The sequence below is a fragment of the Sipha flava genome, unplaced genomic scaffold (assembly GCF_003268045.1).
Source record: "Sipha flava isolate LNK unplaced genomic scaffold, YSA_version1 31_pilon_pilon, whole genome shotgun sequence".
In the NCBI taxonomy this organism is placed as follows: domain Eukaryota; kingdom Metazoa; phylum Arthropoda; class Insecta; order Hemiptera; family Aphididae; genus Sipha; species Sipha flava.
In genome coordinates this window covers 48,988-121,076 of record NW_020273002.1, presented here as the reverse complement: position 1 = coordinate 121,076, position 72,089 = coordinate 48,988, and the positions used below count along the sequence as shown (strand labels likewise).

The 72,089-nt window shown below is 29.4% G+C and overlaps 2 protein-coding genes across 7 annotated transcripts; both read right to left on the bottom strand.

Annotated features, from left to right (window-relative positions):
• Positions 1-28,807: 28,807 nt before the first annotated feature.
• Positions 28,808-30,055, bottom strand: LOC112686627. The gene is made up of 2 exons (XM_025559001.1): positions 29,825-30,055; positions 28,808-29,665 (listed from the first exon to the last, which is right to left on the bottom strand). Exons 1-2 carry the CDS (start codon positions 30,053-30,055, stop codon positions 28,808-28,810), a joined length of 1,089 nt encoding a protein of 362 aa, XP_025414786.1.
• A 13,745-nt stretch (positions 30,056-43,800) lies between these two features.
• Positions 43,801-61,310, bottom strand: LOC112686628. 6 transcript variants are annotated; one of them, XM_025559003.1, is made up of 12 exons: positions 60,598-61,310; positions 58,030-58,089; positions 56,326-56,382; positions 55,918-56,046; positions 50,818-50,948; positions 48,748-49,698; positions 48,394-48,610; positions 48,223-48,328; positions 47,988-48,141; positions 46,696-46,854; positions 45,699-45,835; positions 43,801-44,229 (listed from the first exon to the last, which is right to left on the bottom strand). In XM_025559003.1, exons 2-12 carry the CDS (start codon positions 58,064-58,066, stop codon positions 43,929-43,931), a joined length of 2,379 nt encoding a protein of 792 aa, XP_025414788.1. In that variant the 5' UTR covers positions 58,067-58,089; positions 60,598-61,310; the 3' UTR covers positions 43,801-43,928. The 6 variants fall into 6 exon arrangements, with proteins under 6 accessions (XP_025414788.1, XP_025414791.1, XP_025414787.1 ...); XM_025559002.1 differs by having other exon boundaries at positions 43,803-44,229; positions 47,988-48,144; positions 60,598-61,308; XM_025559006.1 differs by lacking the exon at positions 55,918-56,046 and having other exon boundaries at positions 43,802-44,229; positions 47,988-48,144; positions 60,598-61,309.
• Between the last annotated feature and the right edge of the window lie 10,779 nt (positions 61,311-72,089).

Sequence of the window (72,089 nt, the reverse complement as noted above, 5' to 3'; positions counted from 1 at the left end):
CACTTGTCAAATAATAACAAATGACATTATTAATACATGTATCATAAAATAACTAAATAATTATTCCAGCAATTATTTTTGTGTTAAAAGTTATGCCAAGAGGACAACAATTAAATACTTAAGTAATAAAATACTCCGTAAAATACGTTTGAAAACCGTAAACATACCTCTGCTAATATCTATAATATGGTATTTTTAAATATTATACTATTATATTATTCGCTTGACTTCCCACGTCATTGAAACCCAACTTTCCGAATACCAATTCGCCTACATCTCAGTTTGTCGACTCCCGATTCAACAACTACATGTTAATATTAATAAATCTGATAATATAATCGGATCGTTTCAACCAGTGTGTTGTTCTGCAGTTTATGACTTAGCTTTGATAAAGCTGATATTTACGACTTTAACTTGATATTTACGACTTAAATAAACCAAAGTAGTAAATTTAGTTTAGTTCAGTATTTTTTCAGCATTTTTGATTATACAATGAACGAAATTAATAAATACAACTATGTTCAATATTTTTTCAAGACATTTATGTCATAGCATTAAATACAAAATGTATAAGAACTTACACTTGCCTTTGTCACTCGTCCGTAGATTGGGAATATTATTAAATGTCAATCCACAATGTTAATCATGGAAAAACTAAGATATAGACGAAAAGAAAAAGTTTTCAAAATTATATAAAACCAGTAATTTGTCGGCAAATTGAAATGTCGGTGACGTGGGCAGTAACCATTATTTGTCGACATGTTTGTATTTAGACACAAACATTGTTGGATAACAACAAAATACAAATCGGTCATAATGACTGATCATAGATCAACAATAATTTGTAATAGTGTCATAACCTCAAAGGACAAAATGTATTCAACAAATCATTGTGAATTAGTTACTGTACCAAACATTAATAACAATACATATTTCAAAACTTAATACAACACTTATATTAGAATACTTATTAAGGACAATTGCCTAACAATGAGTTCAGTAGTAATGCTTATATTTTACAATCGAACATATATTTTAAAAAACAACAAATAATAAATATATAAACAAACAGTTTATATATAAAGAAGAAATAATTAAATTAAACTAAATGAATCGTGATTTTATTGGCTACATATACCTTAATAAATTTTTAATTCGAAACCGGCCGTACTTTACAAATATAATAATACAACTAAGTATTTATTTATTTATATATTAAATTATGACTATGACCTTTTTCCAAATTAAATTTATTTTGTATAATTTTTAACAATAATAATTGTAATCCAATGTAAATTTTAAAGGTTAAAAATACTATGAACAAAACTAAATATTATAACTTTCGAGTTATCTAGTTTACTTATAACTATTTTAAGTTACTTTCATGTTAATTAATTAAATTAAATTAAATTAATTATTTAAAAAGACAGGAAAAATACCCAAAGGAAGACCAAAATTGAGACAAAAATATATAGTTCAGTGGGATGTAGAATAGGGTCACCAGACGTTTAAAACGGGATTCTCACTTTTTTTATCATCACGTCCCGTTATCCCAAAAAATTTCGAATGACAAGCTTTTTATAAGATTGTACCATTTTAATCCCGTTATTTTCATATTATTTATTATATAACATAAATGCTTGTAAATAACATTTCAATATATGAAAAAAATATAAAACAGTTTTACTCGTATATTTAAAATATGAAACCAATGTTAGAAATAATAGATAACAGTTTTCGTGGAACGAACGTCAAGTTCCGATGCCGACGAACTGTAAAGTTAACGATAAGCATAAGACGTGTTGTATGGCAGTGGTTTTCAACCTTATTCGGATCGCGACCCCCTATTTTTTATTTTTGTGTAATGCGACCCCTTCAAAAAAAAAAAAAAATATGTTTTATTCATCAAAATTTGTTTTAATTACTGATAAAATATTTACATGATAAACAATTTTGATTAATTAACACTTCAAAATTTCACAAAATAAATAATTTACTGTCTTTTTTAAATAATATAGAAAATCCATTTCATCCATTATTTTTGGTGACCCCCAAACTTATGATTCGCGACCCCCTTGGGGGTCGTGACTTTCAGGTTAAAAACCACTATTGTATGGCATAATATATAGTTCTACGAACTAAATTTATATATAATATTATATTATTTATAAATTTATAATTAATATTATTAGATATTATATGATTGTCGTTAATCGGTAATAGTTTTTGGTAGACACTGTTGACGGACGATCCGTGAATTCCTTTCCGTAAAGTCGTTGTCTTTTGAAATTAACGCGTACCAATAGATATTTTTTTCATTTTTTTTTTTTTTTTTTTTTTTTTTTTTGTGAGATGGAAGTAACAGCTGTCACAATTTTTTATTTTATTAATATGGTCACCTTAATGTAGTTGAATTAGGAAGCGAAGGAAACTGGAAGAATTTTGCAATGAACATAGATAGTTGGAGAATCGGTTGTAAAACTGGATGGTCCTAGCGACCGAATAACCCATAAAAAAATAATAAAAATAACAAACAAATTAGGTATTTAAAAAAAATTACCATATTATTTCCAGGAAACACATTTCAGCAAATAATACATATTTAAGAAAAACGAATATTCAAAAATACCAGGATTTAAATAATGATAATAAAATGTTAATTTTGTATTGTAAATCATAAAATAATAAGTATATGTAGAATGTCTAGTAAAGATGGACTGACTAAAAATTTATCTGCAGTTCTTAAATTGAAAGTTAGTTTTATTTTATTTATCCTACTAAAAAAAAAAAAAAAAAAAAAATGATATATTGCTATTTTAAATCCTAGTATGACAAATATATCATTAAAAAACAGTTCAGAGTGATCTATCTAAAAAGTATACAATAAGTTTTAAATTGCTTTACTGTTTTTATTTGCAATCAAATCGGAAAATAATTGAACATTTTTAAATTAAAATTTCTTATTTATAGAAAAGCTGCTAAAATTCAAAAACAAAAGTGCCAGTTTTTTTACTGCTACAAAAAATTTTCAAACCTATGCAAAAAATATAATGCTGCTCGTAAAAATTATCGTAAAAACCATTTCACTTAGAATAAAAATTGACATTTAATAATAACTAGGTATATCAAATTTTTAACATTTAATTTGCTATTGAATCACGTAAATTATTTGCTACATGAAAGTAAAATTAAAAGTTACCAAATTATCACAGTTTTTAATTTGGTAGAAAATTTTAGTCAAAACTTGAATTTATTGTCTTAATAATAATTATGTGCAAACTCATTTACTAATACATTGTTATACCTACCTAAATTTTAAAAATGTTTGCTGTTACTATTTACCAATGATATTTTAATCGTAATTTCATACTTATTTTGAAAATAATTTTAATAATAAATACGATTTTTTCCAGCAGTATGTTGGTATGTTTATCATAATAAAACTCCCCTATCATAAAGCATTAGAAGATTTATTAGTCAACCTGAATAAAAACATTGCTGCTAACTCATAAAATTTATAATCCATGTGTTATTATTGGTTTAAACCTATATCTAATTCAATCCAATTGATATTATTATATTTTTCAGTATAAAAAACTATATGTAAAGCAAAACTGGTGAAAAAAAATGAGATTTTTCCATAAAATTAACAATATGCGTTTCTTCATAAAAAAAAAAAAAAAAAAACACAAAAATATAAGCTTCAAAGGTGCAGAACTTCTAAAAACTTAATAAAATAATAATTAAATTGAAATATTAATTGTTATACGAGGTGAAAGTGATCATGGTTTTATGATAGTCATTGTATACACAAATACATTTTACAAATAGGAGTACACTTAGTCAGGGCCATCGCGAAGGGGGATATTGGGGGGGTGTCTCATCCCCCCAACGAAAACAACAGTCGGCAGTCGGATTTGTTTCATTGTAGCCTGGAATGACCTAATTTTATTTTCAGAAAACAAATATTACATATTTTGTAATACAGTGTATACATGAATAAAATGTATATAATTAATTATTATACAATATAAAATATTATTATTATATATGTATATATATATAATTAAATTATCAATTTTAAGAACATGCGACACTGACACATATATACATGTTAAAAAGTAAAAATACGACCACATATTGTTAATTATACAACATACACTGAGTAAAAAATTGTAGTTGGCATTTTTCATATTATCCCCCCCCCCCTTGATTTTCATCTTCGGGACGGCCCTGTATCTAGTAGAACTTCATAATTTATAAACTAATATTAACTTAATATATTTTTGTCAAATGTGTAAAGTAAAATAACTCTTTATATTTTATTAATTTAATAGATAGCACAAATAATCACGTAATAAATATAAACTTTTAATTAATGTTAATCTCAAACAGGTAATATGTTTGACTTTGACAATAATCCTTTTATTTGTCATAATCCAATTAGTCATTTCCCAGTATAAATGCAAACATGAACATAATGCATAGAATTTCCATTCGAATCTCACATAATGACGGACAATCATTATGTACTCATCGTCTCGACATTGTGCTTCTTCGAGTACATCAAGAAATAACGGAATCAATGTGTTACAAAAATAGACATTAATAAAATCGCACTTTTTCTAGATAATAATTATAAAAATGTATGCGTTTAAAAAAAAATTCTATCACAAAACGAGTCGAGATAATTCAAAAACAAATAATTTCCGAAAGCAATGGCAAAATGATTACATGATAAATAAACTTCATGACCCTTAGTAGCATATTTTACGCACGGTACTGATGATTTGCCAAACATGAAAAATGTATACGTCTGCAATGCCTCAAAATAAATATAGGTTTAGAACCGAAAAGTAGCGTTGCGAAAACTATCATCATACATTTTCGACATAAATCTTTACTTGACAAATATCAATAAAATAAAATGTTGTACTTCAGTCGTAATGAAAATACATCGGTCTCGAACGATTTAATTGAAATGACAATCGTACTTCATTATTACCATTCACATTTTCTTACGCGTGGTCTAAAGTAGATATATCGGTATACTGGTATAGACGCGTTGGTATGGTTCAGTATCGCGGACACTTTTCTTTTGTATCCTGCGAAGGGATCACAACAACGTGACGTCCACTGCGCGTTTTTGCAAAACTAGACCCGTACGCGGAGTCGCGTTTTTATTTTCGCGTAATCCCGCTTCGTCACCACATGCGACCGTTGCTGTCAGACTGTCACACCGTCAATCGTATTTGACCGAAAACGCGTTGCACCTCGAGACCCGAGAACAATAGCGACCCAGGATAGAGGCGGTAAAAGTACATGTCTTAACCAGTACGACAAATCACTTGTGTACACCGTTCAATTTTTATTGTTTTTTTTTTTTTCTTAAAACGCTCAAACCTACATCATCGAACGGTCAGCGATTAAGAAACCCTAAACGTCACAGTGCGGGTTTAAAACACGACGCTCTTACTGGTCGATTTCAAATTTCCGCGCTTTTATATATGAATTATTATTATTATTGTGCTATCATTATAGATGAGATAAATAAAAAAATTAAAGTAAATTAAATAATATTTGTACATCAACTCATCAAATATGCATCTTAAAAGTATCATAGATGAAATAAATATAAATATAAATGTCCAGAATAATGCTAGAATATTGTATATTTATTTTGTGATTTACATAATATCAGCATTATTTGACATGACCTCTTAAAATTATACCTACATTATCTTCAAGACTTACTTTAATTGGTAAACATAATCATGACGTCAAAACCAGTAGCAGTTACAATTTTTAGAATAAATTCAGTTTTCAGAAGTATGTGTTAAAAATATACAGTTTTATCATTATTTACCCATTAATTTATTTGCTCATTGATATAATTTAATTTTAAATTTTCAATAACTGAATAATTAATGTTTGTAACACTCTTAAATGAGGATAATGTGACCTTAGGGTTTCTTAAAAAAATGTCCTAATTGTTTTGATTAATCTGTTGCAATATTGTTCATTTTTGTTAATAGTTAATAATACTTACTAGGTACAACTTATAATTTCGATATATAATAGTTAGAACTTGGATACAATTATTGTAAAATAATTTAAATACCTATCCTATTTGTTTTTCATTTCATATAGATAATATTAATATTACTATTACCAGTCCTATTTGGTATTAAAACGAATATTATATTATTTTAATCATTATTATTTATAATATTCAGTGATATTACTAACATGTAATTATAATGTGGTAATTTCTATGTCTTAAAATTTGATATTAAAAATATCATTAAGAATATCTAAATATTAAGAATGGTAATAATAAATATCAGCAGTTATAAATATACTTAATTATATATTTTACACACCTCACTGGATTATTTAATTGTCCCCGAACAATCCAATTAGTGGCACTTTTTTTTTTTAATAAAGCAAAAAATATGTCAACATCATCTTCAGTAAGTATTTAAATTACAACGTATCACTTCGACATCATTCTTAATAATATCTACTGATTCGCAACGCTATTACTTATATTTATTTCATCTATGATATTTTTAAGATTCATATTTGATGACTTGATGTACAAATATTATTTTAAAAAATAAAAAAGTAAGTAACATTTTCCTCGATATATTATTGAGTGATAATCAATAATAACAATGATAATAACATGATGATTAAGTGATAATTACCACATAATTAAACATAATAATAATATAATTAAAATATTGATAATCGATAATAATTCATGTATAAAAGCGCGGCAATTTGAAATCAACCAATAAGAGCGTCGTGTTTTAAGCCCGCACTGTGACGTCTAGGGTTTCTTATATCGCGAACAGTCAGGTGGCAGCTGCCGAATAAAACGTTGAGGATCTTTCTTCGTTTCGCGGCTCGCGAACTTCTACAGCCGTTCGCACACAGCTATTTTGCCCAACATCGCCGCGAAACGCTATACGTTATGCGCGTATATTGTCGAGATATGTACACGTATATACACTATATATACTTACAGCGGCTTCGGCGGACGGTAACGGTAATGGACGTTCTCGCGGTGCACGCGACCGACGGCGATCGGGTAAACGGAACGGCGAACAACCGAAGAGACGGGAACGCGAGCAGCGCGACGGCCGGAGCGACAAAAAGACGATGACGACGATGAGTACTCGGAGAGCAACCGATGCGGTTCATTGCGCGCGCTACCACCGCCGAAAGACCGGTCGTCGGTATACCGCGGTGGCGGTCGGACGGCGCACGTGTTATCCGGTCACCGGTGGCGGTGTGACGACGGCGCGGAGCGATAACGGCGCGGTAGACGGTGGGCGAGAACGAGTCAGCGATGATGAGGCGGCGCGAAACGTGCGACCGGCCGACGACGGTCGGCAGACGGCAATAATTTCGTACAACCACCGCGGCGCCCCGGGACGAAAGAGGTTGCGCCACGTTTATTTGCACGCCGCCGCGGGATTCGCGCACCCGCCGTCACCGACGTGCCGTGAAACGACGTGGCGACGACACGTCCACCGTCGCCACGACGATCGTAACACTCGCGGGGGCACCGTGACGGCATTCGTCGAGTACTGCGCGCGCGTCCGAGTGCAGTGGACACGTGAACGCATTTTATAGAACGTCATAACATTGCAATTGCGTACGGGCCTAAGAAGAATATTTTCGAAATGATTTTTTCGGATTCGGTATTGAAGTTTTATTTATTTGTTTATATTTTTTTTTTTTACACAAGGTTTTGTATGTTTTTCCGCGATCCACGCTATTTCTTCCACATCTGTTGTGTGTCTTTTTTTTTCAATCTGTGTACGTTTTCCTGTAAAACCCCAAAAGTGATATTATTCTGAAAGCGTTGAGAAACGGGTGCTGATATGTTCTCAACGGGGGAGGGGGGGGGAGAGTGGGCATGCTTCCCCAGAGGGACGTGAACATTTTTAAAATCCATAAAACGTGAAAACGTTTTTCCGATTATTTATATTTCATCGGGCATTATTGAGTAATCACGTCATCTTCTATTTACGGACACTATTATTTTTTTATGCGCACTAATACAGCTGTCGCCAAAGATTAAAAAAATAATAAAGTTAAACAATGCTTACACTCCCATTGATTTATTTTCAACGGTAATAGGTTTTAAAATTTAATATTTAAAAAAGTTAATATAATATTATAATACACTTTGTTTTAACAATTTGAAATGTTAGTAATATTTTTTCCTCTACAAACAGATTAATTAAAATTTAATGATATTTGTTGATTATGATTAATACAATCGTTTTACTTGAATCTTGTAATGATGAAGGCTAAATTACTACGTACAATAATATGAAAGGGAGCATGGAAGTTAAAAAGGTGCCATGTCTTATTATGTCAAACTATACTCTCTCTGTATGAACTGTATTTAAAAATAATAATAATTTACCGTTGATCAGATGATTACATTAGAATAATAAACAACAAATTGGTAACAAAAAATACTCTCTTGGAATCGACAAAAAATAAAATTTAAACTATTAATGGTTTCGAGATTTACTAAGAAAAAAAATACTCCATTCGCACAATACCATCAAACTTTACACGGTGATATTTTATGAATCGTAATACACCCTATATACGAATGTATATGTATGTATATTATTATATACAACTTATATATATATATATATATATATATATATAATACGCCGTTATTATTATATTTATTATACTTCGCAGTGGTAATAATAAAAAAAATAACAACTCTACCTACTAGCACGCAAGGGTTTGGTCGTCGTCGACGGCAATAATGATGATTAAGGCTCAAACTCTAACACAATAAAAAATGACCAAAATTACTGACATTGAATATACTGGAAATACACGTGATAAAATATAAAAATTGCAATAAAAAAAAAAAACTAACTTTATCCTTATTAAGAAGAAAATTTTTCTCCAAATTCCTTTACATAATAAACGTTTGTATACCTAATCAAATTCGTAGCTTTCGATGACTATATTACTTTTAGCATATAATACGATTTTCTGCACTTTTAGTAATAATTGAAAGCGATAATACTACACACTCATTTCTAACTGTCCCATAACCGGTTCAGTTGCTTTTTTTTTAATACTGAACTTATTACACAGTCGTACAAAAAATACAAAGGCTTTCGTTAGCAGATATTAAAATTATATGCGCATGATGTGACTATAATGGCATAACAAAAACACATCAAATAGAAACCTTTAGATCAAACTCTTTTTTTCTTCCTCTCTCATTATATCGATAGTCAAATTTATTAAAAATAGAAATTTATTTCAAAAATTCTTAATTCTAAATGTACATTTCGTAAACAAATTTAAAATGTTTGTACTTCACAGTACAATAAATCCAAGAGGAAAAATAAGTTACAAAAGCGACAAAGTTCGAGCCCTAATGATGATTATTATTATTGCGTAATGTGCCACCAATATAAGTAGGTGAGTAGATGATATTTGTAGTGACCACAAATCTAGAGAAAAAGTTTTCAGCGGTCCACTACCATACGTACGCTCGCCCTGGGTGCAGTAGAAAATAACATTATTTTTGTTGCCGTTGTCATATTTTACATTTTATGATGACGTATTGTTTTTTCTTTTTTTTTTTTTTTTTGTTTGTTTCTGAGTACTTCCTATACGTAAATATATTCATGTTATATATACGTATGTGTTTTATATATAGGTGAAACTTAAATGAGCGGGCGTATACGCGTTATACGCAATCGTGAGACACCCACAAACACGCATATAGTAGGTTAAAGACGAGCCAAAAATGATAATGACTGTAATAATAATTACATTGTGGAAGTTCTCGCGGTACGATGGTATATTAAACAATCGTCATCGAACATCATTCGCTATATCACACAAATATGCTAAAATAATATAATATACAAGATTTAATCACGCAACACTCTATATAGCACAATATACTTTCTAAACCTTACTATTATGATTATTATTTATTATGGTACCTGTGTTCTATATGCATAATAATATAATACATTACTATTATTATTTTCGTTTTGTATAAATGCACTAACCGATATTCGCGTAAATCTTACCAGAATGTTGCCACAGAAAAAAAATTACACTCACTCTTCCGATGACCGACGAAAAAAAAAAGAAAAAACGATCGGTCGATTTGTTTCGGTTGTGCCGATCGTAAACATACGAGTCATCGTAAAAACTGAATTTTGAAGTATTACACAACATAACTGCTCATGGAGACTAAATGCGATTTTTTAAAATCAAATCTTGAAATATAATTTATGACACATGAAACCATACAAATTTTATTCCAAAACCATTTTTTTCTTTCAGTGAAATAAATTATGTAAAAACGATGACTTATATCTTTAAATATTAAAGTAAACAGTTAATAAAGTAAAATATTTTATATACATATTATCATACATAAAATATACACCATGATGTTTGATTTGCAGCTGCAATTCTATCACTGGTAAAATAGCTTTGGAATATATTATAATGAATTAGAGAAAAATAAATTAAATCAATACATTATCATTAATCATTATATTCCGCACGTCTACTCAAGACACTTAAATATCGAAAATATATCAACAACTCTTGAAAAACTCAAATAATTGTCTTTTAATGAGGTGGATTTGAGTACGACGAAAATTTGTAATAAGATCGTACGGCTGCTACTTTTATCAAAATTGTTATTTTAATTAAACTTTTGTCACAACATAAAACTACAAGTAGAAATACATAATTATAAGACGAATACAAATGAAACATAGTTTTTTCATACAATTTTTCAAATTCCTATTGACAGATAATATGATTTTGCTTTAAGATTTAAAATAAGAAAATATTTAAATTTAATACATATATGATAGGTTCCAATTTAAAAGTATGACAAATTAAAAATTACAACATGAGCAAGTTTTAAAATGTCAGCATTATTTTATCATTTTTATATATTTTTGGCTTAATAATCTTTCCACTTAATCAATAAATGCTTACTTTGATTTTATCTACAGAAACGACTTAGTAATTTTGCCACAGTTGCGATTCATAAGGGTTTACTTTTTTCTCAATGAAAAAAAATATATGTCCACAAGTTAAAAGTTAAGAATTGTATTTGAAAATAAAATCACATTAAATATATAACTATTTTAAACAATTTGAAATTATATTCAAATAACTATATTTTTTTGCATACATTGTATATGGAGAAAATCTCACATAAAAATTGTAAATCTCCTCACAAATAATATTATTAGATATCGGGTATTACATATCACAAATAATGTTGATATTAAAAAAAAATACATTATTCTAGATAATCAAAACTATTTCAAGGACAAATTTTGGATATTTATTTAAATTTCATACAACAATCATGAAAAGATTTTTATAAATTACGAGTATATATTATTTATATATAAAACTACATACGATAATTAACAAAAAGTAAAAATATATAGCTCCTTCAAGTAATTCAATTTGATTTATTATATAAACTTTCATTCAAGTTTTATCACATTTTCATATTTTCTACTCTATTTATACACATATGCAAAATGTCAATAGTTTAAAAATTAAAATACTATAGAATTTTTATTTAAAAAATAATCATATAAGGGTATTTGTGTTAAATGGGAACACGAGTGTAAGAGAATAATTATAACAATGTTCTGTAATCCTGATTTTTATAATTATATTATTTTTTTATGAAAAACATTATTTTACGTTTAAATATTAAAGAGTAAAATATTTCTACGAAAACTACATTTTTTCAACGAAAAATGACTAATTATTTATATATTTTATAATTATAGTTAGATTTAAAATCTAATAAATTATATATAAATCCAATACTAAAAATATATCAAAATATATAACGCAATATCTGATAATTACTCGTATAATAAAAACATTGAAATTTCCACCAGTTAATACTAATTATTTATAACTTGTCGAAAATTAAAAAGGTTTCCAATTACTTACACATTATTGTATTATACTTACACCTATATTTTGCTTGAAATAACAATTTTAAACTAATCAACTGTAATGTGGTGACTATATATAATACATACCAAACCCAGCGTGCAAGGGCATGTTTAACCGGCTAATCAAATTAATTGACTTCAGAATATCGGTTGTATATTAACATAAATAACAATAGTACCTAATAATTAACCATGTTAAACTAAATTTATTATCGAAGAAATAATAATAAAAGCACATTAATATTTAGGCTGCATACGAATTGCGCCCCTATAAACGAAAATATACGTCGCGATAACCTAATTGCATCCACGAATCTTTGGTGACCGTTCCAAGTTGCGTCCGCAAGAATAATACATAATAAAATCTATATGATTGGTAATAAGCTCGTAAATTATCTGGATTATCGATACCTTATCCGTAAATCCTGCCTTACTATTTATTGTTAGAAATTAATTTTGTACGTGTTAGCATCAATTTCACTACGAAATTCATTTCAATCATTTAACACAGCGGTTCTCAACCTTTTTCTATACACAGTTTAGAAACCTTTTTCTTCACAGTTAAATAGTTAAAAATCTTCACGTACCACCTGACTTAATCACCTTTTTTTTTTGCTTATAGAAAATGTATACATTATTTTACATGTATGAAATTTTATTTTACTTGGTACTAAAAAAATATAATATACGATATCATATATATTATATAGTAATATATCGTACATTAAAGTATGTAATGCATAAAAATTCAAATAAATATGTTCCATTATTATTATTATTATTATTATTATTATTATTATAATTATTATGGTTTACTTCAATGATGGTTAGTACTATTCTAAATAAACGATGATCAATATCCATGTTGGTAACTTTTAATCTAAAATCGATTTCTTCGTTAAATTTATTTCTATATTTATTTTTTGTGTACAATAAGTGGGAAAATGTATTTTTGCACAGATATGTTGACAACACAAAATGTATTAGAAATTTAAAGGTTGTTAGGATATCACTGAGTTCATGTTCAGCAAAAAATTTAAGATCTTTTTGGTTTTGAAAACAGTTTTTAGAGCGGAGTCGCTGTTTAAATTAATTAAATGATTCTTTTGCCAAAATAACACCTGGAATGTTCTTAATATAAACCTCTTCGAAAGGGTTTATAATCCATTTCATTTCTGAGTTAAACTTGGGTAAATATTGTGGAAAATATAAGATTTTAGTGATTATAGGTGTTCCGAAATGTCTATAATTATATTTTCATTTCGCTGAATTTCTCTGTCTACCCAAAATTTGTTTATTATATCGAATGCTAAAAAACGATTTTTGAATACTTGCGAAACAAATAAATCCAACTTTTTCACGAATGCATTAACTTTATCACTAGCATAAAATATTTTCGTGTTTGAGCCTTGCAGTTTAATATTTAGAACATTCAAACGGTCAATTATGTCAGACATTTACGCTAGTCTTGACAAGTGTTCGTTATCGTAAAAAAATTTGGACTTTTCTTCGTCAATATCAGTCAAAAGTAATAAAACTTTTTTTCATATGTATACAAAGATATTTCCTTCGCGTATCACCTGTGAGATTTACGTCTATCATTAGTGTCTCTTTCACCAGGAACGTTGTAGTATGCCGTTATACATAGTGAACTGTATTACCACACTATTTTCGAAACGCCACGCTATAGTTCTATTTTGAATAACAAGGTTTTTTTTTTTTTAAATAATAAACTGTATACAAGGCGGCAGTCACCGACAATGATAAACAACGACGGCAGTCAAACAATGGCAACGAATCATAGAGCGTCTAGGTATCGACGGGTGTCCGACTGTTATCGGCTTCTCAGTAGACATACGCGAGTTTGGACTATAAAACTAGTGCCCTATACAGCAGTGGTCTTCAACCGGTGGGTCACAACCCAATTTTGGGTCGCGTAAGCTTTAAGATTGGGTCGCGATAAGTTTTCTGTTTAAAATTTAAAAAAATCATATTTATATATATATTATATAATTTATGTCATATGATACTGCATAAAAATGTTTTCGAATAGAACCGAAACCGTACTATTTTATACTATTTTAAATTTGTAGAAGATTAGAAGGAACCCTTTTTTCTCAAACACTCATACTAAATTAGAAAAAATCCTCAAACCAATATGCAACATATACCACTAATTATTAACTATTGAACACATAGTGGAGGAGTGAACACAATTTACCTCAAACGCACCGACCTGAACATGCCATCCAACATAGTAAAAGTACTTAACAAAAAACAAACTCTGAAAATTGTCACATTATTAAGTATCACAAATATTATATTAATAAATTGTAATTTACATCTAACTTCACCTATATAATATTTCATATGTAATATTGTAATTTTAAATCTAACACCTAACACATCAAATAGCTAATAATATTTGCTGTTGAAGCCTCAATCTTCAAATAAAAGAAAAAAATAATAAACAATCAAATGAAGTGATAGGTTGATTTAATTTATAAATCGCATTTACATTTCATATATTTATAAACTGCATTGTGTTAAATTGAGCTGAGGTGGAGGTATTTCGTGTAAAACAGTCCGGGACAAATATCGCACTCATTTCTTTTGTATATCAAGACATATACATTTTTCGGTATCATTACATGTATTTTTTTTTTTTTGTATCATTACTTGTATTAACAATTAAATATTTCCTAAATACCTAAAAAATATCAATTTTGATTTATTTTGTTATAAAAGCACTTCTAATATGGCATACATTAAATAATTTTAACTTTTTTATTTGGCTTTCATGGCTATCGAAATTTACATGGGTCACGAAAAATGTTTGGTAAGAAAAGTGGGTCGCAGGTCGAAAAAGGTTGAAGACCACTGCTATACAGCATATAATTTAATTACTGTCGCAAACTTGTATTCTCTTCTGGTAATACGCTTTGTTAGTTGTTATTACTGTACCTTTAAATAAGTGACATTGAAGATGTTGTGGACCAAAGCGAGAGTGTGAATGAATTAGAAGATGTAATAGGAACTTACAAAGTTAATTATGCTGGTAAATTGATTCATCAAGTACAAATACATGTAAAATAATATAAACATAATATTTTAAAATGCAAATTTTTAAACGAGTAGGTAATAACATTTTTTTGTTTGATTGTTTTATATTATTAATATACTATATAATATGATGGACTTAAGTTTAATTTTAGAAGTCATAGCAAAAAACCTACACAGCTATAACAGGTAGATATTATAAGTATAAATTTTTTTTTTTATATTTTGTGAAAATAGCAAGTCTTGCGCAAGACCAAGACTGGGTCTTGTTTTGATCATCATTATTAGTGGTACGCATACCACAAGTCAAGTAGCGCTGATTTAACATACAATCGAACATAATATCATTGATTATAAATACTATTATAATGTTATAGTATTTATAATAAATGATTTTATTTTTAATTTCAACTTGGTAACAATAAAATAATAATAGAAAACATGAAATAATAAAAGTATTTACTGACAAAAATAAACAATTATATTGTATTAATAGATACAAATTTGTTCTCCAAAAGTTTTTCAAACAATTCGAAAGAATTTAATTTGGTGATAATCAAAAATAAAATAATAAAAACTAACAAAAACGAAATTTACGTGGAAAAAATTTAAAATGGAACTCGAACATGAGCAAAAACCGCGGACTCGATTCAAACGTGTCGTGAAAAGACCACAAACGCAACTCGTACAAAATATCATTTAAGGACACAATTCAAACGCTTCGATTATTTAATATCGATTTAACTTTCGACTCGTTTTGTTATTTAGTTAAATAATCTCATTCTTAATTATTCCATATTATATATATGTATAATATGGATATCTATATATTTAGTAATATTTAATAACTATTTGTCACTTGATATTGTTTAGATTAAGTATACACTTACGTAAACAAAATATCGTTCTGGAATAATTATTGTTTTAAAATAAATAAAATATTTTAAAATCCAATGTTTTGAAATCACGCCCATATGGTACTGATTAAAACTATTTTCAAATGTTCATCCATTGTTAATTGCTGTTATTTTTGTTTTTTAAATTATTTTTAAAATACATTAGTGCACAATATTAAATGCATATTGAAACATATAGCTAACATAACGTTGAATATATTATTGTAAATATTTTCTGACAAATCAGAACATTTATCGAATCCTACGTATTGTTTTTATTATAATAATATCCGCAGAATACAGAATAGTGCACAAAATCAAAAGAATGAAACCTAAAATGTATTTCTTGCGTTTTTATTACAATTTTCCACCATTGCCAAACACTGTCTCTTTGACGACGATGCACTGTGACAAAACTATCACACACGTCTCAAAGGGTAAAATAATGGATAAATTTCACTCATGACGCAGTAAGATAAAAGTCCATGTGAAATAAAAGCCGTAGACGAATCATTAAAACTAATTTACACGATTCTCGTTTTAAATGATCGAATATAGGCGTAGTTTAAGACGCAATCGAAATAAACAAGTATTCGGAAATAGCTACAGTTATATGGAGAGTATAGTATAATATTCATGTAATGAACGTGACGATAAAAATGTAATAATAATAAAACATTTTAATGGCCTTTGAAATGTATTATATACGTTAACATAAAGCGAGTAAGAAAAATTTCAATTCGTTTATACGTTATAAATGTATTCGCCGTTAAACATTCGAATTAAAATATTCAAAGCTTAAAAATAGTAGTTACTGCATAACTATAAATTATTGATTGACGATTAAATTTATCATAAAACTCGACGGTTCTACTGAAACAAGTGTTGTAACATCTATTGTTTACAGATATTACATAATGACCTTTTTTTCCATTATAATAACCGAAAAAATTTGTGGTTATTTGTGTATTTGTGGTAAATTGTCTCTATTTTTATATTATTATTAATGACTAAAAGAATAATTTATATTCATTTTAAATATTTTAATATTTTTACTTAGATAATCTGCTCATCATAATCGATCTAAAATTTATTAAAAATTGTGTTATCTAACCCAAACTATAACAAAAAATGATACTGAGTACAACCACCGTAAAATTAAATTCATTTTAAGCAATTTGACATCGTTTATTAGGAACAAAACATCAGTCATAAGGAACATATAATCAATTATTATAGTTTAAGTATTGAATTTCGTTATCTTATGAAATATCTATGAACTGTGCCGGATTACCCATTAGGAGGAGTAGATGCTCGCTTTACGGCTTCACTCATTTAAGAGACCCTGTGAAAACGGAAAACTTACATTTTTTTAAATTTAATAATACCTGTATTTTATTTACAAATTTACGGGACAAAAATCATTATAAAATATAATATATATTAATTTGTAGGTGTTATATGCAGTAATAATTATAAAATGATTTAAAAAAAAATAGAAATAACATAATAATTAATTAATTTTTCTTGCGAATAAAAAAATTTAAAGCTGTTTATTTTGGTTATTGGATATTAATATTAAAGATGTATGTAAAAAATAATTTTTTAGGTCCTAAAATTTGAATTGCTTAAACAAAGAAGAATGGATGATTTTTTCAGCCCAACCAAGAATGAATTACATAATGTATATTTTTTACAAAAAATATTAGTTTAATCAATTAATTTATTATAAATATGTACATATAATATAATTTACGATGTCATAATAATAATTTTTAAACCAAGTTTAAATTAATATTATATGTTTCTTATAATAAAGTTATAATACACTTTAATAGTTTTATACATTTTTTTTTTTTTTATCGGTTTATTGAGATATTCGGATAATGGGTACAAATTGATCATTACCCTAACCCTGTGTATCAACATTAAGCGGATTCGACTGTACTCAAAATAAAAGAAAACCACTGAATAATATTGAATATTTCAAATAATTTTAAAAAATAACATATCACTTATATACAAATTACCACGACCAAACGACGTTTAAATGTTATTTTACCTCATTTTATGTGATTTTTTATCATTATTCAGTAAATTTATTAAATATATATATCGGTTCTATAATACCATAATATCCACTTTCCAAAAATACATTAATATTTTATTGAGGTTTCTAGGAACTTATAAATCCCTTTGTCCGTATAACTATTTTACGGTATTTTTTATTTTCAACAATTTGTATAAAACAATATTAAAATAATAATTCCAAGAAAGTATTATATAGCAAATAATACTAAACTTGTCGAGCATTTTATAATAATATTTTAATTTTTTTTCACTTATTAAAAAAAAATTGTTGTTATGGTACGTCAAACATTAAAATTTTATAATGCCAATGAAAATCACTAGAAAACATGATGATAATTGTTTCAAGTAATTTGTATCTTTTAATAATATTAAGCAACTTATAATTTACTTTAACGCTTTATGGTAAATTTTAATATATTTTATTAAAATTATCATTATAATAACACATCTCAATGGTATACTTGGAGTTAAAAAAACATTTATTTAGCGTAAAGATAATTGATAGACACGCGTCAACGTACTTAAAATGTTCTAACAGACACTGCTATTTGAAATTTTTATTTTAAGACATAACAGAAATCGTTTAACTATGTTATAGCCTCCAAAGATAAAAGCTCTAAACGTTTCTCGGCTATTTTATATGTAATAATGTATTAAATACTAAATGGCGTCGTCAAACGATCACAAAAATACGCAGGTCACAATACATTCCCTTCACGATCAATGTAAATAAGTATAACGTGATTTAACTGCAGTTTTAATAACAATATTCATGATTTAAGAATTAAAACAAGTAATTAGAACCAAGATTTTTGTTGATTAAGTTTGTATTTTTAAAAAATTAAAGCTCCAAAAATATTCATTGTGCAAATACAAGTAATTTAAAACTCAAAAAAACTTTAATTCCCGATCTTTTTCCAATTCCCGTATAAATATATCCTTGTAAGACTTATAAAAAGCTAATTCTCGACTTTGGTATTTTTTATAACTAGTGATTTATTATAACTTTTCAATTTAATCACGCCTACCCCATTTGCTAACCCAAACAACGGTTTATTTATACTCCTGCAAAAAGCATCCGTTGTTTACATATATAGTTCGAGAGTTTGAATAATTATACCTTAAAAGTAGGGTTAGTTACCTCATATCAAATAACTTTTCACTTTATCAAATTAAATTTATCAAAAACCATAAGTATTCATGTGAAATGGCACCTATCACATGTATTTATATTATATATACAAAGTATATCACTAAGATTTGTATTACGTAGAACAGTTATTTCTCTTAGTATTAGACATTGATACTTTTATGGACGCATATATTTAATTTTAATAATTACCTAACTTAGTTAAATATGCGTTTCAAACATTAACTAATTTCGATGGTTTTAATATTACTTATTTAGTTTTTAGTAAAAAAAATGTTGCTGATTCAAATATTTAAAAAAATAAAACATTTCAAATTTATTTATTTTTAAAAATAGTTTTCCGTAAAGTATTTTAAATATTTGATTTTAACGAGTTAGTTTTAACAATAAGTTAGTAGAGATATTATGCCGAAATTTATTTTAAGAAATTTATATTGAAGTTACAAGTCAGAATACATTTTAAGGTAAATAATAGTATGATTAACGATAACTTTAAATCAAATCGAAATTAATTTTTAGCATAATTATGGGAATTGAATATTATATAAAACTTACGTTAACCAGAATAATATCATATTTTACAATGCAATACATTGAATTGTGAGACAGTTTTACGTATAATAAACATTAGATAAATTGGAATCTATCATCACCGAAATTACGACTAAAGTATGCTATATCATATTTTCCATATGGTATGAATTGACACATAAAATGCAATTATTTTGTCAACTATGTGATATTGGGTATATGGTGCGTTTTAGGACTAGAAAAAATCATAACTTTCATCAAATAAAATAAATTATAAACACTATTTTGTTTCAATAAAAATAACAATAATCATATAATGGTTTGGATAACACGTATATAACGTGAACAAAGAGCGGACGAGGTACCCAAAATCCATGGCGAAACCGTAGTATAAACAATTTTTATATGACATATAATTCTATTCAATTTTCATATGTTTTATAAAATCAACGTTTTCTTACAGATTATTAGAACATAGCATTTTTACGGCGGAATATATAGCCCTATTAAAAGGAGTTAAAGTAGCCACTCAATCAATCAATTCCAATATTATCATTTGTACTGATTCGCTTATCACGCTACACAATATTATAATTTGCATTCCAGTGTTCTATCAATCAAAATTAGCAATCTAATATACAAATGCAATAAAAACATGAGGTTCATATGGACATAGGCGTGCGCAGACTTTGTCCGCAGGGGGGGCCCCTTAAAAAAGTGAACCAAAGATTATTGTACTAAAGACAGCTAGTATAATTAAATATTTTAAATTTTATAAATTATTTATTTAATTCAATATGCAAATATAAAAGTAAATACTATTTAAACTTACACAATTTATATCTATGAAATCCTTATTTACATATTATTATACTATTTACAACTTCATCCTTTTGTCCACGGGAGTAAGGTTTTTGAATGTATCAATTACATCTTCAATTTTTATATTATATGCAAGTTCTGATTAGTCTGATTAATAACTAATAACTTTATTACATTTATTCACAGATATCAATTCTATTCTATGAGATTAAAACGGGCTTCACTTTATTCATGTAAAATGTAAAAATGTTCGCTATCTTGTATAGTATAGATATACATTTATTAAAGAAAAAGCCAGTCCGCAGGGGGGGCCACGGCCCACCCAACCACCCCCGTGCGCACGCCTATGCATATGGACTCCAGGTCACTGTGGGATTTTAGGCAACGAGAAAGCTGATGTGATAGCAAAACAAACAGTCAATAATCCCATGACAGAAACACTCTCCTATTCTTCTCTAATTAACATAAATATAAATGTAAACAAATACTGTATTATCTGATAGGAACTCGAATGGAGACGAATGTCTAATAACAATTTTTGAGAAGTAAAAAACACTACCATCCAGTGGTGTATACAAGGGGAGTGTTTGGTAGATATGATACCCCCCTTGAGCCGTATCATATATTACATTATTATAGGAATATAGGTAAATCGATAATACAATATGAAATATAAAATAATGCACAATACTAATTACATATATACAGGTTAACATTATCGCGATTGCGATAGTACGTGACGAAAATTATTCGTTTACGTTTTCGTGCAACACAAAACGTTTAATAATAATAGGTATTGTAGCATCGAATACTGATATTCGAATAATTTATGGTAAAGCTATCCGAATTCGAATATACATTACATCTCTATTACAGACATTATGTATACATATTAATTAATTAAAATAAAAGTTTTAGTTCGTTCGTATTATATATAATATTTAATAATTATAATTAACACCCCCCCTTCAGAAAATCCTAGCTACGCCACTGCTACCATCCACTGGCCTAAACCCTGATTATTCAACCGTAAAGATGAACTAATCATTAATAGACTTTAAATAGGTCACTCGAAAATGTCTCGCGGATATCTTACGAGAAGAGAAGAACCAGTATTGTGCCAAACATGTGGCGGACTACTCTCCGTCAAACATCTCTTCGTCCACTGAATACTTAACCGCTTTATAAAATTATTTCTTATCTAACCTTAGCACTTTGGATAATATAAACTTTTTTAATGTAATCTTTTGACATTTGATATAGAATTAACAGAATGCGTGCTGCACATATCGTCATATAGTATGTAAAAAAATGAATATCATTTTTCACATCATATCACAACAAATGTTTCGCTTGGAGTTATTTTATTGATAAAAAATACATGTGTTATTAATATATCTATATAAGATACATATTAACATATCTATGTTAGATAACTGTATTTCTTTAGTGCACATTACGGTTAGTTCAGAGCCATCGCGCCTAATATTAAAAGTTCAATTTAATATGGAGTTTTGATAAGTTTGGATAGACTAACATACACGTTACTAACATTACAAGTAATATACTTTGTTTCAAAGAAGAATTCAATAGTTTTCTTTAATTTACAGTTAAATTTTCATTTTTGAAAATGCCAGCAATTAGACGTACAAACTTAAGTCGCAGAAGTCACAATATTGCAAATCAAAGACATACAAGAGCCGGTCAAACAAGCAAGCAATGTGAAGTCCGAAATGAAATTTGGTGGTGCAATAACTTTATTGGTAGGTGATTTTCACCAAATAATACCAATAATACCATGATCGACATCAGCCGACGAACTTAATGCATGTTTAAAGTTATCCATTTTATGGAAATACGTTAAAACGTTCAAATTAAATATGAACGTGCGAGTCAAATTGCAGAACGACCAATCTGGAGAAGTTTTTTTCCAAATATTTGCTCGATATTGGTAATGGCAAAATACCTGTTGACTCATCGTCTGGATATATCATATTTCTTACCAATTTTTGTCACTATACTGAAACTAAGACCGAACTCATCGAGGAGAAGGTTTTCTCAAACAATGCTCGAAATTACAAAAATAGCTAGCGAATTAATAACATTCAAATCGATTAATTCCGTTACTAACCAAGATGATGTCAACTATCCAACGGAGTTTTTAAATTTGCTGTAATTGTCTGGATTACCACCTCATAATCTACAGTTAAAAATCGGATCGGTAATCATTATGTTGCGGAATATAAACCAGTCACGTCTTTGTAATGGCACTCGACTTGCGATAAAGAAATTAATAAACAACATCATCGAAGCCACAATTTTGAAAGAAAAGTACAAAAGCGAAGACGTTTTGATTCCACGGATTCCTTTGATTCCGAACGACATGCCATTCGACTTTAAACGGTTGCAATTTCCAGTGCGACATTCTAGCATTTGCAATGTCGATAAATAAATCTCAAGGGCAGTCGTTAAGTGTTTGTGGCATTAATCTTGAAAATTCATGTTTTCACATGGCTAAGTCACCTGTTCCTGTGTCGGAATACCAACAAAACTATTTATATACGCGCAAGAAAAAAAACTAAGAATGTTCTATATCATAAAGCATTAGATAATAAACACTTTTTTTAAAATATTTTTTTATTTATTATACCAATTCGAATTCAATATTCGTAATTAAGACAGAAAAACTTCTGTCGGGTCTGCTAGTTTATTTATGTTTAAATATATTTCTCGCACCCATTCGGTTTTACGATAGTGACGACGACACAGCCGTCTCCGAATTAGAATAAAATTGTCTTGAAGTTACAGATCATTCATTGCGTTTAGGGCATCACGAATACGATATCACCGGAACACTGATTATTTTACGGATAAAAACGTATTCAGTGTGCGCACTCAATTCGTACGTTTTCGTACAATACAAATTCGCACCCAATATAAGCGCGACCTTTACCACATATTTTTTCAAATGTTTCAAAAAAAAAAAAAATCTGAAAGTACCTACGAAAAATTCACAGAAATTATTATTTTTTCCATTTTGTAGCTTATAAAACACCGTATTAAAGATTTTACCGCAATAAGATAGAAATTCAACAAAACTCTATTACTAAATGTCAAAACACCCTCAAATTAACGTTTTTAAAGTTCAGTGGTAGCGACGGGCGGCATGGCGCTCGTTGCGCGTCGTTTAAAGACCAAAGAACTATATATATCGCACCCACAGTGTTGGCACGTTCACGAAAATTTCCTGTTACGAAAATATTTATTGCAGTTATTAAGTATACGGTGTAGGAAAACGTCCAACGTGTAAGATTTCGTCGTAAAACTAAAACTCGATTTACAGAGCTGTCCGTTTCGTACTTTACGAGCGTAAAAATTTCTACCATCTATTCAAAAGTCTTACTGTAATCGATCATCGAATTCAACGATTGTTAAATGATTTGTCATTAAAATATTAATTCGTTTGTTTGCTACAGATTTAAGATCGGAACACTCGTAGTGCGCAGTGTGATTTACCGGAAAACCAAGATAGATACTAGATAATCATTGGGGTACTAGACCCCCTCAATATAAAAAAAAATCTTAAGTAGAAGCGGCTTTTTCCAGTTATTAAAGGCAGTGCCGATTATAAGCTAGACTACAGCCATCGTTGCAGATGAACACTAGTCACGTCTATGGGATAAATTTTTCGGAAAAAAAATAACGTATTTTATTCAGCCACTGCGGTACTTTTGAAGTATAATTAAGGTGGCCACATATTTTTCTAGTCAAAATAGGACAAAAAAAAAAACAAAAATAATAATTTTGATGAAAAACAAATTTTTTACTTGTTAATTATTAATAAAATAATGAACTATTATGGTTTTAAAAAACAAAAAAAAATTTATTTTATTAAAACTATTTTTTTTTTATAAAAAAGGAAAAGCATCTACGTAAACAAAAAAAAAACGGTCCATGATTACTGTAGAATTGAAATAATGAACTATAAGAATAATTTTTTGTTAGTGCTAAACTTGAAGTATTAAAACACATTAGGTTAATACGTCCATATTGATACATCGTTCATCACAATAAGTTTTTTTTTATATTTTATTAGTGTAATTATATTCCGTTACATCACATAGCCCTGTTGCCGTTCAACGTCATCCATGCATGCAGTAATACAGTATATACACGTTACATGCACACATAATAGCTAAATATAATACTCGTAGAAACAATAACTCATTGACAGATTAAAATGGATTATCGTTATTTTTACTATTTTCTGAAAATGGGACATTTTAGTATCCCAAAAATTTTCCTGGAGACAACGAGACAAAGATGCGAAAAACGGGACGTATGGTCACCTTAATTATAATGGAATCCGACCGAAAATGCAATCTGGAAAGTGTTTAGGCCACGATTACCGCTACAGTCTACAGCTGATACCGAGACAAAACGTTGGACCACTTAAAATACGCAGAATAAAAATATATAAATATAAAAACGTGAGAATAAAAAAGTGTAAGTAATGCCTTACACTAAACTGGATCTATTGTAGGACGGACAGCCTTTGTCGTCGGTCGCTATCTCGTCACTTACTTTAGTGCCACCTTTTCTAAATCCGTGATTTACACACTTCGCGGGATTTCCGTGTCGAGATAACAGAAAATGGATCGAATACGATTTGAAACGCGCTCGCTCTGTAAAATAATAATATGCGCCCGTCATGATATTATAATAATTTATCGACAACGGTACATCTTACCTGTACCAGAGCATATTTTAATATACAAAGTACGTGGCACTAATGCCTCCCAATGGTAATTGAATGCTACCCAGTGGCAGGTGATCGTGCCACTAACCAACACATTCACATAACGACCGTAATGACAGGAGTTGATTTTCCCTATATGTTTCTCTGGTAGACAATTTTATTAAAGTGCCACCCAATGAATATTACTTAAAATATGTTCTGACCTGTACACACAATAGTACATTACTCCAAACCCGAGACAGATCCAGGAAGGGACAATCGGGACAAACTCCCTCCTTCGCCAAGACAAACACATGTCTATTGTGTACTTGAAAAATAAAAAGTTCTCTTATGGTTGTTGCTAAAAATGTAATTGATTTACCCATGACCACACATAACGGTTTCCATGATTTTGATTTGTTTACTTTAAAAATTCTGTTCCAATAAATCGAATAATTGGTCATTGCAATATATTACGTACCTATACGATTTAATGAACTGCATATTTTCTTATAATGAATTATAATCATAGGCGTGCGCAGGGGGTATGCAGGGTATGCAACTACATTCCCTAAACATAGAGCCTTCTTTCTAAAATTACAAAAAATAAATAAAAATTATGACATATTTGGTTTTATGTATATTATGTGATTTTGTATTACATTATGATTTTTATTATATTTTTATATTCAGTCCCAGACAGTTCAATTTATTTTTGAAACACAAATCATATGCTATAATAACGATTTAATGTGTTAATGAAATTAAAAAGTACAATAATTCAAGCGAAATTAAATAGCTATCAACTACAGAATAAGAAATGGCTATAAATTAAAATCCCGAAAACATTATTGGTGATATTAAGAACTCAACTCTACGCAGAATCGTTTATGATTAATGTTAATTATTTATCAAATTTATTTTGTTTTTCATTTAAGTATATAATTACGTTTTTATTTATTTACCTTATTTAAACGTATTACTTGAACCATTTCAAGTGTTATGTATTAATTTTTTTTTTCGTTATTTATTTTAAATTTTCATTATGAAGACAGTTAAAACGATTAAGAAATGGCTATTCAGTCACTTTTTCAGGAAAAAAAATTAATATTTTAAATTAAATAGTTATTAAGACCAGAATATCGAAAGCTTAAATTAACTTTCAGTTTTAAGAGGAGGGGTAGGCAGTGACAGCCTTTTGCATACCCTAAAAAAGAGGTCTGCGCACGCCTATGATTATAATATAATATAATAATGTATTTATTATGAGTGTACGGCAGTTAACGGTTATACACCAGAACCGACGATCGAATGGGCTATCGCTTATACGCACGGAATGGCGTCCGACAAAGAATCCGATCGTAAAATAATTAAATCGTCGTATGGAAAGAAACCTGAGACAATGAGAGAAAGAGTGGACTGTATGGTTAGGTTTGGAAGTAATGTGGAAGAAAGGTGGGGCAATTAAATTTTAAATTCCGATTGAAACGAGAAATGTATTAATTTTAGCATGATGTATTTTAGTTTTTGTGTATGTAAAATATCCTAGTAAAAATTATCCCATCAACAACTTTAGGGTTGGTTTTCGATAGCATATGTTGTCTAGTTGGTTTATTGGAGACTAGAGAAGTCATTTTTTAAATTTCTTAACAGCTTTCCCAATAATTGAGGAAAAGTAATGAAAAATTGCATAAAAAAAAAACGGCAATATTTACTGACTACTGACTACGATTTTTCTTTTTAAAAGTAATTCAACAAATAATAATCGTAAGGAACTTGAAATGTTCACTAAATATTCATATGGATCTTCTTTAGAGGTAGTATACATTTCTAATGATTTTGGATTTTATCGCGGAAATACTAGATTTCAACATCAAAATATAATTTTCTTACAAATGTTGCGTTGCTCCAGTAAACTTTTTTGGTTCGCTGGAAAGAGCAACTTCTTTAGCACATTATATTAAATTTTTAAATCTTGTGTAAGCAGTGGCGTATCCAGAATTTTTTTTTTTTGGGAATTAATAAAAGTGTAACATATAAAATTGTATTGAATTGTGTGTTTTTATTATAATAAATTATCATACATTAAATATTTTATAAGTGTATAGCTATTTTACAACGCTGATTATAAAAAGTTAAAATATGTAAATTATTTTTTTTTTTAAAGATATAAATTTATATTCAATTTTCGTTTCGATTTTTTAGCAAGTTCATCTAGAACATCATTAATATCCATGTTAATATCACGATAAATATTAAGTAAGGCTAAACCATTTAAACGTATTTGTCCAGAAGAATTTCTCAAATAAGTTTTCAAACTACGGAGTGTTGAAAACGATCGTTCTCCCGTGGCAGTAGATACTGGAAGTGTAATGAATATTTGAAGAAGCTTAGATATTATTGGATAAACATCTGGACTAGTTTGGAAGTATACTTCAATAACATTTTTGTTCTTGAGTTCAGAAGATGTTAAAGTTGAATATTTAGTGTACCACAAATCTAATTCTCCGTTTAATAAATTATCATTTAGATTTGAATCGGTACATTCATCAACTATATCTTGATATGTTTCTACTAATTGTTTGAATTTACCTTTAATCTCTTCAGATATTTTCATTTCTATCTTGGGTATAATACAATCAAAATTATTCAAGACAATCCTGTGTGATATAAATCTATCGTTCAATTGATCTAGAAAATTATCTATAAAAGGTATGAATACTGAGACTCTCAAAAAATATTCTGGATTATCTGATTTACATTAACGTGGCAAACTAACAGTAATATCAAATTTTTCACACAATGTTATCACAGATAAAACTAATTGTTGAAACTTTACATCACAATTTTCTCTAATTTTCTGAATAGTATTTTGAACATTAGATGCAGCTTCTAGTGCAGTTTTTAGATCAAGATTTACAGTGTGAAGATATCGGCTGAGAGGAAAACTTATGGAAAGTATTTTCACAAAAATAGCTAAAGCTGTTTGAAATTTTAACTGTCTTATCGCAGGAAGTAGATGACTTGCAGAACTAGAAGTGTCAGAATCTGGCCAAAGTGTTATTCTATCTAGTGCATGTAAAATGGCTGGTTGAAGTTCTTCAAATAATATAACTGCATCATGGTGATCGACCCATCGAGTTGCACATAGATTTTTTAGTTTAAAACGATTACTCTGTGGAAATATTTCTACTATTGATAATTGCAAAATACTTTGCCTTTTTGGATAACCGAAAAAATTACTTACACTTTGTATAGTACCCATACAATTTCTTACCTCTGATACTTTACAGCTAAAAGTTATAGTTAAATTTAAACAATGCGCACTGCAATGTAAATAAAAGGCACTAGGATGTTCATCGCGAATAAATTTTTGTACGCCATTATATCTGCCACTCATTGCTGCAGCTCCGTCGTACCCTTGCCCAGTTAAATATTTAGTATTTAGTCCGAAGTCAGTCATACTTTTCAATATAACATCAGATAATTTTTATCCTGACATATTTTGAATTTCGATAAATTGTAGGAAGTCTTCTCTAATTTTATTTGCATTTAAATCAACATAACGAACACATAATATCATTTGTTCTTTGTTAGAAATATCTGTCGTTTCATCAGCCAAAATGGTGAACGACTTAGATTTATTAACATTAGCTACCAAATGTTCTAGAATTAATTTATTGCAGATTGATATTATTTCGTTTTGGATTGATTGACTTAAATAGGTGGAATTTTTATTGGTAGTTTCTAAATTATTTTTAAGCACATTGTCACCAGAATCGATTCGAAATTTAATTAGCTCTCTGAAATTTCCCTGATTTTCTGTACTAGCATGTTCATTTAGATCAATAACTCCCGAATCTCTATGCCCTCTTAACGAAATTCCTTGATTTCCGCAAAATAAAATGGTTTTAATAATTGGACGGAGACGATCTCTGTTGTCATTCATTTCTTTTTTTAAAGTTTCATTTATCTGTCTGTCAATTGGTTCAACTTTTTTAATTCTAATTACCAAAAAACTATCAAATTTAATTTGACTAAGTTTGTGGTAATGATTATTTTGGTGATTCATAAACAAATCTTTGGTTTTTTTCCAATTATTATATTTTTCAATAACTAATTTCCCAGGATTTTGATGACCACCCTTTCCTAATCCATCTGATGGTGGGAACAAAATACAGGTCAAACAAAAAGCCCCATCTTGTATTTTTGAGTAACGAAGCCAACAGAACTCATACGTCCAATTTATTTGAAATCTCAAGTTCCTATTGCCACTTTGAGGAAATTTATAATTTGGATCAGGTACCCATATATTTTTTAAAATATCTATTTTTTCTTCAGCTGACCACTGAAAATTAATATTATTTGGGTATTTTAATAAATATATTGTTAATTAGTATTAATGATGAATGTACAAAATATATAAAAAATAATAATTCGCATCAGAAGTGTAACCTTTCATATAAATCTAAAATATTTATAAAACATAAATAATAGTAAATTTTACCTGTTTTCCTATGTAGTAAGAAATATCTTTTCGTGCTTCAAAAGTAGAAACTAAATTTTTTGTATTATCTAATAGTTCAGAAGCCGAAATTTGAGATGATGTCGACTTTAAGGAAATTTCATTATTTTGAATAACGTTGTCGTCTAGTTTTAGTTTTTTAAAAGCTTGCAAAGATGTTGAGGCAGTAGAGCTAAAGTATTTCAAAATGTTATTCTTTGATTCTTTGCTCATTTTATGTGATAAATAAATAAATTATAAGACGCTAATACAAATCGAAAGGTGTGAACAGTTGTTCCGCGATCAGTGTAATCACTACAAAGTACAGACTGACTGCGCAAACATTTCAATATGGGCAATTATTATGAAAAACGCTATTGAAGTATTCGAAAATGTACTAAGGTTTAAGAAATGTAAAAATACATTGGGAATTATAGTTTGTAAGATATCGATATCGCAATCGCAGAAGCCGCTAATCGGTTTTAATATTATGTTATCTGTATTCTGTATCATACTGTCATGTAATTCGGGTTTTGCTAATTATTGGTCAGTTTTATACGTGCGTCGTACGCTATACGAAAAGTTATCTTGAAAGTTACAAGAATCTTAAAGTTATAATGTAATGGTGTAATGGTGACCGCTGGGTGACGCGTACTGTGTCAGTCGATTATTAAATTAATTAAATATTGAATAGTTTTCGGGGGGGGGGGGGGTACAACCCCCTACCCCCCCCTGGATACGCCACTGTGCGTAGGTATACAAATTGGAATGTTTATCAACTTTTAACTACCGAAAAAAGGCAGATTTCATGATTTTTATCAACATTTCAAATTCAAATACTTATTTGTAAAAATTTTGACTGTAGATTTTTGAAAATTTTTCACAAGAGTAAAAACAATGTATGAAAAAAGTTGTATCAAAATTTCATAATTGTATTGCCAATCAAAATTTTTTTATTGACATACGAAAAAAAATAAGAGCGGAGAAACGATCGCGGCGAAATGATTTTGACGAATGGTCCGGCGGCGAAATGACCGAGTCCGCTCATCGTTTTCGGAACTACATTTCATGGAGGCCCGATCATATGAGTTCATGTACCTGAAACTTTACTCATTACAGAGTGGTCTGACAATTTCAATACATGAAAAAAATATCGCATGAAATGTATTTGTTTATTATTAATTTACCGAGAAAGAAATGATATCCCGGCCAAGGCGACGAAGGAAAAAACACTTATTAGTCTCAGTAACCACCCACTCCACTCTGCTACGTCTCGCCAGACAGTTTGTATTAGTTATTCGAGTACAGTTTCACGAAATGTTAGTACTTCGGCTTCTATGACAAAGTACGTGACACGAGTGAAGGAGAATTGTCACTTGAATATAAAAAATAGGTATCTATTACCCTAAAAGTTGTTCCGTTCCAAATAAAAAAAATAAAAATAAAAATATAAGTACTCCCTGCAATATGATATATCTATTTTTTTTTCTGTGGTATATTGTATTTAATCGTACAGTTTAACTATTACACAATAGAGCATGCGAATGGAATAATAATGCATGTGTTGACTCTTAATATTATTGTTGGTAGATGTAATGTTTGTACCGTCAACATATTATTATAATTTGTATTAATTGTACGATAAACGTGTAGATTCGATGAACTTGTGGGATTAGGAGTAAAACATTACGGCCGTAATAGTACAGTACGAACGAGGGTTTTATGTTTAAAGTTATTTTAAATGTGTCGGGGGGGGGGGGGGGGGGTATTAAAACGTAATATTAAATCGGCCTGCCACGTTTATACGCCACGTTCTATGCGTTTAATAATTGAGTTTCTAAATATTCTCGTATGACAAAATACATCACAGTCCAACGGTTTTGTTGTGTTAAAATTTCGTTTTATCTTGCGTAGTGCCGTATATTGTTAATCATATTTAATCCGTTTGATAGAAAACCTTTGTGATCGTTCGATAATCACGTTGTTTTACAGTTTTGCGCGTGAAACTCTGGAGAATATATTATTATCGCAGGTATATAATCAGACATATTTCTATAAAGGGGCCAATATTTTTTGGCCCCTTTCTGTAGTTGAATGTATCAAATATGCGTTCGATATCCGTATTTGGAATTCCTAGTTTTCAATCTATTAATACACGTACTATTGTCTTATCTCAAATTTTCAAGTGACAAATATTTATAAAATAGAATCTCAAAATTTAATTTTTGTTATACGATCGTTAATTATATGGAATGGGCGCAACATACATCATCGCAATAGATGTCAAAGTATTTAATGTGAGAAGTATTTTACGTGGCAATGTGAGCACTGAGCAGGTAAACAAGAAAAAAAACCGGAGGAGTTTACACTAGACGTTTTATTATCTTTTTGATTTAACCGATATTCTAGTGAAGTTTACAATCTCCCATATGGAATATACATTCAGGATTTAGCCGGTTTAGGACAACTAAACACCATAATATTTAAAAATCGAAATCAAGGGAGACAGTTCGAGGCCACTGATTTTTCTTAGGGGGCCAGGCCCCCTAAGGCCCCCCCCCCTTGACGACGTGCCTGGATAAAACTAATCGAATGATTTCAATAATCAAATAATCGAATGATTCATGATTTAACTGCTTGAACTGATCGTGATCAATTGGTTAACATACAAAAATGTTAGTGTTAACCACTGGAAAAAAAAATTATAGGTACTGGGAATGTATATTAATTTTTTTAACTAATTGAAAAACAGATTTCAAAAGAAAATATTTTAAATATGTACTTATGAATGCAGTTTTGAGACTTGAACTTTGTAATTTTTAAATAGATTTTTTTTAGATACTTAATTTTCCTTTATTAAATCATTAACTAATTTCAAAACTCATCATTTTAATTGATTATTATTAATAATAATCTATGACGTGCATAATGAAAACATATTACATATTATAGCTACATTTCATCACCTCGCAAAATAGATTTTTGCGTTCATATAAAAATCAAATCAAATATAATATATACAAACACTAAATTCGTATCAATGTAGTACACTTTTTTTTTTTTTTTGCAGATAAATAGGTAATTCGAATACTAATAAGGGAATAATGTTTTTATTGTTAATATTAATATAATTATTAAGGTAATTCAATCCAATAAACTATAATAATGCGCATGCGCAAACAAGATGTTCGTAAATATCTTGAACGTAACCACACCGAACGCCGGAAAATCATCGGAAGGTGGTACAAGATGATGACACCATATCTTCTATACGTATTGATACACGCAAATATCGTACATACAAAATGCGTATACCGTATATAATATTATATACGTCGTACTTGAACGATTAAATTTTACAATATTATCGTTCGCTATTCGTATGCTTGATTCGATGTATGTGGCCCGATCACTGTTTTTGCTTGAAGTTCTGTGTATCTTCAACGATATGTTTTTAAATTAACTTTTCGTCGCTCTTTAAAAAACCATGTGTATTAGTGATTGGAATTACGATCGAATAGTGCAATTGTGCTTTATTTGATTTATTTTCCCTTAAATATCAAAAGGATTCAAGTCTCCCGTCAAATTTTAGTCATTATATTTTAAAGATACAAACTAAATAGAATGAATATGAAATAAATACATTAACTTTACTTTTTTTTTTTTTTTTTGTAATCGATAAGGATATTAAATGTTTAGTAATTATGTAGTGTAGCTATATGTACAGTACTATAAAGTAAAGAAAAATAACACCCAGGGACAAAAGAATAATTGATTGATCGAAAAAAAGAGATTGAAATCAAAATTAAAAAATATTTGAAAAATCAATCAAATCATCAACTTTATGATGAGTTTGACGTCGTCCTTCTCTTGATATTTAATAAAAAAGTAATTTCCATCAATATATACAAACCGTTTTTCATTCAATCTCGCTCTCATCCTCCAAATCCTCGTCTTTCTCCTCCTTCTCATCGTCTAACTCTTCCTCCGTTGTCGAATCCGAGTCCGTAGGTGGATTATCACAGATAACTTTCATATATTCCTCGTGGGTCTTTTTCATCAACCTTTTTTCGTTCATCATCATTCAAATTTGGATCTGCATTCAGAGCCTCCATAGTTCGGCAGTACTTCTCGGAGGCTAATAATAACACCTCGCTTAGTTTTTCCTCCTCCTCCTCCTCCTTTTCTTCCTCCTCAATATTTTGTAGCTTCCAGAATGTAGATCTAGAATCCATACTTTAACCAGTAGTTATCGATAGTAGTTCAACGTTCCACATGAATACGTTGTCACCTGCATCCTTGAAGAATTCGGTCTTTGCGTAGGGATAACATATGTCCGTACTGAAACTACCGTTGGTAGTAGGATGGAATTGTTCGATTTGGGCGTAGGGATAACCTATACCCGTTCCAAAACCCCCATAAGAAACTAGATGGTATTGTTCGGGCTGGGTATGGGAATATCCCATGCCCGTTCCAAAACAACCGTCGGCAACCAGATGGGTGGATTGTTTAGTCTGGGAGTACTGATAATCTATATCCGTATCGAAGTCATCGTTGTCAGTCGAATGGGATCGTTCGATCTGGGCGTAGGAATTACCCATGCCTATTCCAAGACATCCGTCCGTGTATTATTCTGTTGAACGTTACCTCTTTTATTTTATCTATGACTTTTGATTTAGTTCAATATACATAATGACTTTTTATTTAAACATTAAACTATATAGAAAAGAATAAGGCAAAAGGAATAGTGTGTTGAGCACCTGCTCCGTGCATAACGTACAAAATATATTTTAAAAACAACATAGCACAGAGAGAGAGTGTGATAGTTTTTAGGTTTTATACAATATATAATAAATTTAACAAAACATAAAATTAATAATAATAATGATAACATCATTATCACAGTTCGTAACCAAATCGGAGCATTGTTCGGTCTGGGAGTAGTGATGTTCCATGTCCACATCGAAATCAAGATCAGATGTGTCCATCGGACATTGGCACAGACACGAACAACTGTACGGGCAAAAGCACCGACATGTTGTACTGGAGTTTAACGGACATTTTGAATCCGACAGAGATAATTTCCTACAATATAAACATAATAGGTTAGTTGGTAAAAATCCAATTATATTTGAAAATTATATATTCATACGCGCGTACAGATCTAAATGACCTTACAGCTACTGAACATGTTTTTACTTATCCCATAAGATCAGTCAACGAATCGAAAGCCCTTGTGTCTGTCCAACACAGATCTTTTTCGGAAAGTTTTGCCGAATTGTCTCGTCTCTATAATCTTTCCGTTTCCTCTTTTCCCCTTTTCCTGGAAGAAAATAACGTACCATAACAAGCTGCAGATATTACCGTTATTTCGAATCATTCCAATGTGGAAATGGTTCTCCATCGAATCAGCATCTAGTTAAGGTGTCTTTCGATGTCTTATCGCTAGCCATCGACGTCGTACGGTATTCATCACTGTTGAACATAAACATTTTTCGACTCGCGAAAAAGAAATGTAAAAAATAGCAAATAATATTCTAATGTGGGTCGTATTAACGAATGTCGAATTAGAACTGATTTTTTTCAATCAGCGTCCTAGATGAAAGAAAACCTTGATCAAAAATCCCCTGACAGTAGGGTTAAAATGTAGTAAAATGAGTGGGTGGTTTCGGTGTCAAAACCGATTCCAACGTGATGGGCCCACTTCGGTCATCAGCAAGCGAACGCGAGGGTAGGGGTGGCCGACCAGGCCCCCGTCACTCTATCAACTACTGGTGCGAAGACAAAGAATTATGGGCTGCAACCTTGGCCACACCAACGACCACGGCACTGAACAACCTGGTTGGCAGACGTGATCTTCGCGTCGACCACTGTCGGAAAACCGCAGCCATCACACGGGACGGGTATTCCTAGACGGAGCGTCGGTGCTTCGGGGACGAAGTTATCGATCCTTCAAGGACCAAGATATTGGGGAGAAAAAGTACGCGGACGTCGGCGTTCACCGGGATGGAAGTTTGAATATTAAAGCACTGACTAAGAACCATACGGGACTATATGATGCGTGCCAATGCTGAAAATGGGCCCAAGGAGGACATGGTCATGACGGCCGGAGGGACTGCGGTGGAAGAGACCGTTTCCACCTTCAGTTTCCCCAGTACGTTGCCGTCGGACCCCTCTGATGGGTCCGCTGCATTGAAGCCACCGAAACCGCCGATCGCCGCCCATGGACACCGGGACCCGTGCCTCCCCTCCTCCACGGCGAGGCGAAACCGGCCGATTGACGGTTCCAGCGATGACCTGTTGCTGACAAGCTGCACTTCTTAGTGTCGCGTGCCGGAAGTGCTGGCCGCGCACATCACCCGGAGGTGCGCTTTCAATACGGTCGTCTACCCGTTTCGCGGAGTTGGTCACGTGGCCATTCAACTGGCGTGAACGTGCCGCCGAGTGGTTACCGTGGACGCGGAGTCCGCAAAAATACGGGTGGCCCGTCGGAAGGCCGCGGAGCACGGGGCACGGGGTCGCTCATCGAATTGATTTTCGGGTGGACGACAGCTTCGTTACGTTGTTCGGGGTCAAGGCCGACGCGGTCGTCACATCCCCTCCGTGAACGGCCCCCGTGTGGGACAAGAATCAGCAGTTTAGCATCGATGACTTGTGCGGCCGCCACAAGAGCGGATTGACCGGCGTGCTGAAAAACTCTGCAAATGCTGTTCTCTATATGAAGAGGTCCAGCGACATTAACGGGTCAGTCCAATCAGTAGTCTCGGAGGTGAAATTAGACCCGAAATCTATTTCACCACCGAGTCTATATGCTTGGTTAGCCTTTTCCGTTAACGGGATATGATCAAGAAGATCTGATGAACTGTAGTATTTGGCTAGATGGAAGACTTTTTTTTGTTCAATTCATTTTTATACATTTTTTAGATTTTTTTATACATTTCTATTATACCTTTTGCTGTGTGGTACTACTTTTTTCAACTACCTAATTTAATTTACCAACTTTTTTGTTTTTTCCCTTCACAGGGTTTTTCTTCTTTTTTGCCATTTTTATAACATATTTATTTTTTCATATTACCAAGTTTTCTCTTTTTTATTTTCACTTTTTTTTTAATATTTTCATAATTTTTGCTACATTACCTTTTTTTTCTATGTAGAAATATTATATTTTTATAATGTTAAAATTAGTGTTTTATTAAATAAATTATTATTTATTGAATTGTTATGTTTTAGTTTTTTCTTTCTTTACTGGGTTTTTTCCTTTAATTCTCTAAACCTTTCATTTAAGATGCTTCTTTTTTCTTAAATATTATATATTTTATTACAATATATAGTATATTTATATATATTTGTCTATATATATTGTATTACATATTAATAAAATATTAATAAATTATTATATATAACATATTAATAAAATTATAGAAATAACGAGTTTTTTTTTATACATTAAGTTATTAAGGGGATCGGTGCTGGTCATTTATTAAGGAGTAAAATTTAAGCAATTAAATTCACATGTTGTATGGGCGGCGTAACTGAGAATGTTTGATGGGGGAAGGGGGATCAAAATAAATTTGTAGGGTAAACTTGTGGGGGGCCTTTGCCCCCACGGCCCACACACCCCTAATCTATATTTTGTATAATTTAATAACTCAACACATGTAAATATAATCATTCTATATTACATAACATTATACATTTACAAATATGTTTTAAAATGTTTTAATATTTTACAATATTATGTCCAGATTCCTAGACTTTTTGGCAAGTTCATCAATGACCTCTTAATTTGAAAATGTAATATTATTATGAATTGCCAACATTGCTAGATCATTAAGTCTTTTCTACAAAAAAAATTATAACATTTTTCTCATTAGATATTATGAAAATGTATTTTATTAAGCACAAGTGCATAGCTATTATAATTACTAACCTCGGACATACTGTTTCGAAGATACGTTTTTAATCTTTTAAGACTGGAACACATTCTTTCAGGCGTACTTGTAGAAACAGGAAGTGTGCATAGTATTTTTAAAATAAAATGCACATTCGGATAAATATTGGCATTACACACATGTAATGCTTCAACTGCAGATTTCGGAATATTGTTGATTCGCTGAAGTTTTATTTTCCACAATTTCAATTCTGCAATTGAGTTGTTCACATCCAAAGAAGGTGAATAAAATTCAAGTAATTTTCTAAATGATACCTCCTCATTAGAAGTTAATGTATAGGAAAATAGACTTTGAAATCCTATAAAATATGACATATATACATTATACATAAACCATTAAAGGTTGAATTTAATAATATAGATTGATTATATGAATATTTTATTTTAGTGATTTGTTTTTAATTTTATAAAAACTAGGTACCAATTTAATTAATAATGATAATAATGATTTAATTTAATATAGGTACCTTTAAAAATTTCAGAATGGATTGAAAATCTTTCTCCTAGTTGTTATATAAAAAAGTCCAGGTATGGTATAAATACTGACACTTTGTGGTATTCTTCAACACTTAAATTGGGATCTAGATTTGCTCGATTTACTTGTCGTTTAGATATTCTTATAGTACTCAAGTCCAGGGACGCCCGGATGGGGGGGCCAGTGGGGGCCATTGCCCCCCCTGAGATTTTCGCGTCACTTACAAAATTGGAAGTTATTTTACATAAAGCTGATCTTGGGTATTCAGTGACTATTCGACAGTCCTCGTATCTAACAAGTATCTAACATTTTTTTAATCAACAAATGATGATTTAATTAATTTATTTGCTTCAAACAAAAGGAGATTGTCATTACTTTTTGAATAAAATAATAAAATATGATGCGGATTCAATCAAATAAAGTTGTTTTTTGTTTAAACTTTATTATATTTTTTCTTATAAATATTAAAACTAATAACTAATAATGTAATTTTATATAAACTTAAATGAGTTTTGATTTTTAAAAAATTATTAATGATAGTAATACAAAATATGAGTAGATGAAATATGTAGCAGTAAATCTTCCTATAAGTATTTAGGTACTTACAATTTTTTTGCCCCCCCCTGAGCTACATTTCTGTGGGCGTCCCTGCTCAAGTCTATATCTATAATTACTAACATCTCCTATTACAAATGTCAAATATAAACATAATTCTTTTCATATAATTCATATAATAATATACTTTATTTTAGTATACTTACTTTTGCAAACAAAAACAATTTGTGGAATTTAGTATCACAATTTAATCTGATATTTTTTAATACATTTATAATATCTTCAGCAAGGCTTACTGCTTCTCTCAAATCAATTTGTTCTTTTTGTAGCAACTTACACAATGGTAAACCAAAAGAAAAAACCAACTGAAAAAATATTTTATTATAAAATAAAATAAATTATATTTATTAATTACTATTTACTTGTATAACTTGTAAGGATATAAGAAATTCTGAATCAATAGCTTTTAATAGTATATTAGCTTCCGTTGCTGTGGAATCATTCCAATTAGAAATATTTTCTAATGATTCAACTACAAATGTAAATAGTTCAATGAAATCTGTTACCGCATCATAACGCTGCACCCATCGTGTAGCACATAATCTTTTTAAAGTTTTAACCTTAGGATCCTCATTACTATTTTCAATGTTGGTTAAAAGAACATTTTGGCGTTTTGGTGTATTAAAGAAAACATAGTACTTTTTGATAATATCTAAGCAGTTTCTAATTGGTTGAATTCCACTTGCAGTTGATACTGCTAAGTTCAGAGAGTGTGCTGCACAGTGCACATATATAGCTTTAGGATATTTTTTTTTTATAATTGCCCGAACACCTTTATATTGGCCAGACATGTTGCTTGCACCATCATATCCTTGACCATATAAGTAATCTAAATTAATTTCACAACTATTCAAACGTATTTACTAAATATGAAAAAGTCTATGAATAGGTAGGTAGGGGGTGAACGGTACAAATCTCGGCGAGCATAAAATAAACTTCCGTTTTATTTTTTATTTTCTGGACAATAATCATTGCGAGTCTATGCACAGAAAATGAGAAGTTCCGTTAATCTTTATTTACTAACATTATTAACCTCTCAATATGACATTATTGACTACTCATAGTAATCACATGTTGGTATCGCATACAGTAACTTCATTCGACCTGGCGTTAAGTGTCCATAACACATCTCTGAGAAGTCAACAGGCACTTATTCGTAACTTCTCAACCGTCAGTGTGACAACTATGCGACTACTATGCTATAGGATTTTACACACCGGGTAATCACGTTTTAGAAGAAGCGCCGGCTCTTTAAGATAGAAAGTGCCCACGTAGTTCACCACTCCCAGATCGAGTCCCAGGAACCCGGAAAATTTAAACAAATTAAAATCATTGGTTTCGACTTGTTTCTTTTTGGATCGTTTGCGTTTCAGTTCGACTAAGATCGAATCTCGCGTAAATCTCTCCATAGACACGCAGCAGTAAGCTCCGTTCATGATAAATTACATCGCGAATTTCGTGCGATCCCGGTGTGCAGCGATAGCATTCGACAACGGGTCTAGTCGACCGTAACGCTGTTTCGACAAGTAGAAATAACGCCACCAGTACGTCGGGGTCGCGGCTCTGAAATCTTCGAATGTCGTTTTGAATTCTAAAGGTTTTGCTGCGCGCAACAGCTCGTACAACAGTGGCGGATATAGTATTTTATCATGGGGAGGATATAAAATATTTTCGTACATAATAAGTATAGGTATTATAAGCTTTATTCTACTAAATGCACAAAACAAAATTTGATTTTCTTAAATGCACAAAACAGAATTTAATTTTCTTAATGACTGTGCCATTACTCTATGACAGTGGTGGCCAAACTACGGCCCGCGGGCCAACTGCGGCCCGCCATCATTTAATATCTGGCCCGCGAAAGTCTTCTATATTACAGCACTTATTTGTATAACTGTAATATTTTGCATTTACGTAAAAAAAAATTTAGAATTCAATTGTTTTATGGCCCGCGATTAAAAAAAAGTTGTTTTTTATGGCCCGAGGAAAAAAAAGTTTGGCCACCACTGCTCTATGACTATATCCCGGGTCATGATATAAGTACGAGGTATACATCCGTAATCTAATATGAAGTTAGATACTAATGTAAACTAGTGTATCCTTCTTGGTTACAAAATAATAAAAAAGTAATTTTTATTTAAATTACACATGCAAAAATTGAATTGATTGCAAAAAAAAAATTTCTTAACTCTCGACCCACGAGGGGGGATCTATCCCCCATATCCATAACCGTAGATCCGCCACTGTCATACATGGTGTTGTACCGCAAGTGCTTGGGTCCCGGACGGAACACGGGAAACACGGAAAACGATCGCAATTCGTTTCACAGGAACCACGCTGCCAGTTTATGCGAAAACGGAACCAACGGCCACCAGTTTTTCTCCGGGTCCGCGAAACCCCGGTAATCCGGAAGCAGACCAAATATTTCGAGCAACTCCGTGATTTTTGAGCTGCGGGCGACTCGATGTTCTCGAGAAAACAGTTCTTCATAAACCCGACACTTCCAAACCCATTTGGACGTCCAGCCTTCGTATCGCAAGTACACGTAACGCACCACTCGACCGGACAGGTGCACGCAAACGCAATTCTTCATGGCCGTCTCGTGTTGCACGACAATGGATTGAATCAAGTACGACCCTAATTTTCCGTCGTACGTATTGTGCAATTCGTGCGCTTCGCGCAAAGCGAAATATTCGGCGTCCAGCGGCACACGTTCCATACGTTGACGTTTGCCCTGCAGGTGATGATAAAAATCGAACAAGTGGTTTTGCGTAAACGCCGAATTCTCGGTAAACGCGTTTCCGCAATCTTCATAGTGTAATAGTTTCATATAATGATAGTGTACGTATACCGAAGCTTCGACGACCAGAGCCGACACATCGAACACGTCCGCGGCTATGCGCTCGCGTAACGCCGAGTCCGGACAAAACTAGCGGAAACTCTCTTGAACGGTGTATGTCGATACGTTTTTATTTGTCGTAACCGAGGTAAACCTTCGCTTTTGCGACAATACGCGCTGCGGACATTTGGCCGACGACGTCCATACGTGATCGGTTTGACCGCAGCGTTTGCACGACGACGACATTATCGTGAACGCGCGTAAACTAAGAAAAACACGTACAACGAGAATAACCAAAAAATAAAAAATAACAGATAAACATCGTTTGTTGTATTTTATTTGTCGACATTCATCACTCAATGTGTTAATACCGCGAGTGCTGAAAACTTTGACTATATAATGTCGACATTCAGCACTCAACGTGTTAAACAATTGAACTTCAAGGTCATCCAACATCCACCCTTTCACCCGGTTTGGTACTTTGGAACTTACACTCCTTCCCAGATCTTGTAAGAGCTCTTAAAGGCACCAATTTCAAGTAGGACGAAGATGTCAAAGAAACAGTGAAGTATTAGATAAAATATAGACCTACTTCATATTTCAGTGACGGTAAGAAGAAACTTGTGGCTCATTGGGAGAAATTTATATTTTTAAATTTTTTTTTTTTTTAATTTCAATTATTTTCTCCATTTTCGAAAAATGTATGAATGTGCATTACTATACAAACATTTTTCGGGACACCGGGACATGAAGTCCAAAATCGGTGACAATCCCGGTTTTCCGGGACGTATGACAACCCTAGATGGAATCGAAATCAACAACATGGAAATGTTGCGTTTAACCCCTATCGAGCTGCATTCAGTTATAACGTGGAAATCGATTACAGTTCACAGCAAATCGTTGCTGTTGGAGCAATGAACGTTGTGCGTCAATATTATAAGGCATTTATGTTTAAAAATTAAGATCCTGGATTGTGTTGTGTGAGCGGTCATGTCAAATTTACGCCATTGGTACCGCCACCAGAGCCACTAGATTCATTGGTATCCGGAAATGGATCAACATTTTTTGACTCATATCCAGCAATACAATAATTGTTTTCAATTTACGTCATTAAGTGCAGCAAGTTATTCAAGAAAATCGTATGCCAACTTTCAAGATTCAGGATCAAATATAACAATCTTCATCAGGTTCCTTATTGCCAACGCCGAATAGTGACAATTGTTGAACATTTATTTTATGGGCGATTCAGCAAGACAAGTGTTCAGCGTTGTGCACACGACAACTCGGTGAAAATACCAGTTGTGGAACAACTCCAAATATTTTTTTCATAAACATAATCGTCTGATAATCACAAAATTGTTACCAAAGCTAATAAGAACGTCTGCAGGACAACACGCGAGACGTTTTAATGCGCCAACAATATTTGTTCTTCAATTATTGAAGAAATATTTTTTTTTTATTAATTATACCAATTCGAATTCAATATTTATAATTCAGACAGGACAACGTGTCGGGTCAGCTATTGGGCCTTGATTTGTTGAAAATAACTTACTTCAAATATAATAGAATATTTATTGGAATAATTAACTGAGATGTTCAGCTAAGGTTAGCACTTTACCAACATATATATATTTAGAAAGAGCTTACAAGGAACGTATAATAATCATAGTAACAATGAAATATGGGTATAGATATATATTTATCAATTTATCATACATTTTTATTTCTAGTAACAAAATAAAAAAAGTTGGGATTTTGACCTTTAAAAAATCAAACTCTCACTTAAATTATAAATTGTTATACATAACATTAATAATAATACATAAGTAGTTATTTAATTTTCACAATATAAATAGGAATATTTTTAATTTTAATCAATTTTAATTTTGAGATTGGTCTAGTTGAATATAAATTAATATTTATAATAATATTGTTAAAGTAATAAAAATGAAAAATAAAACAACATTATAATGAAATTAGAATATATCAATTTCAAAAAATTAAAATTAAAATGTTACAAACTACTAGTAATGAATTATTTTTACTAAGAAAAATAATTAAACAAAAAATAATTTTAATGATTGAAAAAACACGTAATAAACTAACATGTTAGATACCTAATGATTTTTTCATAAAATTGCACATAACTGCAAAAGTTCAAATGCAAAAAACAAATGCAGTAAGTAAAATGCAGAAACTACAGAAACAAACAGTCTTTGTCAAGCATTCATAGTTTTCGTATACTCCCAAGGTTGAAAAAGTTTGTATACTTCAAACCATCTATAGTACCCGGGCGCGAAATATTCATGATTGGCATACCATACTGGCTTCCATGACTATCTAATTGGGCAACTGGTACATAATTTGTGACACCCATTGATTGTAATTTAGCTACGGTGCTAGAATTTGTGATGTCTAAAATAGGAATCACAAATGGAATACTGGAGTTTGTTTCTTGTTTGTGATTCACTAGTTTATGCCGCCTTAACATTTCTGGATTGGGAAATGATGATTTACATAAATTACATCTGTAAAAAAAAAATAGAATATACATTAAAACAAAAGAGTAAAACAATTATCAAGTTTTCTAAGATATTTCCCAGATTAAGTACATACAATTCAATTGCAGAAAAAAAACAAATTTTTAATAGATGGAAAATAAAGACTTCTATGAAAAAATTATTGATTATGGATTCATTGAAACATTTTTTATAAAATATAATTTAATTAATATAAATCTAAGTCAAAGATTATAAATTTAATTTAAATTGATTTTCTTTTATGTAAAAATAAAATGTGATAATACAACAAACAATTCATTATTAACTTTAAAAATATTAAAACAAAAATATATTAACATACACAACACAAAAAAATAAACCAATATTTTAATTTTCCAATTTTATTGTTTAAGAGAATGTCACACTTGCATGTGTTCTCTGTCCGACATACGTACAATAGAGCAAATTTACGTTCAGTGATTCAAATATAGTAAAGTTAGCTTTAATATTAGAGTAAGCTGACCTATAATCAAACTTTAAGTAAAGAACATTATCTGTGTTTTGTTGGTTGGTTTTTTACAATATTTTAACTTTTAAGTGTGTCATGATGAGTATGTTAAATATACAATTAAAAAAAAAACATCATTACTCATTAAAAAAAATTAAAATATTGGAAAAAACCAACCAACTAAACACAGATAATAATATTCCCTTGAAGTTTGATTATAGGTCAGTTTACTCTAATATTAAAGCTAACTTCACTACATTTGAATTACTGAATGCAAATTTGCTATGTTGTATGTATGTTAGACGGAGACAACACATGCGGGTGTAACGTCATCTTAATGTACAAAAATAAATCTATGCCAATTAATTTTAAGATGTTGAAACATAATTGATATCTTAAAATACCATTAAAGATACATTTTTTACTTTGCTATCTCTTGCATACAATTCTATGGTTAATACAAATAATTCCATATTCTAATAATAATAAGTTTAATAGAAGTACTAAAGAGAGTGTGTGTAATAAAAAGAGTAGAAAATAATATTTTAGCTATTGAAAAATAAGAAAATGCACATGTTCGAAATTAAAATTTAAAAAAAAAAAAAATTAAAGCCAAAACATGTCATTAGTTTAATAATTAAACACTAATTTAATATATACATGGAATCTATATTGCTATTTAAAATAAAACTAGATATAAAAAAAAATTTCATAATTTTTTTTAATTCTTAATTATTTAATAGCCAAGGAAAAGCAAGGCAAATCAAACAACCAAATTTAAAGTTTTTAAATTATTTTATTTCATTATTATTGTTATATCTCATTAATTAAAACTATTATAACTCAATATAGTTAAAGTTCTGATAATATTTTTATATTTCCATAAAATGATATTCCATAGAAAAAAATATTGCTCAACTTAGTTATAGCTATTAAGATTAAAAATACATTTAAATTAATATATGCAGAAAAAAATATAACTACTTACTTGTATGAGAAGATATGTGATTTATGTAAAGTAGAAACATGTTCATACAGTAAATCTATAGTTGTATACGTTTTTGAACATACTTCACAAGGCCATAACTTAGGTTCTGGACCAGTTAAATCAACAGTATCAACACTCTACAATAAAATAAACTTTAGTCATTAAAACATAAAATAATCCAAATTAAATGTTCTATTTTTTTATGAACTACAGTAAAACTTCCGTTAACGGTCACCTCTATGTAACGGTCAATTTGTTTGGTCCCGTCGAGTGTTATAGAAAAAATACAGTAAAACTTCCATTTTAAAATTTGTGTGACCTCTATATAGCGGTCACCTGGAAGGTCTTGAACTTCTGTTAACGGCCACCTCTGTAGGACGGGTACCTCTAAATAGCGGTCATTATTTATAGTCCCTTCAGTGACCGCTATATGGAAGTTCTACTGTATATCCAAGATTAAAAAATTTTATTGTTTATATCAAAATAAAAATCAATTTTCATAATTAAATTTATAATTATAATTTCACAAATAACTCAAAACACATTCTTAGGTCAAGAACTTAATGGTTTAAATGTAACAACATTTTATTTTGGCAAAATATTATATAACTCTTAAAAAATACATTTTTCAAATAATAATCAATAAAAACTCAAAATAACATATAAATCCTAACATGAACTTACATATATATATATATATAATTTTTTTTTTAATTAATTAGTTAAACCACTAAATTGTACAAATATGTACATTATAACTATTGTATGTAAATTCAAGTTATAGGAATTATATTAGAATATATTTAAAATTTTAAAATATTCATCTAAAATATAATAAATATTATAGATCAACTTAATTATATTATAAAATTAAAAGCTCTGAAAATTACCTTGACTGATTGCAAACATTTGTTTCGATATGGCAATGAAAACGTATTTATTTATAATTTTTTAAATATTTTACAAACAGTCATAATACTACACTGAATAAGTTTACCTTTTTTTGAACAATAGATACTTTATAAGATGTCTGATTAGCTACTTTAGCGGGTACATTATTAGGTACCTTGAGAGGTGATGTTGGAATAATGGTAACAGCAGAGTTTAAGCTAACTCCTAGAGGAAGATTGACAGAATTTTTTCCACTAGTTTCCACCTAAAAAAAATGTATTGATTCAATTAATTAATGTTTTAAAATTTCAAAATACTTTTTACTAAATTGTACGCATAAACTTACCCAAATAAAGTTATAATATTTAAGAAAATGCAATAACTGGTCAATCATCAATTTACTTCACATAATTATTTAAAATATAATTTATAAATAATTATTTTAATTTATCATATAGGGTGAAGTAAACTATTTTTGTCATATTATTTGTTAAATGTATAATATAATTTTCAGGTCAAGCTTGTAATAGGGAATTGCATTACACATTCAACAAATAATATCACAAAATTGCCTATGGCACGAATATACCTTACTTCACCCTAATAACTAATTAACTAAATAAAAAAGTTACATGAATACATTTTAAAATAACTCAAATTATCATGATAAAACCTTCTTATTTAAAAATGTATGTTAAGTGGAATTGGAATTTAGTTAATATACACTCATAACTTAAAAGTGAATAATAAGTATAGAAGTTCAATTAAAATAAATCAAATTATATTTTAATATTTTAATAAAAATTAAGTTCTTATGCTTCAATATTAATTAATTACAAAAAAATATTATTTTTGAAATAAAACTAACCATTTATTTCCATAAGATGGAATTAATTAAAAAAATGTTACTAAAATGTACTAATACAACCATAAAAAAAAAAAAAACATATATTTAAATTTTAAACCACCGTTAAACATACATACTATAATTTAAGAGTCTAATAATATGTTTAAAATACTGCATATGTTAATAAAAGAAATAGTATTATAATGTATTCAATTAAATAATTTGTGAAGTACATTTTTCACTGTCAAATTTTAACAGTGAAATATATTATATGACCTCCCTCTAACTTGATTTAAAAATATATACTTATTTTAACTATTAATTTTGAGTATTCATATAATGCATTAACAGAACATTAATATAAACACATTTATGCTTTAAAAATGATGGCTTAAACTTTATCAAAGTAACACTGGGTATTTTAATTATTTAAAAATATATTTAACTTTGTTATTTTGTATTTTTTTTTTTTCCCGTTAATAAATAACAATTGTTTAATTCTACGCAACCTATGCAATATAAAACTAATATTATTTATAATACTGTATTACCGTGCTAATAGTAAGTCCTCGTTTAGAAAATAAATTGACTACATCTTGTTGTGAAGAGTTGGGGAGACTTTTGTGAGCAGATGATACTGGTTTAGTAAGAGATTGCGACAAACATTTAACAACCTGAGGAGACTGTTTCAAGTTATTCGAATAACTTCTAGGTAAAAAATAAATACACTATAATACTAATAATCATTTTTATCTAACCAATTATTTTACTCTAAAGATTTCTAACCTATCTGTTGGTGTTCGTTTAAGAGCTGGAGATCCTCTTAAAGGCATAGATGCTGGTCTTTTTATTGAACCACCTCGAGTCGTATTCATAGAAACTGGTCTTCCTCCTGCACAATATTAATTATGAAAAATGTATTACCTCACTAACATTGTTACTATGATAAATTCATACTTGTTCCTCTCAGTATATTACGACCCCTCGTAGATAAGTGTGATGTGTTTGGCCTGATAATTGGCCGGATAGAGCGTTGCATAGGAACAGGCTGAGATGGCATTCTCAATGATTGTGTATACAAATTTGGTATACCACGTGGTGGTAAATTGTCAGGTAGTGGTGGTACACCAGACTGTAATATTTGGTCAAAACCCATTGTAGGTAAACTTTGAACCTAGTTTCAACAGACAAAAATTTCTTAGTCATATTTTGTATAGTATAGAAGTGCATAATAGTTCAATTATATTAATATATAAAATTAAATTTTTCAATTAACTGTTATAATAATTATCTAAATAATTAAAAATTTACTTGATGTGCTAATTGTTGAACAGGTGATGGCATAATACTGTGAATCAAACGTTGGTGATCTAAAAATTCTTGTTGACTTGATAATACTAAATGCTCACATTCCTTGAAAGTACATTTGAAATGCTTCATTGCTACTTTATGTTCACCTAATAACTCCGCAGAATCAAATTGAATTCCACAGACATCACACGATACAAATTGTGGTAAAGGAAATGGTGCACCATTTTGAGATAAAAAATTTGGTTGCCCATCTAGTTGTACAGGAGGTATATTAATTAAGTTAGATTTATGAGGTGCATATAACTCATCTGAAGAACGAACATTAACTTTAAATTTAAGCTCTTTGACCGGTTCTTTTACTTCAGCTTCATTTTGAGATTTAGATGTTGTAACACCATCTTTAACATCATTTTTTGTAATTACTATTTCATCATTGTCTTCTTTTAGAAATTCCTCTTTTAATAATTTTACTTTTAATTTGCACTCTTCTTTTTTTTCCATTGAAGAATTTTGAAGAGTATTTTCAGTTTTTAAATTTTCTATTGAAACTACAGATATAGTTTTGTCATCTTTCTTTTCATCTTTCACCGGTACAACTGGACTAGATCTTCCAGAAAATGATTTCTCAGATTCATCAGATGATATTTCAATATTATAATTTACACATGTAGGATTTTCTTCTTTATTTTCATTTTTCACAGGTGTAATTGTGCTAGATCTTTCAAAAAATGACTTTTCAGAATCATCTGACGATATTATAATATTATCAATAATGTCATTAAAGAAGTTTTTATTACTAGAGGAATTATTAGTACTAATTTCACTATTATCTTCTGAATTGTTTTTATTTTCATCCTCTTCTTCCGGTAGTACTTTATCATTTTCATTTTCATTATCTCCATCTTCACCAGAAACACTTTTGGATTCATTTAGAACATCACTTCTCACAACCTAGAATTAGTTTTTAAAACATAATACATAAATAAAGAATAAAAATATTAGAAGGATTATAACACTAATCTATGAACCCTTTAACCCGTCACCAACACACGCGTGGATTTATTCGTAAGAATCACGCGTATGGGGTATTTTTTGACCACAACATAATTGTTATGTGTTCTATAGGTATACTTAATAATCGAATAATAATTGTTTAAACAATATAAATATTTTATTTAATTAATTTTACTAATTTCTTGTGCATAAGAAAAAAATCGAATTTTTATGTAGGTGCATAGTTACTATTATATATATATACAGGGTGGAGCATAGAAAACGCATAGTTTTCATTATTGAATAACTGGGACATGGTTTGATAAAAATAAGTAACATAAGCGTTAAATTATAGATATTTTAATGCTGTTTTGGAATATACATGTTTTAATTAAGTTCGAAAAATAATGTCTTGGAGATGATGACCTTCTTGATTGATACAAAATTGGATCCTCTGCTAAAAGTTGCGCACGGCTGTCTCCAACATTTCATTCGGAACAGCTTCAATTTCCTGACAAATGGAATTTTTCAGATCATCGATTGTGTGATGCTTGTTTATGAAGAATTTTAACTTTAAATATCCCCACAAAAAGAAGTCGCATATCAATAAATCGGGTGAGTGAGGAAGCCAGTGAACATCACCCCATATCTTGAAATAACATGTCCAATACTTATTCAATGTTTTAAATTATCGAAAAAAAAATAGAACAGTTTTTAAAGTATCAACTTAATAAAAATTAAATACATAAAACCAATATTTTAGTTACAGTTTAATCAAGATAATTTAAATTAAAAGGAGTGTAAGGAATACTAGTTAATGAGATAAAAACTAAATATAAATTTATATTTAAAAGAATCTATAGACTAAATAATATCTGAATTATTAAGTTTAATTAGTAGCGAATTACTGACTTGATTTTTATTTGATAAATGTCTAAACTTACAATAAATAAGCACCAATGAAATGAAATTTATTAAATCCTAATAAATACAATTATTAAAAATAATAGTATATTCTACTTAAATTTAAGGACATTAATTAAAATTTGAACTAAAATAGATCATAGGTTTTCTTACTTTAAATGACTGTGTAGATTCTCTAGAAGAACTACTACTACATGACCTAGTCTTTTTTAAAGTCACTTTGATTGATTTCTCAGCTGCTTGTGGTTGTACTGTTACAGCGTCATTTCTACTTTGTTCATCATCTAAACATAAAAATTAAAAATAATATCAAATATTTTAAATAAAAGATAAGATAAAATGAATATAAAATTGAAAATTATTTTTAAGCTTCTAAATAAAAATTCTATACTAGTCTAATTTTAACAATAACTTTAGCAACAATTTAATCTAGTGTTGGTCATGCTTTTATAATTCAAAAACTTAAAATTTTCAAAATAAAGCTAATAACTCATTAGAATATGGCATAATTAATTTTACCAAAATATCTTAAATTTACAATAAGTTCAACAATATTACGAAACATTTAAACTTTGAATTATACTTGGGATGACTGATGCGGTTAAAAAATTGAATTAAAGATTATCAATATTCTAGGCATGCAATAGTTTAGTATGATAATCATCAGGGCTCATAACTTATAGCTCTAAAAAAAGTAGTAATAAACGCTATAATATGCTGTTAAAAATATTAATATAAGCGCTTAAACACGCACTAAAAATACAAAAATATACAAAAAAAATTTATCATGTAAAAAACACAATTTTCACTTATTTAAAAAAACATATTATGTAAAAAAATATTTAAACTCCTATTATTAAAATTCCGATCATGTTGCTATATGATTATAAATAAATATATAATTTAAACCAAAAAATGAAAAATTAGTTAATTAACATGAATTAATTACAAATATAAAAATTAATATTACTATGATTACTTTTTATCATCAAGAAAAATATTTTAAATGCTAAGCTGAAAGTATTAAAAAAGCAAAATAGCAAATAACAAATTTCTAAATATGCAAAAATAAGTCTGCAAAATAGAAAAAAAAGCAAAATAACAATTATACTTTGAAATATCCAAAAAAATGCAACATAAAATTTCGCATTTAGCTTCTTAATTATCTAAACAAATGTGTAGCTCACTTAGGTATATCTAGGACCTCTCAAAGAAAATATGTAAATACTATAAGTTATGAGCCCTGATAATCATTTTTAAACAAATTTGTAGTCCATAACATTGTACATACAAATAAATAAATTTTTATTCATTTTTAATTAAAAAATGTTCAAGTTTAGTTCAAATATAAAAGACATGAATAATAAATTAAGTTAGGTTTATTTAATGAAAGTAAACTGTATTTAATAATAAAAACCAGAATATAAACACTACTCAAGTTGTATATCTAATAATACAACAAATTTTTAAATAATCAAGGTAAAGAAATTAATGAAGATGCTTCTAAACTATTTGTATGTCAAACTTTATGTGAAAAATAAATATTGAACTATCAAGACCCAGGAAAAATTTAATATTTGTGGTCAAATAACATCGTTTGACTGCACTCATTCAAACGTTAAAATATTAATTTGAAAAATTATAAGCATCTATATTCATATTATTCTTAATTAATATTGAATAATTAAATAATTCAAATAGTTAGTGGTTTCTTTTAACTATATTATTAATCCTCACAATATAATTTTAATTTTATAAAAACCTGGGAAGCATCTATTCAATCTTACTTCAAGTTCAATATAAGTTTAGTTTAGTATCAAAATTAAAATTAAATACAATATAATCAAAAATTCAATTTGGCAAAAATTCAACTTGATAAAAATAATTAAAAATGTGATTTTATTTATAAATATTTAAATATTAAATTTTGGTTTAGTAACATTTATTTTAGCCAAATATTTTTAAAAAATAGTATAATACATACAAGTGATAGCAAAATACCCAAGTTTTTTTATTTTATAAAAATGTTTATACCACTAAAAGTGCTAAAAATAAATTTTCATACATAACAAAAAAAAAAATAAATAAATAATAATTTGTACAATTTTATTAAAGATCAGTTCATAATATTAAGTCATTATTGATTTTAATTGTTTAATATCATAACATATACATTCATGTATTTATTTATTTAATTTAAAGGATAATCAAAACAATATTAATTCTCAACATAACTTCATTAATGATTCTTAGTCAATACTCATAAACCTTACACTATAAGAGATACTTATATTAGCTTTATATACATATTAAAATAATTTAAACCAGGGACCAAGACCTTAAAGTTCGGATCTTTCAAATATTTTTTAAGGGGTTTAGGTTAAATTTCGGGATTTCATAAAGTTAAAAATTTAAGTTCCAGTTAGAACTGGTTTAAACCGCTAAGTAATATAGTAATTTTAACTAAATTTACTTAGTAGTTTAAATATTATCATATACAGACTTGGGTAGTAATACAATATTCAGAATACTTTTTAAATACTTTTTTTGAAAGTATTCATAAAGTGTTTTGAATACTTATAACGAGTATTCTGAATACTGTATTTTGAATACCGTTAAATCATCTCTTTTTTAAATGATTTTATTACTATTAACTATACCCTAACTTGTATAAGCTAATATTAGGTATTTATTATTGTTGTAAACCATTAACTATAACAGTTATGTAATATAAAAATACAATAAAATAACATATATTTAGCCTACAATTTCAAATATTTCTGTTGAGTGGACATCTATTATTTTTATAGTATGATAACTAAAAGTATTTTTAAAGTATTCGGAATACAATTTGTACAAAGTATTTGAATACATATTTGGAATACAATTTGTACAAAGTATTTGAATACATATTTTGAATACTATTTTTTGTAAATATTTGAGTATTTACTCTAAATACTTTTAAAAAGTATTTTACCCAAGTCTGATCATATTTATTTATAAATAGAAATTTTTTATATTATACAAAACCAAATCAATAATACGTGTAGTGTGTATTGTTTTGTGTATAATTTGTATATATCAAACATTTAAAAAACCCATTATCATTTTTGTTAAAGTAAAAATAACTTTTAAATTTATTTATAGAAATTATTTATACAGTTTTTACGTTCATGTAATTCATATTATTGTTGTTGATCATTGACCATTGTCATAGACTGTTAAGGTACCCAAAATACAGATGATGTGGCCGAAAATAATATTACATAGTTACTACATTATATTATATAAAATATAATTTTTGTTTCTAAACAATATATATTTAGTTTAAATGTTTAAAAGTTACTATTTAGTTTCTAATACAGTAATTTATTTCAACTTAACTATTTGAAAACAAAAAAAACTCTAAAAACCCAGTATTATTTAGTTTTTTTTTTTTATAGGAGTTTCGATTTTGGTTAAAAGATCTTTTAAAACTGTAAAATACAGATAAGAGTTATTTTCGGTTATTTTATTTACCCAAGATTATAGGTTCACTAACAGGTGCATTCGGTCCGGTCTCAGTCCCTGATTTAAACTGATATCATTAAATTTATTAAATCAAAATCTAATAATTATAATTAATGCAACTTTTTTTAAAATCTGTTTAAATAATCTGATAAAAAAAATAAATACTTGTATTTTTGATATTATATATTTTCTTATATATTTTATTGTTATTAGTACGTATATTAATATGGTAATAAAAACTATCTTTTGATAAAGAAGCTGATCTTCGCTCAATTTTTTTTAATTATTAACCTATATGAGTCATCCTTACCTTGTTCCTCACCCAAATTTTATATAATAATAAAATATCATAAAATTTCATAATAATAAAGTTACTATCTTTTACTCAACCAATTACAAAGTATTTATATAATTAACACAGGCAGGACAATACTATATGATACAACTTAGGAACAGCAAAACATGGCTGGGTCAGCTAAAATAATATATTAATAACAAAGTTAAATAGTAATTGTTAAATTTACTACTTCGATAAATTCTAACTTATTCATTAGAAATTATTCTTAATTCACATTTAAGAACTTCACAAGACATATATATTGTAGTCACATTTATTCATTTACTTTGCTTTTGTGTTCTACTAAACTCATATTACAAGTTTTTTTCGCAACAAATGACAAATTTCCTCTGAAATATGATGGCTTGAAATTCATAGTGCGAAGATACAGGGTTATTGATTAATTTTTATTTATTTCTTGAATTGTTTTTTTATTTTTTTTCATGATTATCTTAACCAAATAATGATAAGTGATTAGTCAGGTCTATACCTGGCAAAATATCAAAAGCAGCTTAGCAGTAACTTCTTCTCAATGATGTAAAAAATTAAGTCATATGATCACTTTTGTTAATAAAACTTGATTATGTTCAATAAAGATTTGATAATTTTCAATTATTGGTGTGGTAATATCAACATGATTTGTACATACAATTAAGAGATTTATTTTGTTTTTCTATTTGAGTATACTAAATCAGTGGTTTTCAACTTTTTTAACAATGCAGCACACTTCTTCTACAAAATGTTCACGGCACACCAATCCATATAATATTGGAAGCATGTTATATATATTTATAGGTACACTGTTTACAGTCTACTCTTATAAGAAGGATAATTATTATGAAATACATTAATACAATCAATCGAGACAGCTGCAACAGGCATACTTACAATAAATAATATTATATGCATCTAAGATTAATTTGATCAGTTTTGACCTAATATCAATAATAATAATGGTAAATACATATGTATTTATAAAACAATTTATAGCAGCACACTTTAAGGGCGCTCATGACAAACGAGTTGAAAACCACTGTACTAAATTGTTGTGCATAAATTTGACTTTATTTTTAGTTGCAACATATTTTGGATTGCTCTTTTTATTAGCACATCGAGTAAACAACAACATTTTTTTGTCTCTTATTTAAATTGTGAACTTAATTAAAACTTTTGTACCAATTTTCTATAAATAAAACTCACTCAAAATTTAAATAATATTTTATGAGTTAGATACGGTAGTTTCAGCAATGATTTCTTTACTAGCATACAATTTCTATTGACAAATATGTAATTTATCTAAACACAATTTAAATATCTTGATTCCATGTTTGTGTCTTTTTTTTTCAAATGCTAAAATTTAATTATCTGATTTAAATCTAAAATAAAATTATTTTATGAACCATTACTTTCATCATTGTTATCTTCCTTAGGTTCTACACAGTCTTCATCACTAATGCTGGAAATATTCCTATTTCGTACACCTGGTATTACATAATCTGGATCCTTGCAATCATCATCTCCTATCATATCATCATCTACAACAATATTCGTTCAACGAATATAATAAGCATAGCTTATCAATGTTTTCAAAGATGTAGAATCAAAAAAAATTAAGAACATTTAATTTTAACCAGTTTTTTATTTTAAATCTATACACCAAATAACTAATTATATTTTAATTAAAAACAATTATTCTTAATTATACACATTAATGTTAATAAATAAAAAAATGAATTAACTATTCTTTAATTTTTTTAAAAATAAAATTAATAAAATTAATTAATTAAATCAATTAAAAATATATTTTTTTTTACCTTCACTCTCTTCATTGGAATCCCAACTAATCTCTTCCATTTCTAGTTTTTTGATTTCTGTTAAATAAATAATAAAGGTAAATTAATATTTATTAATTAATATAATATTATGAAGTTAGATTAAGTTATTATTATTATAAGGTATTATAGGCAATAATAACATTGTTTTCAGGTACTTCCATAATATATCTACAACTACTCCAGAGCCTTGGTTGGGGGGGGGAGGGGAACAAATTATAATTTAACAAAATCTTATAACAAAAAGAAAACAACAATTTAGTCTGTACCAAAATGTGTGCTACGCAATTCATGTTTTGAACATTATAAAATAATAATATTATAGTATCATACCATATTATATTTTATATTAATATAGTTTATTTATAGCCTTATTGATTCTTCATAATATAGATAGCAGGTACATCGTATACACCTTCATACCTCTATGGCGGTAAACAATCACTTTGTACGGTCTATTGTTTAAAATGAGAAACGCGGACACTTTGTACAGCTGGATAAAAAATTACGTTTCAGAACGCAGACACTTTGTACTATTAAATACATATTATGTACATTTATATATATTATATACGTATAATATATATTATATATACAATGGTAGTGTGGACTACAGTATAGGTAAAATTTTGAAACTAGCATAATCCGTAAAATATACTACGATATGGTATTTGCGGTGTTAAGATTCAGACCTAGTCATAGTATACATTATATATATAATGCACAGTAAAATTTTATATTTCATTTTATAGTAGGTATGTTATGTATTATAATAAAAAATAAAATTGCAAAGATTTTTGTTATATAAATTAAAAATTAAAAATCTAAAAATAAAACTAAAAACAACATGTAAAATAAATATAATTTATTGAATTTGTTTTTGTTGATGCTGATTACATAAATCAAATAATTTACTATCTTTAGCCTTGGATATATGTTTCTTATTCAGTCTATTTCCACATTCATCCAACTGGATTGCCCGTAGAACTGTCCAAAAACTCGGATTAGTTGTTCCAACTAATTTATTGAATGAACTATTCCACCCTTCACTGAAATCCGTTCGTTTTTTTTATTTAATTTTGTGAGACCAAGTTGTTGAACTTGTCGCCATACAGACTGGCATAAATGAAAAAACAACCTTGAAATAGACTGCATTAAAAACTCGATTTATAATAATATAATATACGTAAAGTTTTACATGGTTTTACCTATACTGCAGTCTACATTACCAATGTATATATATATTATATGTATAAATGTACATAGTATGTATATAATAGTACAAAGCGTCCGCGTTTTGCATTTTTAGTGTTCGACCGTTCAAAGTGACCTAGAACCCTCTATAGCTCTATCTACATACTTGTGCGTGTCATATAATAGTCCATATTATAATAAGCATTTTTTGTTAACAATATAAATTTTTCTTATAAATATGGTACGAGCTGGAGGGGGCCCTAGGCCCCCTGTACTACTTCCATCAATGGATCAGCCCTCAACAATTTAACTGTATGAAATACACTAATGATATATAAATCTCCAACAAACCCAAATAGAATATAAGACAGTAATATACTAGCAAATAAAAGCTGAAGATCTTAATCAATCCCATTATAAGAAGATATGTTGTGTATTTATGTTTATTGACCAAAAAAAAATATTTTGAAATTTAAAATATTAATTACTAACCTGTTTTTATATTTTTTTTTTTACTAGTTTTCACCATTTTGGTTTTTTCCTCAAACAATCCTACAATAATAAAAATTACTATACATTAAAAATATAGCTAGCTACTTTATTATTTTTCACATAAATAAATATAATCCTACCAATACTAAACAAAATAGTAGTTGAAGATAATGATTTTTACCCAAAAAAAATGTTACTATTCAATTATTTAATTTATGATTTGTATAAATACTGATCTTATCTCTCAACTGACAAGATAATTTTAAATTTACTCTAGGCATTTGGAGTACACAAATGAATAGATGAAATTAATAGAAATTAATTAGAGTTGAATGAAATAAAACTAACCTGGTTTTTTATTTTTTTTTTTACTAGTTTTCACCATTTTTGTTTTTTCCTCAGACAATCCTACAATAATAAAAACAACTATACATTAAAAATATATCTAGCTACTTTATTATGTTTGACATAAATAAATTTAATTCTACCAATACTAAACAAAATAGTAGTAGGTTATAATTTTATACACAAAAAAATGTTACTATTCAATTATTTAATTTATGATTTATAGAAATACTGATCTTATCACTCAGCCGGCTAGATAATTTTAAATATACTATAGGCATTTGGAGTACATAAATGAATAGATGAAATTAATAGATTAACTATTTGAAATGGATGGACAATAGAAAATCATCAGGAAGGCAGATATAATAGAACAAAAGTTATTAGCTAAAATTACATTTCTGCGCTTGTCTTAAAATGAGATAAGGATGTGTGCGAGAGTAAAAAAAAAATCCATTAGAACCGAGTACACAGAATCAATACTAACAAGCAGGCGAACAGCAATAAGTGAAACCGTTTCAAAGTGAGAGTAATGATTTCTATCATATATTTATATATAATAAACGGGATAAACCCTTTTGAAAATACAGTAGAAGAGAATGACATAATATTTAGTAATTATCAGTAATAACTAGGGAACGGATTTATATGTAAATGCATATTTTTATTAAAACGAGATATTTAAGATTCGATAAAAAATGTTTATGATTTAAATCATTCCTATTAAAATTATGATACTTTTATTTTACATATTTTTACATATTTTGGTATAACTATATATATTTTTACATATTTCACTAATTTTTAAATATTTTTAAACATATTTTTATCATTTCATCATTCATACGTCTTCTTCGTACGAAAATACAAGAAATTATTTCAAAATTAGATCCAGAAACTTTTATCGCTATTGGAAAAGCTCAAAATATTATGCAAAATGAATCATTGAAAATAATTTAATTTTAATTAAAAATAATTTAACAAAATTATTAATAAAAAATATGTCCACAAATAATAGTATGCAAATTGTTGAATCAGCGATTAAAACTCGTAAGCGGACCAATAGATGTTGTAAAAAAGAAAATTCATGCTGTTACAGAAAAAAATTCCAGGCAATATTGATTTTAAAACAATCAATGACATAATGAATGGCAGAAAACCTTTTAAAAATTTGGAATTATCACCTTCTGATAGTATGCACTTGAAATATGCTTTTAATACATCAGTTGATGTGAAACGATAATTTAGCCGTTTTAAAAATATTTTGTTACCTAATAGGCGACATTTAACATTTGATAATTTATAAGATATGGTAATAATTCAATGCAACAAATCTTTTTGATAATTTAATAATAATAATCACTTTTTTTTTAAATTTTTTTCCCCCACATATTTGGATGTTTTTAGCACATATTTTGTAAATTATACTTACATATATATGTACATATTTCTGTATTTTTATTACATATAAATCCGTTCCCTAGTAATAACATATAAACTATTTTCATACAATTGAAAGATGAATATAAATAGAATCAATAATAATAAAATATAGATTTACAATAAAATATCATAATGACAAGAACATACGTTAGACGGACTGTAGATGATCGATAAGGACATAACATATTGGGACTACTTAAAACCTAATGAATAGACGGTAATCGAAGGGAAACCGCCTAACACAGCCAAGCATTTCTTAGTCATGAAGATCAGCCTCTTTCAACAGTCAACCACCCCCGTGTTGCAGTCTCGGAGACACATGCTACACGACACAGGTTGAAAAAGATCTCTTGCGATACCGATACGGTATACACTCAGTAATGTTCGCTTGAAAACATAAGAAAAAAAATAGAAAACTATAAGGAGCCTGGCCGAGAAAAGCGGGGGTATAGAGCGTTACTGACAAGATAACGATTTGCATGCCCTCTTGGAAAATAACTAAAAATGTTGCGCTCCCGCACTCACTGAATATTTCGAGCATCCAGCCGGCTCTTCGGCTCGGCCATAATGTTATACGTATAGGGGAAAAAATAATAACAATAACGGTCATCGAAGGGTTAATCGCGAAAAGCAGCGGTCCGAGCCGGCGCGTCGACGCACAGAAGCGATGTTGTTAATTATAATATAACATAACCTGTACACGACGGTGGCGCCCACTCGTCGAAAGCCTACAGAGAATAATAACTAGACATATTAATTATTAATAATTCTACTTATTACCGTTTCGTTCTTATATAACACGACGTTGATTGCCGGGTAAAACCTTAGTGCGGCGCTGGCGTTTCGCCGGTTTACCGGGAGGACGACGACCGCTGACCGTCGATATCGTCACAATGTTCGCGTGTTGGTGTCCGCCTCAAAGCATGACCGACGAAGACGCGAACATACCAACCCTTCTGCGTTTGCTATCACGGTGAAACGATCCCGTTCGGGTACGACGAACTGTATGCGCACCGCCGGGGTACTGCTGTTGCAGTTATAGTTGCGAACGGAACACAACAATAGCGGCGATCTCGAAAAACGCGATCCGAGTTACCGGGTGACGACTGGACGGACCGTGACACGTGCCGTAAGTGCGAGGCGCACAATAAATCAATATCGATTCGCAATTATCGGTACACGTTCGCGCGCGCCGAATAGTTAAAACCGCGAGTGCGCTGGGGCGGAGGGGCAGGGTAACTCGTGTACACGATGGGCGGGGAACGGGGACGACGAGAACGGACGGCAGTCGACGTCGGAGACGATCGAAGTACGCGCGAGGAATGGCGGAACAGTGCGAGCGGCCGCAGCGTGAATTCGGCGGCGAGGTACACTTGCACGAAGCGGTGTCGCAGAGTTGGCGGTCATGACCGATTCGACGGCGACGAGCGACGACGACGGCGACCGTTGCTCGTGGCCACCGCCTAGCGAAACTATTCCATCTCTTCCCCTCCCTTCATTCCCTTACAGCCATTAGGCGAATACTGACGGTACCGCCACGCCAACGAGTGCGTGTGCGCCGTGCTCTAGTCCGAGCGGCCATCACCACCGGTACAAGCGAGAAAATAGCGATAGCTCCGATTGCCTCCGCCTTTCCCGACACACTCACTCGCTCAACCTCATTCACTCACTCCTCTCTCTTTCTCTCTCTCTTTCGGTCTTTCTGGCGACCGTCACGGCCGCCAACCGATATGATATTTTATTATTAGTAATTTTTTTTTTTTCCCATTCCCGCAGGTCGATGCGACCGTCGACGCGCGTTCGTTTTTCGTTGCCACTCCATCACCCTCCGACCGCTCACCGTGACACCTCAACTCCACACTCGCTCGTTCGCTCGCTTGCGACCTCTCCGCCGACGGCGGCCAGACCGTACTCCGCAAACGAGTTATCGATCCGAGCAACGGCACGAGTGCCCGCACCTATCGCCCCGCACGTATAAAGCGTCGCGCGTTTGTCCGCGTTCCGTGCGCCGTAGACCGGTTGTTGTCGTCACACGCAACGATTTATTTTTTTTTTTCGTCCGACGTTTATTCGCCTTCCCGCCCGCCTTCCCGCCCTCTCCGCCCTCTCCGCCGCCGACGGCCTATTTATTTTTTCTCCGTCCCTCCGTCGTCGTCTGTTTTCTTATTATGTATTAGTATTTTTTTTATTTCTACGTTTAGAAAACAGCAACGAAAAAGCTTGTAATAATAACGATTGTAGTGTGCTGATATATTTATATACAATCATATAAACAAATAAGCATATAAAATTATGTAAAAAATATTTTTTTTAATTATTCATTACGTTTAATTAAATAACTTCTATTGTCCACATAATCAATCTATTTTATCCGTAGTGCATCGATTATCACTCTATCCTTAAGACAGTGAATTCTTTGTTTCATCTTAATGTATTTATTGTAAATTCATTATATTTTTTTCCATGTTGGAGAAGTTTCATGTCATCCTCAAATTTGACGTATTCTTTTTGTAATAGGAATATAAATTCAAATATACTGGGATGATTTGGGAAGGCTGGGCAAGTTGATGATATTTTTAAACTTAATAATTAAATTAATTAAATTAAGTTAATGCACATGAGAATTACATCAATTAAGTTAAAAAATATCGTTAACTTAATTTAACTCCAATTAATAAGTTAAGATAATTAGAAAAAAAAATTTAAATTAAGCACTGATATAAGTGATATATATTAACAATTTACAACGGATCTTATTTAACATTAACGATAATGAGAATGCAGAAAAAATCTTATTAGACTCCAATTAGAGTAAAAAAATATGCATTTATTTATTGGGATTGTTTTTAAGCAATCAAATATCCAAATTTATGGTAATTTATGTATCGTCTGTTTTTATTCATTTTTTATACAAATCCCATGTGATCAATATAATAACCGAGATTCGGAACTTTAAGCATTTGCATATTTTTTCTAGAAAGTGCATATTGAAATTCTAATTCGATACAAATTCGATTCATAGTATGTATATTTCAGATATAAAAATTGTTGTTGCATAATTTTGCATATTTTGTTATTTTTTTGTACCAATTCGCATATTTTGGGTTTAAAAACATTTATATACATATTTCATTGATTTAACAACATTTATTAAAAAATGTGTTATTTAATAATAAAATATTAGATATATGACAACTAAAATTCTAAGTTTTATATCGTTTAACAAAATAAATTAATTCATTAATGACTATTATTTGTATTGGTCCGGCTCTCAATTCAATAATATTATAATCTTTATAGTACCGATAACTCGTAATAGTGACCACCGCCGGCCAGTATTTATTTCTATACAAATTTACCACTGTATTTTAATATTTTGTAACATGACATTTACAAATCGTATAACCATAAGTAATTCGTAAACAATTATGTTTAACCATTAGATTATCAGCTTATACACAATATTATTTCTGTTCGTTATAATACTACATACTGCATGCAAGCGACTTTATTGTACAGTGTACACTAGTCAGTAGTCAGTTTATCTTTTTTAAGCAATTATTTTCCAACTTTTTACTGCATATTATATCGCATATTTTAGTACTTTTTAGCGCATAAAGTTCCGAGCCTTGATAATAACAATAACAATTATTATTATAATAATAATTTAATAACAGTATGGAAACTAAAAATAATTACTGCAGCTGAAAGTGTAACAATAAAATTATACGAGCAATAAATGTATACAATTGACACAAAAAATTATTTTTTTTTTTTTTTTATAAAAAATTTACAATCTGTACTTAGGGAACAATAAGTAAATATGATACAAGAATAGATACTTACATAAAGTACTGAAACAAATAAATATTAAATAAACAGTTTACAATAAATTATACATAGAAGGAACATGTTGCGTTTGAGGAAAACAGCCACTCATTAGTGACACTATCATAAAACATGAAAATAAATATATAATATTATTTAATTTTATTAAAATTTAAAAAAATAAAACAATACAATGTACAGGTTAATCAAAATACCTATTGAATCTCAATAAAGGATCATCTCAAAATGTAGATCAGCTATTAAATTTCTTCTCTTATTCAATAATATTTAATAATATCATAGATTATGGAATAATTTTAATAATAATTGTATTCTATAATCAATAATAATATGTACTTATTTTTTTAATATAGATTTACGGTCACTTTTCATGAAAACGGTAAAGTAATTCATGGGTGGCATGGCAATTTTTACTCAATAGTCTTAAGTCGGTTGAGTACTTTTCCCAATACCGGCGGTTCCCCTATCTATTATTAATACTGTAATAAGTATTAAGCCACGTCCAAATCAAAAAACATTTGTCGCCGACTTTGTGTCCAAAATTTAAAAACAAGCGCGTCCACACCAAAGCAACATATTTCATAAACATTTTAATCTTGAACAAAATGTGGAACGAGAATGACGTGGCGATTGCCGCATGTGCTTGTGCAATTTTTAGTTTAGAAGCAAAAAATGCTTCCAAAAAGAGTTATTGGGTTCATTCTAGTTAGACATAGCAGAAATATAGTGGTAACGATTTAATGACTGATCTTAAACGTGATAACATTGGTCTATCAGGAGAACTTAATATAATATAATATATAAGAGTAAAAATAATAATAAAATAAAATAAAAATATGCACTACGTATAGGCGGACGAGGCAAAACTGAACGAAAACCAAATAAATAAATAAAATATGATACATTTACTAAATATTTATCGACAGAATTTGAGCGGTCTGAATGTATCAATTCATTGTCAGCGACCAGTGGCGTATTACGGGGGGGGGGTCCAGGGATACTGTACCCCCCCAGAACCCCCCCAAAAAATAAAAAATTAACAACAATTCTTACATATTTGCAGAATTGGCTATGTTAAACATTCACAGGGAAGTTGAAATTACTGTTGATGAAGTGATAGAGGAATTGGTCAAAAAATCGAGACAACTGGAATTTATTTTATAACAATACTTTATTATATATAATGCTAAATACAATATATAGGTACATATAATATTACATATAATATTACATAAGACTATACGATTATTAAATTATATAATTAGTACAATTTCCTCCAAAAACTGCATAAGGACGTAACTATTACAATATAATATATAGTTTATACTAATTATGTATAAACTATGGATCCCCCCCCCCAGAAAAAATTGAAAATACGCCACTGTCAGCGACAATGTTTATAAACTTTGGCGAATTTTTCCCACCTCGGATGCAAAACAAAAATTTGTCTATAACAATGTCGCTGACACAATTGTCGGTGACAAATTTTAGAAAGAGTTCTAATTTTTGTCGATAACACATGTTTTCGACAAATGTTTCTTAGTTTGGACGCGGCTTTATGGGGCATATGTAAATTCCGTCACAAGTATCTTTTTTAACTGTTAATTCCGCCCGAAAAAAAAATAACAGGTAAAATTTGTTTTATGTAAACTCCGTCAGTGAAGAAAATCAAATAGTAGTATAAAATGAATATGATATATTATTAAAAAAAATATATAATATAATATAATATCAAATCGTTCACATAAAATATTTAAGTCATAGAAAAAAAAATCATAATAAATAATCGTTACCTATACCTAATAATCCAAAAATAGATGGTTATTTCATGTCTGTAAAATAAAATTATGTGATTCAATTTTTAAATATTCCAAGTCTTGTATTACTCCATTAGTGTACCTATTTATAGCAACCTGTAACACTGTAATTTTTTTTTTATTTCAAATTTTTTAGCTTATTTACTTGAGATATGCCATTTAGTTTTATATAAGTATGGGTTTGAAATTCGGTAAGAACTTTACTAAAATATGAACATTCGGTTGACTTTTATAAAATTAATTTCTTAGATGATTATGAAAGGATTTACAAGCAAAACACAAAAAAACTGGCTGAGCTTACATTTACCCATTATAAGTAAGGAAAAAAACTGGCAGAGTTTACATTAGACTTTTTATTACCTTTTTATCTTAACTGATATTCTGGCGGAGCTTACAATCGCCCATATCATGATCTCATCTGAAAATTCTTCGAAATTTTTATTTTTATATTTTTCTAAATTTCATGAACTTGTTATCAAATGCGGTATTTTATAAAAATAATTTTCTGGTCTTGTAAATCATAATTAACTTAATTGGGATAAATGAAATATTACGTTAATTTCAAGTTAATTTGTAAGGAAATGAGTTAAGTTAATTTATCACTAATGAAATAAGTTAAATTAACTTAACTTTTAATTTATTAACTCGTTAATGCCCAGGCTTGAATTTTAGTTTTCTTTTAGCACATCCACTGAGAGTTGCCATTTTAAAATTAATTTAAATATTAAATATATAAAATAAAGTGTATAAATACAATAAATTTTATAAATATCAACGCAGATGACGTTAGTATACCATAAGTGCGGCGTGCGCGGAATGTGAGTGTGAGCAGGGGCCTCCGGCCCATCTGAAAATCTGGAATTTTTCAAATGAGCCGGTGCTGACACGGAACTTTATGGACCAGAACGCAACAACAATTAAAAATTAAAAAAAAAAATTTTAAATAACAATATAAGTATAATTGGCGATCAATTATTCAACATTTCAAATAATATTTGATGATCATTATTACAAATAAAACTTCTTGTTATAATCTAAAAGTACGTGATGTTATTGTATTAATTTATTATTATGATGATTTATAAATACTAATAAATTATCATCAGAGTATTAGATAATTAGATATTATGAAAACATAAAAATAAAATATTGAATGTCAATAATTATTATTTTCATGTGTGATATTTCCACTTTTTTGTATATTCGAATTGAGAGTGTTCGATTTACGCTTGTTCTTATCTATCGCATCAGTTTTAATTTCTAACTATAGAATTGAATCGTATATTCCTAAGTTGTATACCTACATCATGGGTTCTCAACCTTTTGAGGTCCACGCCCCTTTCAAAATATTTTATGAGTTCATGCCCCCTCCCCCTTCTTCACTGGTATAAGATTGATGTGAAATCGTAATATTTTTTGCGGGTCACCAAAACTTGTTCTTATCGCGTCGAGTGTCGGTTTTTCGCCGAAACAATGCTTCTATTAATATCCAGAATACTAAAGAGCATAAATATATGATTTGTATAATCTTATAAAATCATAATAATCGCTCGGTGTATGCCTATTCATCGACCCCGGCGGCGATCAACACACCGGTAATACACGGCGTAGAAAACGGCAACGTTTTCATTTTTCGTATTCTTTTTCAACATTTTCACGCCCCCCCTGAAATTTTGTCACGCCTCCCTAGGGGGGCGCGCCCCCCAGGTTGAGAACTCGTGATCTACATAATATCAGTTGTCATGATAAACGATTAGTTAAGAACGTTGGAATACCACAATTCTTATATCACTACAATCACTGTTTTTCATAATATCTTTTGTTACTCGTTTAATTTTTTTCTCTACACGACGATATATATTTAATATAAGAAATTATTTTTAGCAATATTGTATAGCATTTGCACTGGAAAATACGATGGCATCTGATTGATATCTGACGACAACACTGAACAATAAATGTAACATATCGAACCGATAACATTCACCATTTCATTAGATCCTAAAATTCTAAATTTAGATGTATTATTAATGGAACTCATCAAGCAAAATGATAGAAAATTACAACTGTTTTAGTTTAAAAAAACCTGGTAAATTCAAAAAATAATATATTATAAAAATATTCAAAATGTAATTATGTTCACTTTATTCTAATTCTTATTATTTTAATTTAAAGTACCTATTTTAAAAATTACAGCAGTATTAATAAATTAAAAATAGCATTAATATTGATTTTTTTCTAATGCCCCCCTACAATTTTGTTTGCCCCACCTGAATATTTGGCCTGGCTACGGGCCTGGGTGGGCCGCTACTTTTATTGACGAAAATATACCAATGAAAAATATAACTAATAACTCTATTGTACATACACTTTTGTACATATATGCAAATAAAAGTAAATAAATATATTACCGATAATATATATTTAAATCTATAAATATCGTAGTGTGACTGAACAGTAGGAGAGTCCACCTTATTCACATGTATCATCGCGCCATTGATTTTATAATATATTAAATATTTTAAAATAAATGTAAAATATTACAAAATCAATGATCGCACTAACGAAAAATAGTTGTGCAGGATTAGAGATGGAAAGTTTAATTAATTTCTGTGAATATTTCATTAGTTCATAGTTAGTGAATAGTTCAAATTAACTATCCTTAAGTTTACATAGTTCACTAATTTTATTGATCAAACTGATATTGTTTGGCAATGAACTATTCGTCTAATCACTATTAGTACAGCAGTACACAATTCAGTAGTAGTTCACACTACTTATGGGCAATTAAGTATTTGTTATCTAATTGTAAACAGTTGTTTACCATTTACAGGATTTCGAACAATGAACCACAGAGAATTTTTAAAGAAGTTTGCGAACTATTTCATTTATACCATGCTACCAATTTTTTTCGAACTTTGAACTGTTAAATTACAGGTACTGAAACAGTTCAGAATAGTTCATCAAAGTTCACGAACTTAACATCTCTATGTAGGACTACAGTCATGGTTTTTATCTTGGAATTTGGGTATTATTTTTGAGCTTATTGACCGTCTGCTGTAGTTGTAATGAACCAATATTAATCATTATTATTAATTGGGTTTTTAATGATTTAGCTGTTAGGGAAACATTTGGAGATGTCTTAGAACGTTTATGTTTCTTAGGGGAGGTAACTTCTGTCCATTTAAAATTAAAAATGTTATCATCCGGTGATTTTTGATTTTTGTCAATATTTATGCAATTATTCGGGTTACTTTGATTGTATACAGTTTGTTAATTTATTACTTTTATCGGAGGCACAGTTTTATTCGTGCTAATTATGAATTAGTTTATTTTAATTTAATTAAAATTACGATAGTGATAGATTGCAGCGGTACGACGGCACGCCAAACTTGTGTTTTGAGGTAACGGTAATGACTTGATTAGAATATCCCGGAAATTCATTAGCTGATAAACAATTACATACTTACGTTTTTTCGATTCCCGAAGGGCTTTATCCCTTTGAAATGAAAAGAACTATTATGGTTTGTTATAGTCGCGGATTAAGCTTTTCGGCGCTCTTAGGCACGCTCAGTGATTACCGCCCCTTTTTTTAAGTATTGTAACAACCCAAAAATCGGTAATCGGGTATAGCCGTCCCGGGAGTGAGAAATGGTTTAAAGGTTGAATTTGTTGAATATGATTGAAATTGGTTGAATAATTATTATTCTACACATTAATTCAAATATTGTATACATATAATTAACCAAAGCTAGATTTTTAAGAATCTACATATTCGTAGGTATTTATCTAATACCTATAAATTTAACTTAAAACGATATTTTTACTTCCTTTATTATTTACTTCTAAGACATATCCCCTTGGAAATTTACGATACCCTTCAGGGATAGAAGGTCTGAAATAAATAATGGGTGCAGGGGTGTGATAAGACTTACTTCTAGGGGGGGAGGCGAATCAAATTTTTTCTTTAATTCCGGATCTACTTAGAATTTAATTTTGTGTAGTTCTTTTTTAACACCTATCTGTGTTTTGAAAGTTATGCTTGTGTTTTATTTGATTTTTCACCAAGTATGGACCCGACAAAAAGCCCAATTCAGTATTTTTAGCCACGCGTAATTTTATTTCGTTATAAAATGATCCACATTAAAAGAATTTGAAATGTATGTCTGACATATTTCACTATTACCACAGAATAAAGAAATTACAGATATTACAGTGTGTATTTCTATCTTAGATCATACACAATGGATAGTCATCGCATATCACACCTATAGAATGAGTTGAAGTCAACATAACTATAGGATCGGTGATATCTGCGCATGTCAATCTGTTTTTCGGCTTAAAATTGAATTTAGGCATCACTAATTCTGAATTTACGAAACATTGTTATTGATCATCATTTTGACGTAGCATAAACATTATAATTAATTATATTATTATAATAATGCATTTAGAAACTTAACAAACACTTATACTTTATAGTTCATCGTTATCTTGTTCAATAATCAATTAATTAATATCTGCGCCAAAAATTAACGATAAGATGCCACGCGCATGCGCATATCCCTACGGTCCTACTGTTATGTTGGCTTCACAAATTATTTGTAAGACTCCATCCATTGTATACGATGTAAGATTTCTATTCTCGATGGTTGAGTTTGATTAGCGATAAGATATATCAATAGTTTTGTTATTATGAATTCGAGTTATTATTGTATATAATCTATTTATAGATTGTTAAGCCTTGTAACGCATGTGGGAAATGCCACTATAGTGATATACTCTAACAGAATAATGCATGATAACTAACAATAATACTTATTGTGTTATTATTTTAAATAGTGATTAATGGAACGTCTTACGAGTGTTGTATTTTTGTTGTGTATTTGTTAGTTATTCTATCAAAGTAAAGAGTACGCATAGTTCATAGATATTAGACTCATCAACATTTAACCATCTGTACGGGCTATACGAATTATTTTATTTCATAATTTTTAATTTGTATTATTTCACAATGAATAAAAAAAAATAAATACATGAGTGGATATCAAAAAAGGAAACTAAAAGAAAAAAAAATGAATTGACTCTTGACCTTTGTACGCAAACACCACTATCTCGTAAATCCTAGTTTTTTAAATTTCTAAACTTGTTTTCGATTCAGAATTAATTTTTTACTGTTGTTTGAAATATATTAAATAAAATATAAACTAAATTGGTAAATAGTTGAAAAATGAATGGGATTTTTAAAACGCCAGAAAATGTTATTGAAACTATTATTTAAATAATAAAATCTATGGTTTTAGTATTTTGTACAATGTACTCGTATATTAAAAATGTAAAATTGTAATTTAATTGTAAATTAAAGAAAGATTCGTCTTTAGAAACTACACGACATCTTTAATTTCCTAGATCAAAAATATTTATTTTTACCTGTTTATAACATTAATATTGTTTTGATTATTTCTATTAATAGCTAATAAAAAAAAATTGATATCTGTGTAGAAATTAATTCTATGTGAGAAATAATTGTATAGATATCTGTAAAAAGATTTATCGAACATACGAGTAAATATAAATATTACTAAGTTGTAATTTTTTATTTGATATAATATGATTAATATAAATGTTATGATTAAGGGGCAAATATAAACTATATAGTAGGTATTAGAAATTCTTCATCGATGATAGAATAGAATTTTAAGAAAACACTTAAATTGCCTATATGAAGCACCGTGCTGCTTGTCTTTTTATATACTCCTATATACGAAATATAATTTAATTTTGTACGATATAATTTTTTAATTTTTTTAATAACTTAATTTTTTGTAAAAATGATATTTAGAATTCTTAATTTTTGTCTGGAGGGCCTCATAACATTTTGGGCCCTGGGGACGCGACCGTTCTGCCCCCCCCCCCTTAGTCCGGGCCTATTTTTACTAAAAAAAGATGTGGTGTTAGCTGGACTGGTTCCCTCAAAGTTGAGGTAATTGTTTTGTTGGAACTTGGATATGATCATGTGGGCCAGCTATATTCTATTTTTCCCGGGCCGGTCGGATCATGCCTATCCGTCCCTGTATACAAGTCGTAATTATGATACAACACCAGGGACGGATCCAGAGGGATGGCCGAGTGGCCATGCCCCCCCCCTCCAGACATTCTGAGAACGATAGTGAATCTAGTATTTATGTGTGTTAAAAACGTAGAGCTCTACTTAGATCATTTCAATTTCCAATAATTATTAATAATTTATAAATAATAAGTATAATTTTATAGTTACACTTTTAACTGCAGTAATTATTTTTAGTCATCATACTATTAATGAACATTAAAAAGAATACTTGTTTTAAATTACATTTATTATATGTGATTCGTAAGAAAAATGAATAAAAACAAACAATACATAAGTTACCATAAATTTGACATTTGATTATTTAAAAACAATCCCAATAAAGAAATGTATATTTTTTTACTTTAACTAGAGTCTAATAAGATTTTTCTGCGTTTTCATTATCGTTAATGTTAAATAAGATCTGTTGTACTTAACTTATTAATTGAAATTAAGTTAAGTTAACGATAATTTCTAATTTAATTGATGTAATTTTTATG

What these genes read in the sequence shown, in the direction of transcription:
- LOC112686627 (XM_025559001.1), bottom strand. Translation starts at nt 30,055, where the DNA reads ATGAGCAAAGAATCAAAGAATAACATTTTGAAATACTTTAGCTCTACT. An exon ending in CTTACTACATAGGAAAACAG is followed by an intron (nt 29,666 to 29,824) that starts GTAAAATTTACT and finishes ATTAATTTTCAG; the next exon opens with TGGTCAGCTGAAGAAAAAAT.
- LOC112686628 (XM_025559002.1), bottom strand. Translation starts at nt 58,066, where the DNA reads ATGGTGAAAACTAGTAAAAAAAAAAATATAAAAACAG. An exon ending in TAATATACTGAGAGGAACAA is followed by an intron (nt 48,329 to 48,393) that starts GTATGAATTTAT and finishes AATATTGTGCAG; the next exon opens with GAGGAAGACCAGTTTCTATG. An exon ending in AAACGAACACCAACAGATAG is followed by an intron (nt 48,145 to 48,222) that starts GTTAGAAATCTT and finishes TTTTTTACCTAG; the next exon opens with AAGTTATTCGAATAACTTGA.